At 39.1% G+C, this 72,089-nt stretch overlaps 1 protein-coding gene across 1 annotated transcript; it reads right to left on the bottom strand.

Annotated features, from left to right (window-relative positions):
• Window positions 1–40,219: 40,219 nt before the first annotated feature.
• On the bottom strand, window positions 40,220–50,602 carry LOC104238649 (uncharacterized). The gene is made up of 5 exons (XM_009793073.2): window positions 50,218–50,602; window positions 42,159–42,223; window positions 41,876–42,051; window positions 41,087–41,195; window positions 40,220–40,778 (listed from the first exon to the last, which is right to left on the bottom strand). Exons 1-5 carry the CDS (start codon window positions 50,465–50,467, stop codon window positions 40,467–40,469), a joined length of 912 nt encoding a protein of 303 aa, XP_009791375.1. The 5' UTR covers window positions 50,468–50,602; the 3' UTR covers window positions 40,220–40,466.
• Between the last annotated feature and the right edge of the window lie 21,487 nt (window positions 50,603–72,089).

The following is a 72,089-nucleotide window of genomic DNA, read 5'->3' as shown; positions in this document are numbered from 1 at the left end:
CATGGAATACTGAAACATATTTTTAAATTTGAATAACTTTGTAAATACTGAAACGTTTATAACGTCATGCACATGCGTGTAAATATCATGCCATGCATAGGTATGGTGTACATAATATCATCAAGCCACTGGGGGCATCCCATCGTATCATCTCGGCCACTGTGGGCAATATCATCAACATATACTAGCTGATCAGGTGGTGGTGCGTATATAATGCCATAACCTTTCCCATATCCCATATACATATATATGCATACATATATACGCATATATAACGCCGTTTGAATACATACATATGTACGCGTATATAACGCCGTTTGAATCATATTTTAGCCATTATGGGCAATATCATCATCATATACCAACTGATCAGGTGGTGGTGCGTATATAACGCTGTAACCTATACTTTGACTGCCCACCGTCTGAGCCAGGCCCTTACTAGATTCAACAACTGGATGCAGACAGCTACTTCTAAGCTGTCTATGTTATCTTCTACCATGGAAGCTCAGTCGGCACCTCTGCCTCCACAAATCCCACAGTCTATTGAGGACACTCTCAAGGATATTCTGGACAACCAGATGAAGATCCTTGATACTCAGAAAATGCTCACGGACGTTGTTGATTCACACGGAAAGGCTCTCAAGTAGCTTGCTAGGGAGGTTAAGAAGATGAGGTAGACGCGGGCTTCTAAGGAGTCCGTGAAGGAGTTGCGGGTTGTGGTTGACAGGTTGAAGGCAGATCACCTACCTTTGTATTTATTTCTACATGACCCAGTGCCAGCAGCTCATCCCTAGCCAGAGCAGTCAGAGAGGCATCCCAAGAGGAAGAGGGTGATCCCCCAGACAGATGATGTAGTGATCCAGTTGGCAGACCCACCGGAGACTTCCTCTAGTCAACCACAGGATGCTACCCAGGAGCCTGTCCAGGTCCAGGCCCAGGTCCCAGCAGCAGAGCCATAGGTCACAGGGAGCCAGTGTCAGGTTTCCGAGCATATTGAGGACCCAGGGAACACTCAGGACCCTGTCACGCCCCAAAACCCGTGGAACGCGACCGGCGCTCAACCGAGTAAACCCGACTGAGCAAGCCTGTCAGATTTCATTCTACCCAAGCTAGTTCATGAATAAAGAGGGAATGTTATCCCATTTATCAAAACACTAAGCAATCTTCCATTAGCAACTTTCATTTCATTTCCGTTAATGACTTCATTCATAGTATTCAAAATATTTCAAGTTTACAAGTTTAATGAAAAACATACTTATCAAGTACAAACTTTTCTAGTCTGGACTCCCAACATCAACAATCACCCACAAACAGTCTACGGAACCTCTAAATACAATAGAAGAGTAATCAAGGCTCTGGCTATACCTCAAAATGTGATGAAAAAATGAACAAAAGATGCAAGACATGACCCCGGGATGGAGTGGGGCTCACCAAGACTGCTGGGAAGAGAGTACCACTATCATTGGCCGATGTCGCTTGCTATAGAACCACCTATATCATTAAACGATACAGCGCCCCCGGCAAAAGGGATGTTAGCGCCATCGAATAGCACTAGTATGTAAGGCTAAAACTCCTCTTTCAGAATAGAATAACCATACAGTCAAAGAAACCACAAAACAGTAAGTCAAAATCAACAATATACTAGCATCCAATTTGAAATATGTAAGTCTTCTAGTTTACAAAAATAATATATATAATTTTTGGTTGGGAGATCATTAGCACCGATATGAGTTATACCACCGTCTTTGTTAGCACGGAGTCCGATCACGACTCGATCGACTAGATCGTCCCTTTGGAGACATGTACCATGATCTCAATTTCCAGTTTTTGATTCCCAGCACAATACCACCATGTGTGCGGCATGGCATTTGATCACAGCCCGATCGGCTAGGCTGCCTTCCCACATATGCTGTGTGGGTTGGCGTTACTAATTTACAAATGTTACAAAGTTCATCCCAATTAAGGGGAATAACCACGATCCATCCCTACATCGGCACGTGTAGTTTCAGGTGTGAGCCTTATGACCCACCCTTCCTTGGTTTTGCTAATGATACTCCCAAAATCATTTTTGATTTGATTTGATATTGCACACAATTGTAGTATAAATACAAGTATAAAAATATAGTATAAACACAACCATGCTTACCTCAATACCTTTCACATTTTATAGTTTCTATTACTGTCCTCAATCTCTCTCGATAACAGTATTTCTTTGGCCCTTTAGGCCTTTCACAAGATTCATCTTTTTTATGGCACGAAGGCCGCATTTGGTTTTTCCACATTTCCATCTCCTTTATTTCCAAGGATCACCAACCAATATCAATGTACTGAATATTCCAGGAATCATATATTTTTGAGTTCAGTAGTAATAGAAACATCAAACACAAGGGATTCTTCCTAAAGAGGGACATGCCAACCAATCAATTGAAATACACATTGAAATTATAAGCAAGGAATCACCTTGATTATCCTTGAATTACTCTTTTTCACATCATGGCAAATGTACAATTTTAGCATCGGAATGTGTAAGGACTAGCATTACATTGAATGTATTTATAAGGCAAAACATTATCTAAAACAGCCACTTGTGGGCACAGTCCAGGTATAAGGCCTTTAGGCCATTCTATTTTTGAAGTTAGTTCATAAGAGTTGAGTCGAGGCTTATTTCATAATTTTTCACATTTTCTCCTTCAATTCATTTCCAAACATCTTTACAGTTTATCAACAAATAGACACATTCAATCAAGACATTTAGTACACATAAGGGCAACTAGGAGCATTAAGCAGATCGAATTCGTCTCACCCAATTAGAATACTAACCTTCATTTAAATGTGACTCAAGGCTATACAAATTTGGTAGACAAACCACACTTAAACTTACTAAAACAATATGGAATTCACTTCTGAGAGAGAAAGTTTAGCCCACATACCTCGATTGAGCTTTCCTTAAGTCCTACTATACACCGAGACTCTTAGCAACGTCAATCTCTTAGGAACATGACAAATCGAACTAAAAATTAGAGAGGTGATCATAGTTCTAGCTCATTTGAGCATACTTTCAAACACTAAGTGGGTGTTATGCTTTTAAAACTATTTGTGAAAGATCCGACCATCCCTCATCCCATCCTTAGCTCAAAACCTCACCAAATACTTTAGAACTCATGCATGCAAGATATCCACTCCCCTCCTCATGGATTACCTTTTAATGGTCTATCCTAGTTATATCTAGTAATTAAGAGCCTGGGTTATAGAACCTTACCTTTTAGAAAGAAAACCTAGGTGCCTTTCTTGACAAATCTTCATGTTTTAAGCAAGATCTTAGGAGAAATGTTGATGAAGAAATCATTCTCCCTCTAGGACACACACTCTCTCTCTCTAAATGCATCAGAAAATAGGCCTAAAATGAAGGGTAGTGTATAATATATCGACATGGGATCGGGTAAGAAAATTAGAAATTTGGAGCCGCGAAACAGATCTACGATCGCATATGCAATCGCATAATTGACATGCGGCCCCCAAAAGGAACCGCAAAATGTCTCTCAAAACATAAACAAACTGCCCGGGTATGCAACAAGAATGCGGTCTGCATACCTGTTCTGTGGTCGCATAATGCATCGCAGAACTGCCACTTGCAAGATTTCAAGGAGATTATGCGATCGCATAATTGGCCGCATAGTTGACCTCAAAATTAACCATCAAATTGCCTCACTCTACAGTGACTATGCGGTCCACATAGCTATTATGCGACCGCATAATGGACCGCAGAAATGCGCTCTTCTGAAAAATATTATTCCTTAACTTTTTAATGCACAGATCAATCCAAAGGGTCCGAACCGTGGCGTAGAATTTTACGAATTTCTAACACATATTCCTAACTTGGCACTACGAGATCTCGGGTTTTGAGCAAAACTTTTCACGAGACCTTACAGACCCCATGCAGACAAATGGCTCATAGGGAGTTTCTGTATCCTCTTTCTTCTATTTTTGGTGCTTATTTTGTTTAGATGGCATTGAGGACAATGTCAGCTTTCATTTGAGGGGGTAAACCCTACTTTGATTTGATTTGGATGACTGTATATATATATGACAACTTTTAGTATTTCTTTATTTCTTTTTTTTTTATCGTTGGTATGTATATAATTTCAGCATTTTATTACATTTTTTTGTACTTTTATTTTACTTTGGGTCTGTATATAAAAGTTATGTTACATTGTATATATTCATCTCCCTTATTGTATATTCGATGAAACCCCTCTCTTGTAAATATTAATTTTACTTTCCACAATTTTTCTTTCTTAGTTTCTTATTTATGTTCGTAGCTTCTTGTTTTGGATTTTTGCAATAAGCCTTTGGTTTTCTTATTGCCACGGTTCTTTCCAAAGGTGAATTTTGTGTGAACCGGATGGCTCTTCCCGATGATGGATGGCATGACTATCTTCTTAAGGGTTTGAGTCTATTTTTCTTTTCTTTTTGCTTTGTCGTAGTTAGTGGTAAGGGTGCCTTAAGCAAAGCTTTACTTGGGCCTAGCACATTTGCCTTTGATCTTATGGTCAAAAACAAATCGTTGTGTATAGCATGGTGAAAGTGGTGACCCTGAGACTCTTGTGTTGGCCGATAATCATCAAGTGGTTTTTCGGGACCATTATGGGCTCAAATCTTATCTAAGGTTGTTGTGGGCCCCTGACTCTGTGTCTTTAGTGATCCCATAGATTGTGTGGTGAGAAATTGCATTGCAAGTCCGAGTCTCGAGCCATTGGTCTAGAATTTTCCCTGAACATTTGTCGAGGCGAAATCCTAAGTGTAATTTGACTTGAGACATGATTATAGGCTCTCCTTGATCCAAATGATAGCTTGAACACTTTGATAGCCTACCAATGATAAAATTCCTAGTCAACCCTTTTGAGCCCTAGACCTTTTTTCTTCAATAACCACGATACAAGCCTTTACACGTTCTAAAAGATACCCTATCTTGGCACCCGATCTTTCCTTAGCACATGACAAAATTATAAGTTTGGGGGGAGAGACAAGGATTCCATCAAAAGGGTAAAAAGGCACAAAATGAAGAAAAGAAAAGGCAATAAAAAAGAAAGAAAAGCAAAAAGACAAAAAGAATGTTCAGTGTAGAAATGAATAAAGGGATTCAATAAAAGCAACGAATGAAAGATGTGAAAATTTGAGAAAAGAGAAAAGAGTTGAAATGAACAAGAAAGAGTGACAGTGTATCTCTCTAACCCCTCATAAAGAAGTCAAATGACTTAAAAAGTCAAGTGAATGCATGCCAAAATGAAGCAAAAGAAGTGCTTAAGGGAAGATGGAACCTACTTAGACCAAACATTTCCTACCCTGAACCAAAAGCCTTCACTATGTCTCCACAAAAGCCCCATATGATCTCTAGTTGAATGAAGCTTACATTAGTGGTGACTCACATAAGGGGAAAACATATGGTACTTAGAGCCGGACTTGTGACTTTTCCTTGAGAGAGATGAGTGTATTTTTATTAACCTCGTTCTAAGTGCCATTATCTTAAAGGTGAGGTTTGCTTAGGGAGAGTTGAGGATGTGTGAGTTTGGACTCCATAATGATCAAAGTAATAAAAAGGGTTTCTTTGATGTGTTTAGTCAACTCTTGATGCTCATGTGTTGCATTTAATCCATGGTGTTTAAAAGAGTGAATGTTGTTAATGATTCATTTGTATTGAGGGCAATTGTTAGTCCCAATTGATGCTAGATGAGGTCACTTTAGGACAGCTGAATTTTCTTGGATTTGCTCTTAAGGGGTGGGTCTTATTTTGTTTGCTTGAGGACAAGCAAAAACTTAAGTTTGGGGGAGTGATAACTAGGGAATATGATGCAGTTTACACTCCTTCTTGCTTAAGTTTTAATTAGAAATGTGTGCAAAATAGTCCTAAAGGCTCACAAGTTGTGCTTGATAGCAGGTTTCATCAACAAGGTGACAAAGTATCAAAAACCAACTCAAAAAGGAGTGAAACTTGCACAAGTACCAAGACAAGACAAAGTTCAGTCAAAATAGGGCCAGTGCGGCCGCACACCATTCTGTGCGGTCCGCAAAAGTGAAGTTCAGAGAGGTTGCTTTTCAGGCCATAAGGCAATACAGCCGCAAAGGGTTTTGTGCGGTCCACATTGGGTTCACTGCAGCCGCACGCGATTTCGTGCGGTCCGCAGAGCCAAGTATCAGAGAGTTGCCAGTTTGAAGGAAGAAGCCCAATGCAGTCTGCGGTCCATTTTGTGCGGACTACAATAGAAGCCACTGCGGCCGCATTCGACTTCGTGTGGTCCATATTGCCTAAATTCAGAGAGCTGATTATTCAAGACCAGAGCCTTAGTGCAGCCGCACTCGATTTTGTACTGTCCGCACTAGCCCCGCTGGGGTATTTTTGTCCAGAATTTCAGCCTAGTATAAATAGATTCTTTTCCCATTTTTAGGTTATCAGATAGTTATTTACTAAGAGTTGCGCTTGTGACTTCGGTTCTTTTAATATTTTGAGAAATTTTAGCTTAGTTTCAACAGTGAATCTTCAAGTTTAATTTAGCAATTAATTATTATGAGTTTGCCTTCATCTATTTCTTTGTTTTTGTTCTCTAATAATGAGTAGCTAAACCCATTAGCGAGGGTTGTGGCTCAACCCTAGTGTGGGTAATTGATGGGTCTTGTGTATTGATGCTTGATTGTCTATAGGTGTTTGATATCTGGGCTAATTTAGGGTTTTAATGGTGAATTAGTGGTTGCAAGCACTAGTTTATGCTTAGTAGACTTTGGCTCTTCTTGAGAAAGAGAGCCTGAGTCCATGAAATTAGTTCAACGAGGAATTGAGGATTATTCAAGAGATTGATAGCTCTTATTAAAGGGTTAAACCTAGAGATAGTAATACCCAACTCGAACCTTGATTGTTTGTGCAAATTTACATACCCAATTGGTCTTGAGAGAGTCAATTCAGGCAAAATCACTCGAACTACCGAGAGGTATAGAGTGAGTAAAATTGTGCAATGGTTATATCATACTCCTCAAATGGGACAATCCAGCTTTAGACTCAAGCATCCGTCAGCTGACTACCTAGGAGAAATTCACTATCCTAGTGCCTTTTACCTATTTGAACAACTCACAATAGTTTAACCTTAATATTATTTAGCTTAATTCAGCATTGTAGTATTATAAAATTAGAATTATAATCAAAACCAAAAATGTGTAGATGTGCAATTAGGAACAAGTACGCAACTCCATTTTAGATAGAAACTCAACTCCAATATCTAGCTCCCTGAGGAAATCGATCCCGACCACAGCTTCAAATGCTTATTAGAGCAAAACGTAACTACTGCTATATAACAGAAAGGGCTGACAAAACTTCTGGGGCTAGATTATGAGGTGCAGTATAAAAAAGTGTTGAAAATTGGGTGCCAGTTGCTCTCTCCAAGCAGCGTGAGAGTGGAAATGCTAGTTTACCATAGGGTACTGGACAATTATTGGCTATCAGTGCCTCAATTACTACCTGGATGCAAGAAGTTACTTCCAGCTATGAAGGTGATTCTCAGGTTATAGATCTGATTACTCAGCTTAAAGTGGATCTGCAGGGTCCTAACTTGTGATATTACATTGTTTACCGTAAAAATGGTAATAACAATTAAATTTAATTATGGGACTCTAAAAATACGTGATCTAGTTTTATGCTAGTTGTTAAGCAATTGATGTTATGTATGTGAAACTTAGAAACGAAATAAGAGTTAAGGATAAGTTGATAACCAAATCGATAGGTTAATTATCAGGGCTTCGAGCTTGTCGATTTGAGGGCTCGAGGTTGATTCCGGAGCTCGGCTGAGAGCTAGCGAAGGTGGCCGAAGTATGGCTAATAGTTATAATAAAATCAACGAAGGCTATTTATGGCCAATGATAAGCAATAAATGAAAAACATTGATGAAGATAATAAACGGAAGTAACAATATCAAGAGAATATATTAGAGAGCAGAGAGAATGTTCTTGTTTATTTAGTATGGAGCAATTGAAGCAACAGGGGTTTAAAAAATGACAAGGATCCCCTTTATATAGGAGAGAAATCCCAACATAGTACAAAATACATTAATGACAAAGAAGCGGAGATGGGACAGCTAAATGACACCTTGATTCAGGGTTAGGGTAGTCCGGTAGGCCCTATCAGTCCTAGCCATGTACCTTGGGAACTCCCCATTTCTACTATAGTCGTGGTCAACATTGTCCCAAGGTCGGGCGTCGATGAACCTCGAGAGAGAAAACTCAACCATAGCCTTGTAGCCTCGAGGCTTCAAGATGATCTTCTGAGGTACCTTGATGAAGAGGAATTGGACCCTCCGATTTCACCATATACAGATAGTCCCTGCATTTCTTAGAGGGACTTCCCGCGATGATGTCATGTTGATGATATCGTACTTATGACATTAGCCTTCACGATAACCGGGTCATCCCATGGACTTGTCTTTTTAGCATCATCCAATGCGCTACCGATTCCCATTCTTCAAAACAACTGTATCGCCATCGATCCAGTTTCCAAGGACACATTGATTGCGCCTGTCGATCCATCTTTCAAAGGCATTGTTGGCGTTGTTGGCCATACTATGGCCCCCTATAAATGGGGGCCTTCCGATACTATCTTTTTATCCAAGTGTTTTTCAACTCCTTTCCATCCCTTTCTTCTCACTATCCTCCTCCATTGCTACCCCTATGTTAGGGGTCTATGGCCTTAAGTTCTTATGGTGGCATTCTTATCAGCCACGCCATGGCCTTGTGCTTGGGCTTTCCTTTGCCGAGCGAGATCATACTGTCTTGTTGATGTTGTTATTGTTACGGTTGTTACTGCTGTCGTCGTTGGTTTAAGGTGATGAGATAGGGGAGCCTACTTCTTTCGACTTAGGAGGATGTTTGGACTCTACACCGCTACTAGGGAGAGCATTCGGACTATACACCACTGCTCACTCTCCTACCCTGGCCTGGTATGGCACTTCATCCCCTTGGTTTTCCAAGGGATAAAATGGCACAACCAGCTGTTAGACTTGTATGGCACAATGTCTCGAAAGGCGGATCCGGAGCATCCATGCAAGTAGGGTCGATGCTCGCCAAATTTTCAACCTCTGGCTTCGGCGGGCTATGTCTCTTTTTTCTGCTTCTTCTATGTCACTTTCCTCTTCTTCATCTTCCCACTTTCCTGTGACGACCCGGACAGTCGTCTCATGAGTTACTGCTCTGTTTTCCCCTATTTTAGCTTCTTTATGCTTCATTATCCGTGTTTTATGGAATCGGGTTGATTAGTTCGAGTTCGGAGAGGATTTGGTAAGAAATGAGACACTTAGTCTCTTTTAAGAAGGCTTAAGTTGGAAAAGTCAACCGGATGTTGACTTATGTGTTAGAAGGCTCGAAAGTGAGTTCTGATGGTTCGGTTAGCTTCGGGAGGTGATTTGTGACTTAGGAGCGCGATCAGAATGGGTTTTGGAGTTGTAGAGAAGATTTAGGCTTAAATTGGCGAAGTTGGTATTCGGCAGTTCTAGTTGATAGGCGAGATTTTGATATAGGGGTCAGAATGGAATTCCGAGAGTGACAGTAGCTTCGTTGTGTCATTTGGGATGTGTGTGCAAAATTTTAGGTCATTCAGACGAGATTTGATAGACCTTTTGATCGAAAGCATATTTTAAGAGTTCTTGGAGTTCTTAGGCTTAAATCCTATGTTAAATTGGTGATTGATGTTGTTGTGAGTGTTCCGAAGTTTTGAACAAGTTTGAACGATGACATGGGATGTGTTGGTACAATTGGTTTGAAGTACCGGGAGTTCCGGGTAGGTTCCGAGATGTTTTAGGCCGAAAATCATAACTATAGCAGGTCCAGAAGGGTTGCAGGCCTCGAAACTCACCCGCGCGGTCCACACAAAAAGAAGTGCGGCCGCGGTAGGTGTTGTGCGGACCACACAAAATGGTGTGCGGCCGCGGTGAAGAACATTCCACTGGTCCTACTTTGGAAGCTCATATCTTTTGATCTACAAGGAATTTTAAGATGATTTAAAAACAAAAGTTGTAGCCCTTCGTGTCTAGTTTCCAGAAAGGTAATGATATCACAATTTGGACATCTCTCATGCAAGTTATGGCCAAAATACTAGATCCTGTCACTGCAGAGGAAAGCTTGTGCGGCCGCGGTCGTTTTAGTGTGGACCTCACTGGTTTTGTGCGGACCACGGTCGATTTTGTGTGGCCCACGTAGGTGGAAATCTGTGGGGTACTCTATAAATACGAGGTTTTGGGTTTTATTTGATATTTTGACCTAGAGAGCTCGGATTTTGGTGATTTTTTGAACGTTTTTCAAGAAATTCATCGGGGTAAGTGATTCTAACTCAGATTTGGCTAGAGTACATGAATCTATCATTGAATTCATCATTTAATTCATGATTTTGGATGGAATTTGGGAAGAAAATTGTGAAATCTTTCAAAAATATAAAATTATGATTTGACGGACCAAATGGTATCGGAATTGGATAATTTTTGTATGGATAGACTCGTGAGAGTATAAGGATTCTAGTTTGTGAATTTTGTCAAATTCCGAGAGGTGGGCCCGGGGTCGCGTTTGACCAATTTCTGGAATTTTGTGATAATTCGATTGTTTTCGCTTGGGCTTTGTTCCCTTAGCATATTGTGACGTATTCGTTCTGATTTTGGATAGATTCGACACGCTTGGAGGCCAATTCGAGGGGCAAAGGCATCGCGAGCTAGAGAATTAGCCGGTTCGAGGTAAGTAATGGTTGTAAATGATGTCCTGAGGGTTTGAAACCCCGGATTGCACATCGTAGTGTTGTATTGAGGTGAGACACACGTTGGGTAATGAGCGTGGGGTCTTTTACTACTGGGGATTGTGACTTGGTCCGTCCCGATTGATGATTTTACCGCGTATTTGGCTGAAACTTATTTGCTATCGTCATGATTTGGGATGATTGTCATATTTGGGCTTCGTGCCAACTATTTTAACCCTCCGGGGATTTTTATCACTAATTCCTCACTGTTTGACTTATTACTTGATCTCAGTCCTGTTGATATTTACTGTTTTACAAACTCAGCCACTTTTATTCGTATTTGAACTTAAATGATATTTCTAAATGATGTTTTGGGCTGAGAACTACTGTTTTACTAATGCTCGAGGGGCTTGTGATGATTTTCGGACTGAGTGAGGCCGAGGGCCATATGTGAGGATATGCTGAGTGATATGAGGCCGAGGGCCTGAGATACTTTTTATTATCATGAGATGGCTTGATATTGCGCTTGGGCCTTAAGGGGCCCCTCCGGAGTCTGCACCCCCACAGTGAGCACAGGTACCCATCATGATTTGAGATTGAGCCCGAGGGGCTGATATTGTACTAAGAGTAAGCCCGAAGGGCTGATATTGTACCGAGAGTGAGCCCGAGGGGTTGATACTGTTCTGAGTGATTGTTACTATATCGAGGGGCGGATTTCTACTTGTTATTCACCTGCTAAATTACCTGTTTTACTTGGTTTAGAGGAACTTCATTTGAATTCTTCATGGATATACTGCCTTAAGTGATTTTACTACTTGATATAGAATTGCTTTGAGCCTTTACGTGTTTTCTTGCTTTCAGCCATTATTTATGATTATTACTCACAGAGTCGGAGTACTCACATTACTCCCTGCACCATATGTGCAGATTCAGGCGTCGCAGAGTCCGCTCCTGAGTACTGATCCTCCTAGTCCAAGCAGTGTTTTCGGAGACTACGAGGTAACTGTTGGCATCCGCAGCCCCCGTGCCTCCCTTATCTTACTATTTTCATGTTCTTGAACTTCTATAATGGATTTTGTATCTAGTAGACTAGTATCCGGAACTATTAGTTGCTCATGACTTGTGACACCCCGGTTTGGGCTGTGTCGGGATGGTTTCTACTATTGTTATTGTTAATTCCGCAAATTATGGTTATTATATCACGTTTTAGAACTACTTATGGTATTTAACTACTTAAAAGAGGTGGTCTATTTTGGTCTGGCTGGCTTTGTCTTCACGAGAGGCGTCATCATGACTGGGTTCGGGGAATTGGGTCGTGACATTTCCTCTTCTTCATCTTTGCCCTCGGAGATATTATTCTGGAGGACTGAGATTGTCAGACCCAATCCGATGGGCCGTGACGGGCACCTGGTACCTTAGTTAACCGAGTACCAACGTAACGTATCTTTGTTATTACATCATCATATACACGTGACATATGGGCCTAATAGGCCAATATGATCATTTATAAATTCAAAACATAGGCCGACAAGGCCGTACAATCTTTCACGTACACGACATATGTCTACAAGCCTCTAAGAGTACATAAATGTCATAAAGGTCGTAACAGAGTCCCACCATATCAAACAATACACGTCTAAATCATACTAACCAAACACGCAACTCCGAAGCAAATGGAGCGTACCAACGTCTTTCGTTAAGCTGATAGCCTACTTGGAGGGCTCTCGACCTATCTGTCTGGACTTGCGAGCATGGAACACAGCATCCCTAGGCAAAAGGGATGTCAGTACGAAATAATGTACCGTGTATGTAAGGCAATATAACTGAAAGTTAAAACTGAACTAATAATATAATAACTGTAAGTAGCTGGAAGTCAAAGATAATCTGAAGATATGCTTACCTGCTGATACTGACTCAGCTCTTTCAATATAGTAAGTAAAATAGTTGTCCGGCCCTATAAGGCTCGGTATATATATATAATTGCTCTGCCATAGTAGGGTCGCTCATAGGCGCTTGGCCATACTAGGCTCTGTATCTCGACCAACTGGGCTTGTTCATAAGCGCTCGACCACAGTAGGCTCGGTGTATATATAATTGATCTGCCATAGTAGGCTCACTCATAGGTGCTCGGCCATACTAGGATCTGTATCTCGACCAACTGGGCTCGCTCATAAGCACTCGCCACAGTAGGCTCAGTATATAAATTACCATCTGATCAGAGGTTGCCCAATAGGTCATTGCCCATTGATTATAGCTCGATGGTAATGAAAATACTTTTAATATTGTACATATAAACTCTCTGCTCTCTTGACTGGAAGAAGGAAATACTCAACTGAATATGAATTCCCCATAAGGATAATATTATAACTTACAAACTAGGAAAATATACGCAATTTGCGAGACTAGCAAAATATATATAAATTCCGAGATATGAATTTTTCTTTATGGATCATAAAGAAAATCATGTAATGACGAGATTATGCCAAAATGAAATAAAAGCTTGGCCTTAACATACTTGTTCCCCGAATTATTTGAACGAACTTGCTTCCATGAAATATGGATGAAATTCACACTTGGACAAACTTGAAATTTCGGACAAATTAATCTGCTTTTAACGTTTTTGAACGAATTGTTGAAGTCTTGAAATTGAACGAATGTCTCTCATCTTTCACGTTTTTGGTTCTAAAAACCAAGGAATGCAATTGTTGTTTGATTTTCAATAAAGGAAATGTTTCTGATTTCTCATATTTTTGGTCTTAAGGAATGGGTTCAAACCAAACTGCTTTCCAACGTTTCTGAAGCTTGGTTGAAGCTTTCAGAATGGGTTTTGATCTTAAAAATCAAATTCCTTTGTAAACTTCAAAGACTTATCTTGTAAGGTCATATTAGCCACCTATACGTATGTTTAATGAGTCACCTTCTTCAATTAGTGGTTTTGTGCCACGTTTTTGGGCATAAGTAGTTAAGTTTTGTCAGCTTATTAGTTAACTGGGTAATGTTCTGTTACCTGGTAATTAATCAATTACCCGCATAATTTAAAAATTACCACAAATTACTTAAAATTCTATTTATTCTTAAGATACTTGATATATACTTTATATGTTATACTACCGTGGTCATATGGTACCTTGCATGGTATTAGTTTATAATTATCGGGTATTAACGCTCGGCCCGTATTTTATCCCAAATCGACAACCTTCAACGAAACTCATTTTCTTTAATTCGTGTACCCTTTCCTTCATGGTACTTAGTTATTGCTTGATATAAGTCGCATAAATATGCTAACCTCCAGATAATCTCATCCCCGAGTCTACGTCAATTAACTGAAGATGAAATTTTAACGTAGGAAAAACGCGAGATGCAACATCATCCCCCCCCCCCTTGGAACGTTCGTCCTCGAATGTTAAATGGTGCTCTTATCATTTTCTTAGCTTATGTCTTCTGAATACTTTATTAATCTCCTTGCCATCTAAGCAATTGTTCTATGATTAAATCCAAAGTCCAGGGCATTCTCCCCTTTAGGCCTCTTCCTCACACCATGACTTGTGGTCGGAACCTTTCCAGTCTCGTAACTGTTGCTACCTTCTATCATGCAGCATGTACGATTTTGAATTTTAAAGGTGCCCAATCTCTAGGCTTCATATGTAGAGCATGATAAGACGTCCCTCTGGGCATATATGAGTATACTGAAGTTCTTTACTCGGTACTTTGTTGAATTTACGAATATTGCTATATCTTATCGCATAGGTCCGTTTAGCCATCCGTATGAATTTACTGCCATAACTCTTACTTTAATTTAGCGTTGTTGAGGTCTACTACCAAATTCCAGCTTACTCTCATTGCTTATTCCATATGTATAAATTTAAGTCCATTAATGCTTCCTCATTACTGCTCATCTTTAGAATGACAGTCTAATCTCATCTCATACTTTGCGACTTTTGTCCATCCATTATTAATTAACCTCAATATTGATCTACAATATACCACAATAACTTGAAACTTCTTACGCAATACTTTGCCACTAGGGCTTACGTTACATCAAGGAATATTCGAAGTGATTCCCATAATCGTATTTCATAGTGTCCCAATGTGATTCACCGTATAGGGGTATCCTAATTTCGTACCTCCAGCGAAATCTTTTCTCCTCTTCTTTTTTTTCAAATCATTATTCAAATAACGTCATCCTTTATCTGTCACAATTATACCCTCATTTTATTACCAGGTCATCATTTCATTCCTTCTAAATGCTATTAATCTTACACTTCTTTGAGTTTATTCAGGCTATACTGAACTTTTAATAACATAGAGAAACCATTACCTCTCTTGTTTCCATGGACTAAATCCCGAGGACTTATCCATGCTCATCACCTTTTCACTTGCATTTCCTCATCCTCACTCATGTTTCCTTAAAACTATGTCGCTCTACCATACTTTAGCTTGCGACTTATACATATCTTTTTATATTACTCGCAACTTTCCTTCAACTTGCTTGCACCATAGATTTGATTATGTTATTCTAGAACGTCAAGCGATACATCATATCGTCTCCAACTTTCTCGACTCTCTTAACTAGATCTGTCAGTATTTAGAAACCATAGGTTGGAAGACATGTCGCTGACAATGCTGCTATCACCCCTGGTTATTGGATACCCCTGCTTATAGCCTTCTATCCGAAGTATGGATTATTCACGATCTTTTGCCTTAGAGTATCTCGTACGTTGTTCACATTTACCTTACATACCTTAAAATTTTGCATCGTATCTTCTATCTTTTTCCTGACCTCTCTTCCACCTAGGTATAATTCACGTCCATAACTTGAAACTCTATTATAATACTCGCACCTCTGCTACATACACAATCCGATGGGAGCTTAGTACTGACTTCTTATGAGGCGGGTACTTCTTCTAATTGGCTTTCTTGTAGAGCCATTATAAATTATGGTTGTTATGTTATTTCTCTTGAACATATGATATTAAGAGTGATTTTGTCATGTTCTCAAGCACAACTTCTATAATTTTTCTAGGTCCAATAATCAGACTCTTGATTTACTTGGGTGATGTAATTCTTTAGCTTTCTCTTCCTTCCGATCAGCCTTTATATAGGCTTAAGCTATCTTCCGATCTATAGCTCATGGTATCAGTTATTACCTTAGCCTTTCATGGACGTTATGGAATATCCATAATACAATCTTCTAACAATTCAATCCTTTGTCTATGCCCTGGTCTCAATTCTTTCTTTTTTTGTAACTTATATTGGAGTCTTCTATGGTTGTATGATTGTCAACAAGTATAATGCTCCAAAATCTTGAGTGTATCCATAACGTACTAACTCTGGATCATTGATAGAATAATTTCTTTCGTTCCATCTCAGCTTTCTTTAAAAGTATGCAATTGCTTTTCCTGGTCTTTCTGCCCCTTGTTGCGTGCATACTTAACTCATCCTAGTTCCCGCACATGCCAAAATTTTTGTGCAACTCATATAGTCTCGAATATTACCTTCGATCTTTCTCCTCGTTCATTATCCATGGTAGGTGCCACTTTATTTTGGAGGGCATACAATTTTTGTTGTGAGACTGCTTTTACATGACCCTTTCTTCATTAGGTTATTGTGCTTAGGTTAAAACCTTCTTCCTCATTTCCTAAGCTAGTCCTTCACTGTAGTACTTAGGGAGGATACTTTATCTCTTATAAAGATGCGAGCTTATTATATCATTTACTTGATGGACTTTCCACTGTCCTTCCTTGCCTATACTTATCTATAGTTACTTATCTCCACGCTCTTGTGCTTGTGGGGTTGCTTCTGGACTGATACTTTGACCTTCTTCCTAGTGGAACTCTCTTTTATTTCCGTAACACTCATAGAGTACCGTTTTAACTTCTTCGACTCCTATATGAATATATCTCAAGTATTACAATGTCATAACTGCGGGGCTGAATTCTCCATGTTGGGGTTTACTACATTTATCTTTCATGATCTGCTGATTTGTCTGTAACTTCTTATCTAGTCGCGACTAGGCTCTTCCTGAATCAACTACTAACTACTCGTTGGCCCATTTTTATGTCAATATTCCGCGAAATCTTTCTTGGGTTATGTTGGCCCAAGAACAGGTGAAGTTTTGAAGAATGACAAATGAACTCAGTTATGGACCAGGTCCATCTTGTGAAGCACTATCATAATCAGCCTACACATGTGAGATGCACGTGAAGGAGATAAGTCTTACTGATCAAGCAGCAATATCTCCTGATTTGATCAAAAAGGTTGCATATTGGATAAGGGGAGAAAGTCTCCTTATATGAAGAGAACACAATCCGGATAAAGAGAGTGTTAGAGTTTGATATCTTCAAGGATTCAACTACGATAGAAGATCAGAAATTGAGTCCCAATCAAACTCTGAATTCTAACCTATTAAATGACAGTGATTGTTCTCTTTTACAGGTATTGCACAAATGCAGAAGTTAAACAAAATTGAAAGCAAAAGAGCAAGGCGATTTTGCAAGCAATTTGTGTGAAATTTGAGTGTGCACTCCTGAAGCTACTTGAACGAGATAGAAGAACCGGTTCCATTGTGTTTTTTCTTATTCTAGTTCAATTGTAATAGGTGGTTTAAAGTTATACCTTTCTGCTTTCATAGAAGCAATTGTATTAGGTACTTTGAGTGTTCAAGTTATAAGCTAACTTGAAGTTGTCGCAACAATTGGAGGTTGGTTGCTACAATGGGATTAGAGGTAATCCTTAGGTTTACAAAGAGTTTTGTAAATGTTGTTTTAGCTCAGTGATTTTAGTGGAAGTTTGGTAAAATCCTACTGAGTAGTAGCTCGTGATTTTTTTCATCTTTTGAGCCAGGTGTTTTCCACGTAAAAATCTATGTGTTCTTTATTTTATGTACTTTTTATTCCGTAAACAGTAGTAGTTAGAACACCTAGAAGAACTAGGTTCTTCTAGAGCAAAAATTAGGTACCACACAAATCACCCCTCCCCCCTCTTGTGTGGTATTGACGTTTAGAACATCAATTGGTATCAGAGCGGGTTATCCTTGAAGAGGCTAACACCTTAGGAAAAGATCAACATGAGTGCACCACCTGGGAATTGGGAAGGGCAATCCACTGCTGGGCCTCCACTCTTCAATGGTCAGCACTATTCGTGGTGGAAGAACAGGATGAGGGATCACATCATAGGAGAATACTATGAACTCTGGGACATAGTCACTGATGGTCCTCTAGCCACTACTAAGAAGAATGCTTAAGGGGTAGATGTGACAAAGACAAGAGCTGACTGCATTGCTGAAGACCTGAAGAAGTGGGAGAAGAATGCCAAGGCCAAGAAATGGCTTGTGTGTGGACTAGGTCCAGATGAGTACAGTAGAATTCAAAGATGTACCACTACTAAGGAAATCTGGGACACTTTGCAAGTGGCTCATTAAGGAACACCTCAGGTGAAGAGGTCCAGAGGAACACTGTTGTATTCTCAGTATGAGAATTTCACCATGAAGGAAGGAGAAACCATCCAAGAGATGTATACAAGGTTCACCACACTGACAAATGAACTTAAGTCTCTTAGAAGGATTATTCTTGAAGAAGACAAAGTTGAGAAGATTTTGACAAGGGTTCTACCAGTCTCTTGGGAAAGCAAAATCATTGCTATTCAGGAATCAAAGAACATTGCTACCCTCAAGCTGGATGAACTAATTGGAAACCTTACTGCCTATGAACTGAGAAGGCAAACCATAAAAATGGATGCACCAAAGAAGGAAAGAAGTCTGGATCTCAGAATTACTAAAGGTTCAGATCTGGAGGATGATGAAATTGCTATGATCACAAGAGACTTCAAAAAGTACCTGATAAGAGGAAAGGGTTCTTCAAGAGGTACAACCTTCAATAAACCAAGGGCTCCTGAGAAACAGGCCAATGAAGGTTGCTACAAGTGTGGTAAGACTGATCACATGATCAAGAATTGACCTCAATGGGAAATTGAGTGGAAGAAGAAAAGGGCTGAACGAAGGAACAGGAAGAAGGAACAGGTTCAACCAAAAAGGAACAAAGGATCAACAAAGGTTATGTTTGCTACCTGGGGAGAAACATCAGATGAGGACTCAGAAGATGAAGCTGGAGATGAACAAGCATTTATGGCCATCGAAGAATCAGATGATGAACAAGAGGTAAGCATTCTTCATCTCAAAGACAAGATTAAATTCCTGTCTAAAGAAAGGTTGTCTGAGCTACTACTAGACTTCATTGATGAGTTTGAGATAATTAACAATGAGAAGTAAGAGCTGTCTAGGGAATGTATGATCCTAAAAGCCAAGTGCAAAAATCTAGAGTCTAGAGCTAATGAGAGTGAAAGTGAAAATACTGAGTCTTGAACTTGACACCAGTGTCCTAGAACTTAGGTCTGAGAACTTAAAACTGAAACTAGGAACAGGAAAGAAGAAAGTTGATCACACACATCTCACCATAGAAGAAAACTTAGGAAAAATAAAGGATGAGATGTACAGGAAATATGAGCACATAATAGTTTTAAAAGAAGATCTAGGAAAGGTAAAACATGAACTACACAGAACTTCCAAATGGAACAAGGCTTCTGATGCACTCTCCTGGCCACAAGAACATCATAGTAGCAGCAAAAGAGGACTTGGTTATGGGACTCAAACACCTAAGTGGGATCCTAAAAGCAAGTACCTTACTCTTCCTAAACACAAAATTTGCACACACTATGGCAAGACTAGCCATTACAAAAATGAATATAATGCAAAAGAAAAGGCCAGTCAAAAGAACAAAACTTTTGTTCAAGAAAATAATAGGTTGCCTGGGTGGGCTAGAAGGAATCTGATTTATCTCTTTTCCCATAGAAAGGGACCCAAACTAGTTTGGGTTCCTAAGACTAACCCTGATTTCTTTTTGCAGGTCCAGGTGAAGGGAAGCAGCCAAATATAGTACATGGATAGTGGCTGCTCAAAACATATGACTGGAAGCAAGAACCAGTTCCTTTCACTTGAGGGCTTAAGGGGAGGCAATTTCTCCTTTGGAAATGAGAAGAAAGGTGAGATCTTTGGGGTTGGAACTGGTCCATATGGATCTTTGTGGTCCAATGAGAACCATGAGTAGAAGAGGAAAGAAATATGTATTAATACTTGTTGATGATTATTCTATATTTACCTGGGTACTATTTCTAATATCTAAAGATGAAGCATTTGACATATTCACTGCCTTTGTTAGAAAAACTCAGAAACAATTAGGAAATCAACTTGCATCAATCAGGTCTGATCATGGAACTGAATTTGAAAATACTAAGTTTGCTGAATTTTGTGATGAAAATGGTATAGTTCATAACTTATCTACCCCTAGGACCCCTCAACAAAATGGAGTAGTTGAAATAAAGAACAGGACTCTTGAAGACATGGCTAGGACCATGCTTCTTTCTAGTAAACTGCCCTATAGCTTCTGGGAAGAGGCTATAAACACTGCATGTTACATTATCAATAGATACATGACTAGACCTCTTGTAGAGAAGACTCCCTATGAGTTACTTAAAGGAAGAAAACCAAATATATCCCATCTTAAGACATTTGGATGCAAGTGCTTTGTGCACAATAATGGAAAAGACTCCCTAGGTAAGTTTGATCCCAGAAGTGATGAGGGAGTATTCTTGGGATATTCTTCACATAGAAAAGCATATAAAATGTTCAATAAAAGAACTTTGTGTGTAGAAGAAAGTGTACATGTAGTATTTGATGAAACTAACATTCTTTATGAGAGACATGAACATGAAGATGAAGCCATTGGATTGGTAAAGGATTTGATTGAAGCCTCAGCACAAGTCAAAGTGGCACCAAAAGAAGGAACATGTGATGGAACAGGTTCTTCCATCCAGGGCAACCTGACAAGGGGAACTGATCAAAGAGGAATTGAAATAAATCCCCTAAAAGATCTTGTTCATAACCCTGTTCCTCAACAGCTAAACATGGGAGAAACATCTAGCAGAAACCAGTTGGTTGTGAAACCTCACAAGTATCAAGTTCTCATCATATTGAGAACATTATCAGTGATCCAACTTCTAGAGTTAGAACTAGATCACAATTTAAGAATCTGTGTGCTTTTGATGCCTTTTTATCTCTTATTGAACCTAAAAATGTTTTTGAGGCTTTGCAGGATGCAGATTGGGTGAATGCAATGCAAGATGAACTCAATCAGTTCGAGAGAAGTCAAGTTTGGCATCTAGTTCCAAGACCCAAGGACAGATCAGTTATTGGTACAAAATGGATTTTCAGAAACAAACTTGATGAAGATGGAACAGTTACAAGAAACAAGGCAAAACTGGTAGTCCAAGGTTACAGCCAAGAGGAGGGCATAGATTATGATGTGATTTTTGCTCCAGTTGCAAGACTAGAGGTAATCAGACTCCTCATAACCTTTGCAGCACACATGGAATTCACTCTTCATCAGATGGATTTCAAAAGTGCCTTCCTGAATGGCTACCTGAAAGAAGAAGTGTTTGTAAAATAACCTCTAGGGTTTGAGAGAAAAGAATGTCCTGAGCATGTGTACAAGTTAGACAAGGCTCTCTATGGACTCAAGCAGGCCCCAAGAGCATGGTTTGAACGACTGTCCAAATTCCTACTGGAGCATGGTTACAAAAGAGGTAAAATTGACAGTACCTTATTCTTAAGGGAAAAAGGTAAGGATCTCCTTGTGGTACAAATATATGTTGATGACATAATCTTGGGGGCCACCACTGATAAGCTAATTGAGGACTTTGCAAAATTAATGGGGAGTGAGTTTGAAATAAGTATGATGGGTGAGCTTAACTTCTTCTTAGGCTTGCTGATCAAACAAAGTCCTAATGGAACCATGATCCATCAGCAGAAGTATGCAAAGAGCTTATCAAAAAGTTTAAAATGGAAGAATCAAAAGAAATAGATACACCCATTGCAACTGCCACTAAATTAGACATTGATGAACCTGGTTCATTAGTTGATCAAAAGTTGTATAGGGGTATGATTGGTTCACTCTTGTATCTTACTGCCAGCAGACCTGACATTGTTTTCAGTGTAGGGCTTTGTGCTCGTTTTCAGGCAAATCCAAAAGAGTCTCACTTGACTGTTGTCAAGAGGATACTAAGATATCTGAAAGGCACCACTGATTTGTGTCTTCGGTACCCCAAAGGTAGTAATTTCAATCTAGTAGGATATGTTGATGTTGATTATGCAGGTTTCCCAGTGGATAGGAAGAGCACCTCAGGTATGGCTCACTTTCTAGGTTCATGTCTTGTATTCTAGGCCACTAAAACCAAAATTCAGTGGCCTTATCCACTGCTGAGACTGAATATATTGTTGTTGCATCTTGTTGTGCTCAATTGTTATGGATTAAACAGCAGTTGGTAGATTTTGGCATTGAAGTTGGTTGCATTCCCATATTTTGTGTTAACACTAGTGCTATAAGTATTACAAAGAACTATGTTCATCATAAGAGGACTAAGCACATAGATGTTAGACACCACTTCTTAAGAGACAACTATGAGAAAGGATCGATCTCCATAGAATTTTGTGCTACTGATAAGCAAATTGCTGACATCTTCACTAAAGCATTGAGTAGAGAAAACTTTGAAAGGAGCAGGTTGGAATTAGGAATGATTAAGATCACCTAATAGGTCCAACTCAGAATGCACAATGAAAATATATATATATATATATATATATATATATATATATATATATATTTAGCTAGGAATTCTGAACCTGTGTAAATATCTAGATTAATTCTTACTCAGCTTCATACTTTAATTAGTATACTCCTGTGACATGTGTATATATGACTCACTGATCTCTTATAATATTTTCTTTATTATGGCATTTGAAGCATGTTCAAGAGAGTTCTATATGAAGAACCTGGTTCATCAGTATGGGTTCATATGAAAGCTCAGGTATGTTTTCTAAACTCTGCACAATTAGAAAGATTAATAATTCAATCATGAGCAGAAGTCCTATACTTGTCAAATTCCTAGAAAATTCTATCCGTTGAGCATTGAACTAGTTCCATCCATCTAGAACTCTAAACCGTGATTTTTTGACTAATATCTAGGGAAGCCAAATCTATCATTAAAATTCTGGAATTTCAGTTTGATTAGACTTCTATTTGACCCCTAAAAAAGTTGTCGTTACTTAATTAATGTCTAATTCACTTTAAATACACACCACATCTCCAGTCTTCTTCATCATTCTAAAACCGTCAAAAACTCCTCTTCAATTCTAATTGCCCTCTTCTCCAAAATTCCCAAATTCTCTCAAGAAACGAAGTATCATGTCTAACCCACAAGATCATCCTGGCACTCCTCCACCACCATCTCCCTCAAATTCATCCTCATCTACTCCACCCAGTGCATCTCCAAAACCTAGGTTTCGAAGGCAGAAAATGCTTGCTCGAAAGACTGTATCATCTGGGGCTTTGAGGAAGGTTTTAAGTGAAAGTTTGAAAGTTATCCAAGTGAAAGAAAGCCCAGCTCCAAAGTCCGATTCTAGCTCTGAGTCTGAATCCTTTCAATCCGCGACTGAGGGATATGGACATGGGTCTTCTGGCTCTAAAAAGACTCAAGAATCTCCTTCTGAGGTAAGTCTTTTTGTGGTTGAAAACTTAGAAACTAGGTTTATTCTGGTTGGACCCATTAGGGATGTTGAGTTGCTTGAGATGAGTAGGAGTGGAGGTAAAAAGAAGTCTGAAAAAGAAAAAGAGAGAGAGGGTGCATGTGGTGAAGAGAGGGGAAAAGGGAAGGGAGCAGTTCTTGCTATATGTGGGGTTGTACAATATAGGTTAGATGAGAGTGTCATGAAGTCAGGGGGAAGTGGTTCTGGGGAAGCAGCTGAGGGGTTGGTTCATCTAAGCAAACAAAGAGATGAACCTATTTCATCGGCTGAAGAAACCTTGGCTGACCTACTGAAAAAGGTTGGGGCAAGTTATGACCCAAAGAAATGCAAAGCTACAACACCAAAAGCCCCAAATGCTCCCAAGCCATCCAAGAAAAGAAAATTTTCATCCCCAACACCTACTGCCTCTTCAATGCAAGGGGTAGAGCCACAAGAAGCAAGCTAAAACAGAGTGAAGCTTATCTACAAAAGGCTTTAGAAGAAAGCAAGAAAAAGAAAAAAGATAAGGGAAAGGGAAAGGTTGTAGAATCCTCAGAGGTTGTTGAGGAAGAAGAGATGGAACCGGTCCATCAAGAGAGGGGTACAACAGTGGAGGTTCCTTCACCCAAGCCTAAGAAACCCAAGACTTCCTCTAAGAAGTCCTCCTTTGTGCCTGTAGCTGCTGAACCCACACTAGCTAGAAATGAGTTGATTGAATTTATGGCAAATGCTGCTGTTAAGGATGGAGTTGTTAGTAGCCAGTGAAGGGAGTTCAATTGCAGTTTGATGCTGTGAAATTGGGACTCTAAAGGGTTTGATGACTATACTAGGCAAAAGTGGCCATGTCTGGACTCCCTCCCCACTGCCCTTGAAATCACCAAAAGGTTCTGTGATTCAAAGAATGTGAATGAAGCTAGAGTTGTGCAGAAAAGTGAGATGAGGCCTCAGCACAAGGTGGTGTTTGAGTTTGTCAATAAGTGCTTATTGCCAAGACAGAGGAGAAGGCACACTGCCAACTACATGGATCTGGTTCTTATGGAATGCCTGGAGAGAGGAAAGCAAATCAACTGGCCTGCCCTCATAGTCAAGCTGCTAGATAGGGTCATAAATGGTTCCAAGGATCATGCTACCCCATATGGCTTCATACTAACCATAGTTCTGGACAGGCTCAATATGCCTCTGAAGAAATGGGAAATGGCCTCGAGCAAAGAACACTTTGGCATCAAAACTCTTCTTGCTTGTGACTATCTAGTCAATGCCATCCCAGTTGAACCTGGTTCATCCTTGAAGACACCCATCAACAGCAAGGTTAGGACTTTGGTTCAGGAATGTGCAGCAAAGGTTGCTGAAATTGCTAGGCTCAAGGCTCGTATGGTTGAAATGGAAGCTGAGAGGGATGGTCTCAGAATTGAGCTTGCAAAAGAAAAGGAGAAGAATGATGAAATTCTTCAGAACATGCTGAATCTTCTCCAAACTCAACCCTCTAGTTCCTCCAAGCCTTAGGACTCGTAGTTTCTGTCTCCTGAACTAGTTCTAGTATCCCCCAATGACCCAGATTAGGGATTTTTCTGTTTTTTGCTCATGGTTTGGATGTTTTTCGTTCTTTTTGTGGATTGTTAGTGGCAACATATCTCTCTCAATGACAACTGTTGTTTTCTCTTGTTCAATGATTATTCTGACCATGATAGTTTAAATATGTGTGTTTGATTACTGGCGATTACACTATGATTGCACTTGCAGTTGCCCCAGTGGCCATGAGTACTTATTAAAATCTGGAATTCATGTTGTATATGCAACTTTTTGATGATGCTAAAAGGGGGAAGAGATATTGTGCTTTACAAATATTCTGAAATAAGTGGTATTTATAACCTAATTAACTTGGTCCTTGATGAAAAGAAAATTTTCTAAAGTTTAGTGTTGATGGTTAAGCTGAGTTCTTACAAGTTTTTTGATCAGTAAAAAGCACGGAGTTTGTCATCATCAAAAAGGGGGAATTTGTTGTCCCAAGAACAGGTGAAGTTTTGAAGAATGACAAATGAACTCAGTCATTGACCAGATCCACCTTGTGAAGCACTATCATGATCAACCTACACATGTGAGATGCACGTGGAGGAGATAAGTCCTACTGATCAAGCAGCAATATCTCCTGATCTAATCGAAAAGGTTGTATATTGGATAAGGGGAGAAAGTCTCCTTATATGAAGAGAACATAATCCGGATAAAGAGAGTGTTAGAGTTTGATATCTTTAAGGATTCAACTACGATAGAAGATCATAAATTGAGACCCAATCAAACTCTGACTTCTAACCTGTTAAATGACAGTGATTGTTCTCTTTTACAGGTATTGCACAAACGCAGAAGTTAGACAAAATTGAAAGCAAAAGACCAAGGCGATTTTGCAAGCAATTTGTGTGAAATTTGAGTGTGCACTCCTGAAGCTACTTGAACGAGATAGAAGAACCAGTTTCATTGTGTTTTTTCTTATTCTAGTTCAATTGTAGTAGGTGGTTTAAAGTTGTACCTTTCTGCTTTCATAGAAGCAATTTTATTAGGTACTTTGAATGTTCAAGTTATAAGCTAACTTGAAGTTGTCGCAACAGTTAGAGGCTGGTTGCTACAACGGGATCAGAGGGAATCCTTAGGTTTACAAATAGTTTTGTAAATGCTATTTTGGCTCAGTGATTTTAGTGGAAGTTTGGGAAAATCCTACTGAGTAGTAGGTCGTGGTTTTTTTCACCTTTTGAGCCAAGTGTTTTCCACATAAAAATCTCTGTGTTCTTTATTTTATGTACTTTTTATTCCACAAACAGTAGTAGTTAGAACACCTAGAAGAACCAGGTTCTTCTAGAGAGAAAATTGGGTACCACACAAATCACCCCCTCCCCTCTTGTGTGGTATTGACGTTTAGAACATCAGGTTATTTCCTTTGTCTTAACTTATGTCTCGCACTGACTCTTTTTCTATCAATAAAATCTCGGGCAAGGAACCTTACTTCCTCTCATTGACGTCGTGTTTGCATAATGTTCTGGAATTGTAGCATATACGTAGGAGCTGAATAAGTGTAATCTCATTCCTTTTTCGTGTTTACCGCATTCTTCATTTATTACTCCATATTCCCCCTCTTTAGGGGAGTACTAAGACATGGAGCTATGATGACCTGCCTACAGATGTTTTTCCTCTTCATCTTTGATGTCCTTTCACATCATCAACGACCCTTACTCACCTTGCGGCAATCCTTCTATACCAAGGATGACAAATCCCCTTACTCGCGAGGGTGACACTTAATGTAACTGGTACATACAGTCCTTTAAGCTTAACTTTGCTAACATTACTTGCTTTAGGGAAGCGTATTCCTGAATGACCATCCTCTGTATTTTTCATGAACCTTCTTTTGTTGTCAGTCCTATTATTGCCGGAATGCGATCTGAAATTCTCATGATGCTGACTATTACCAAATCACTCAGTCCCTAATTCATATTTAGTTTATCTTATTCACCGGCCCATACTGATTTCTATTACTCTGGGGTCTAACTTTTTCTCTTGGTAATCGCGCTAGAGTTGCGAACTTATCTCTCGAAATGAGGACATGACTGTATGGCCTATACTCTTTTGTTATCCTAAGGCTTGTCACCCATCGTCTCTTCCCTCACTTAACTATAGATTTAGTAATATTGTCACCTTTTGACCTACTGTTTTCATCCATGTACCACATCTTACTTAAAATTCTATTTTAGAGTGTGCCATCTGGGTGTCTCACAAGGAGATCTACTAGCACACTTGCAATATCCTTCGGAAATATCAACTAACACAAATAATCCATTCATCATTTCTGTTTACTCTAACCCCAGCCAGATCCTGATGTTTCGTCCTTTTCTTAAACTACACCTGATAGCCCCCATAGGAAATAACTGAGATGGGTACAGCCAATTGTACACACCTCTATTACTATTGAGGGTAACTCTTAATGCTTATATTTTTCCGCCGGAACTGTAATACTGATAATCTTCATTAACTGGGGGACTCATACCCTTCTTCACCTTGCTTCTTTTACTTCTTGAAAGCATTGTCTTTCACCATAAATATGGATAGGCATTCTTGCCTTATGGATTTTTATCAAGAGACTTACACTTTTCAGTACGCACATGATCTGCTGAAGACCTCACATTTACTTATCATAAGCATGATACAAAGTCGAGTTCCTCTAATTTCAACACTTCAACAGCTATATCTCTTATCGATCATCTATCTAAACGCAGGCATCATCTTATTATGAATAAAAAGAGAAGTTTGGGACTTGAATTCTTATAAGTGAGCTCTACCATACGATCTAGAGTAAGAAGAAAGAGTGACAGTCCTAAATGACCTGTAGCCTCCTGCTTATAAGTGTGGTGCATGACACACCCATAAACAAGACTCTACTAGACACAGCTTGTAGACTCCCTAGGATAGAGCTACTTTGATACCACTTTTGTCATGACCCAATCAGATGGGCCGTGACAGGAACCTGGTACCTTACTCAACCGAGTACTAACGTAATGTATCTTTCTTATTAAATCATCATATACACGTGACATACGGGCCTAATAGGCCAATATGATAATTTATAAATTCAAAACATAGGCCGAAAAGGCCGTACAATCTTTCACGTACACGACATATGTCTACAAGCCTCTAAGAGTGCATAAATGCCATAAAGGTCGGGACAGAGTCCCGCCATACCAAACAATACATGTCTAAATCATACTAACCAAACACGCAACTCTGAAGCAAATGAAGCGCACCAACATCTTCTGCTAAGCTGATAGCCTACTTGGAGGTTTCTCGACCTGCCTGTCTCTGCAGGCATGAAATGCAGCGTCCCTAGGTAAAAGGGATGTCAGTACGAAATGATGTACTGAGTATGTAAGGCAATATACAGAAAGCTGAAACTGAACTGATAATATAATAACTACAAGTAGCTGAAGTCAAAGATAATCTGAAGATATGATTACTTGCTGATACTGACTCAACTCTCTCAATATAGTAAGTAAAATAGTTGTTCGGCACTTTAAGGCACGGTGTGTATGTATATATATATATATATATATATATATATATAACTACTATATCGTAGTAGTCTCGCTCATAGGCGCTCGGCCATACTAGGCTCTGTATCTCTACCAACTGGGCTCGCTCATAAGCGCTCGACCATAGTAGGCTCGGTATATATATAACTGCTCTGCCGTAGTAGGTTCTCTCATAGGCGCTCGGCCATACTAGGCTCTGTATCTCGACCAATTGGGCTCGCTTATAAGCACTCGGCCACAGTAGGCTCGATATATAAATTACCATCTAATCAGAGGTTGCCCAATAGGGGCCTGCCCATCGATCATAGCTCGATGGTAATGAAAATACTTTTACTACTGTATATATAAATTCCCTGCTCTCTTGACTAGAATAAGGAAATACTCAACTGAATATAAATTCCCCATAAGGATAATATTATAACTTACAAACTAGAAAAATATACGCAATTTGCGAGACTAGCAAAATATATGTAAATTTCGGGATATGAATTTTTCTTTATAAACAAAATAGTGTAATGACGAGATCATGCAAAATGAAAGAAAAGCTTAGCCTTAACATACTTGTACCCAGAATTATTTGAATGAATCTACTTCTGCAAAATATGGACGAAATTCACACATGGACAAACTTGAAATTTCGGACGAATTAATCTGCTTTTAACGAATTGTTGGCTAAGGATCGAAGTGTTGAAGTCTTGAAATTGAACGAATGTCTCTCACCTCTCACGTTTTTGGTTCTAAAAACCGAGGAATGCAATTGTTTGATTTTCAATAAAGGAAATGTTTATGATTTCTCATATTTTTGGTCTTAAGGAATGGGCTCAAACTAAACTGCTTTCCAACGTTTCTAAAGCTTGGTTGAAGCTTTCAGAATGGGTTTTGATCTTAAAAATCAATTCCTTTGTAAACTTCAAGACTTATCTTGTAATATCATATTAGCCACCTATACCTATGTTTAATGAGTCACTTTCTTCAATTAGTAGCCTTGTGCCACGTTTTTTGGCATAAGTAGTTAAGTTTTGTCCGCTTATTAGTTAACTGGGTAATGTTCTGTTACCCAGTAATTAATCAATTACCCGCATACTTTAAAAATTATCACAAATTACTTTAAATTTTATTTATTCTTAAAATACTTCATATATACTTTATATATTATACTACCGTGATCATATGGTACCTTGCATAGTACTAGTTTATAATTATCGGGTATTAACGCTCAGCCAATATTTTATCCCAAATCGACAACCTTCAACGAAATTCATTTTCTTTAATTCATATACCCTTTCCTTCATGGTACTTAGTTATTGCTTGATATAAGTTGCATAAATATGCTAGCCTCCAGATAATCTCATCCCTGAGTCTACGTCAATTAACTGAAGACAAAATTTTAACATAGGAAAAATGCGAGATATAACAGATATGAAACCCAGAGGAGGTGGCGGTTGAAGATATTGTTATCGGGGATGCACGTCGGAAGAGATGGTGCTCAAAGATGCTGCTGCCGAGGATGCACCTTTGAGAGTAAGCTAGGCCCTAGGCTTTTTACTATATATGTACCCTTTTGCTTCTTTGTTTCTCTGTAAGGGCCCTTCGTCGGCTTTTGTAATCATATGTTAGGACCCTTCGAGGGCTTTTGTAATCAAGTGTTTTCTGAATACAAAGACGTTTTGCCAAGTTTATCTTCGATGCTTGCTATATTTCCTTTCATTTGTATTTATGGAGACTCTGAATGCGTGACTCTATCAGCTACTACCAATATCGAACCCAGATGCGAGTGTTTGTTTTTACCTTTGATTGATTAATACGGCTTCATGCGGAACCCTTTACGGTCCCTTGGATCGAGCCTGGATTGGGCCAATAAACTCAAGTCGTTAGGACCCTTACTTCGAGTTGAAGGAGAGTAATGTTTTGAGCCTTGAGACCACGATTTATCATTTAGACCTCGCGATAATCTTCGGGAAAATTTGCTCAGAGGTCCAAGGATAGGGACTGCCTTTAAGCTTTCGAGAGCAGTCCCCGAGTGGGGGTTCATTCAAACCCGGGCCACCTGGAAACCTACTTTGAACTTAGCGTAGATAGCCCTAAGGTAGTGTAGGTAGATACCGAATGAAGGTCTACCCGAATTCAGATGGCAACCTGGGACCAAGCCCATGTGGGTGGAGCTTGAATGCTTATTTCGTTGGAGCCTAACTCCTTTTTGACGAAAGTCCCTGAGGTCGGGTATCACCTCGAGACTTGTAATGATGTCACTGGCTTCCTGGAGCCTAACCCTTTCCTGATGGAGGTCCTCGAGGTCGGGGTACCACCTCGGGACTTGCAATGATGTCGCTAGCTTTTTAGGGCCTAACTTCTTTTTTGATGGAGGTCCTCGAGGTCGGGTACCACCTCGAGAATAGCGATGATGTTGTTGGCTTTTTAGGGCCTAACTTCTTTTTTGATGGAGGTCCTCGAGGTCAGGTACCACCTCGGGACTGGCGATGATGCCGTTGGCTTTTTAGGCAGGCGGATCTTTGCCGCTTTTTCCATATATATGGTCGTTTCTGCTCCTTTAGAGATCCCACCATTTTAAGTAGTTACCCTTCTTTTTCTGCGTTAAGTCTTTCATTACTTCAATACTAACGTACTTGCATAGATTCCTACTTTAGTTCTCTAATTTTGCCATAGCCATGACTGCTGCATCGGGGTCTATCCAGTAGAGAGGGGAGAGTTCCGCCTCCAGCATTGAGGATCAACGAGTGTATACCTTGAAGACTACTTCTTTGATAGGAGAATAGCATCTTAGGTTAGTGAGAAAATACTACGGATGGGGGGAGAAAGTGGTATTACAGACATTTCCCCCGGATGAGGGCATCACGGATCGTGCCGATGGATTTTTGAATGTGTACACGTATCCTTTCACACAGGGCCCCCTTGATGGGGTTGTGCTTGACTTCTATTTAAAGTATCGGGTTACCTTGGCACAGATCCACCCGTCATTTTGACGAACAGTGTTGATGATGAGATTTTTTGCGGAAAAGGCGGGGCTTGAACTTATGCTCAGCCTTCTTATTAGGCTGTACCGGCCCTTTCACCACGAGGTCTGCTAACCTTGTGGTGCCGATCAACCATGCCCTTCATTGCTGATGATGAGGAATATGGAGACCGAGAGCGGATGAGTCGCTTCATCCGAGTGAGGACCGCTGACATTATCCTCGTGGAACTTATTCCATTCCCTAAGGAATGGAACTATACACGTAAGTGGTGTATTTTGTGCCTTCTCAGTTTTATCTATGGCAAAAGCTGGTTTCATAACCGTGCCTTCTTTTCTTTTCCTGCAGTGGTTTCATGGGCGCCGTGCAACGTTCCTGATTTGCTGGATTGGGTTCGGAAGTTGGCGACCCACTCAACCTGTGATGAGCGCAAGTGGCGAGGTTTGTCCCAGGGGAAATGGGAAGAAAAACATCACGGTGCGTGTTGTGCTATTTTTTCTTTTCCCTTCCTTTATTTAGAGATGCATTTTCCCTTTTATGCGTATTAATCTTGCTGTTGTAGGCATCGGAAAGCCTTCCAAGGTGAGGCCACGCTCCTCTGGAGAGGGGGGAAGGGTTTCCAGCTTTCGGGCTAAAGAACGATAACAATAAGCGAGAGATGCTTATACAGGGCGATGGCGCTTAAAGCAAGGCAAAACGGGATCAGGTCTTCGGTGCAGAAGCATCATCCGATCCTGCCGCATCCGTGGTTCCTAGTTTTAGAAAGATGGTTTCTCTGTTGCTGTCACCTTCTTTTTCTGTCGACAGTACTTTGGGGGATACAAGAAACCTGGGGTCGCATACACTGAGCGACCGTGCCTCGATCGGAGTCGACTCTTTCAGAGCTGAGGTAACTAGGTTTGTAGATATGCACTCAGCCTTCAAGGAAGCCCATCGGCTTCACTTTGTGGTGTGTTTTGGCACAGGCCTTTCGAGCTTCGCGCCTTCCCTTCCTTATTGGGTTTTCTTTTGCAGGTTTTAGACAAGCTTAAGTCCGAGCTGCTTGGTCGTGAAGCTGGGATGCGAAAAGCTCTGGATGAGGAGAGATCCCTTAGGCTCCTTTGTGACGAAAAGGAATTCGAGTTGGTACACTTGCGGTATGAGGTGAGCTGGAGCTTGAATTATGAGAACTACTCGAAGGAGTAGATAATTTTTTGTCCCAAGTGAGCGTGCATTCCGCCTTCTAGCTTCTGAGGATAATGCTTCTTCTATTTCAGTTGTAGAAAAAGACAGAGGCCCTGGAGCTCCATCGGGATGAAGCTGGCCGAGCCAAGCATGAGCTTGATGAGCTAAAAGCTCAGGCGGAGGCTCAGGCTTTAGAGGGGAAGGGTGCTCTGGCTAAATTTCCCGCTTTTGACGCTCAACTTTGCTTAGCTTGTGATAACACTTCGATTCAAACAGATATGATTACGAAGCTTGAGTTCAAGCTTTTGAAGGTCAAGGCTGAGATCATTGATCTCGGGCTAAAGTCGTAATGAGCCGAGCTAAGGCTGACCAGGAGATAGCGATCTATTTAAAGGACGTTACCGATGCTCAAGCTGAGCTGAGAAGGATCCTCGATTGCGAAGAGAGGATTGAAGAATATGCTCGTTGCAAGTCTCGAAGAAAGACCCTTGAGGAGATCCGTGCTAGAGGTTTTGCCCTATCGAAAGAGTTGGTGCGAGCGAGGGCGAACGAGTGTGATGCTCGGTTACTTTTTTCCGACACGAAGAAAGCAAAGACGAGGCAGGAAGGCCATAGCTCTCAAGGGGCGTAAATTTCGGCATCTGTATATAGAATTTTCAAAGCATGTTTGTAGATGGAGATTGCGTTTTTTCGTATATGTGTATAAAAGAAAATCTTGTGGCTTTATTTCTTCTGTATCTCTTTCTGTCTCGAATATGGCCAGGTGAACTGGTCTTTAATTTGGTAGGAATCCTTAGATTCGTGATATGGCCCTTGGGCTCATTAGGCTGGCCCGTAGGCTCTTACGCGCTTGGTCGATGTGACCTATTATGTGGGTTAGCGGCAACAGATCTTACGCCTTACTCTTAGGCATATCTAGTTAACTATTTTGGGTTCAGTCTCCGAATCGGGTTTCGATTCGAGCTCATTCAACCCTCAAGTTTTGTATTTGTGCAGGCTGGCGATAATGGCTCTTACGCCTTGGGCCGATGCGGCCTTTTAGTGTGGGCTGGCGACAATGGATCTTACGCCTTGGGTCGAAGTGACCATTTATTAGCTTTATTTTCCCTTGTTAAGGACTTTTTGAAATAATATTTGCTTGACTCTTTGACGGTTCTATAAAAACCTCGATTACGAGTCGTTGTGTGGCAATAATCGAGCACCTCAAGAGGTTTGGCTCGGAGGCTGAGTATCTCAAAGCCTGTGATTTGGAGCTGACATAGTCGAAGCTCTTTTGACTATGTCAAGGGTAGCCTGTTTAACCGATTCTTTTCGAAGTAGATTTGAAGTAATTGAAGGCCTGTGATTTTGTAGTGACGGTCGGGCATCCCCAAATCGCGTTAGTTCGGCTGGTACAACCTTGTGACCGGAGTCATTTGTGTTTAGCCAAAGCCTTTAAGTCCTGAGTGAGGTAGTTTCGGCATCTATATCGAGGGTATGCCTTTTTAGGGGTCTTATAAGTTCGATATATAGCCGAAACTTTGAGATCGAGTTTAAGCCTTTAGTGAGGTTTTACAAGTTTTACATACCTTTGAGGTCTTACAGTTTTACATGCCTTTGAGGTCCTACAGTTTTGGATACTTGGTACAAGTATTATTCATGTCTTTCTTTAGAGATATTGTTGTTGCCTTATATAGGTCTTAAAAGACCAAGGTTACCCACATGTGGCCTTACGACCTCGGGTTTTGATAAGTCGATGGAGGTGGCGCTTGACGGCAATCCTTGAGTCATCGAGGGTTTCTTGACTCAAGAGCCATTACTTGCAAACTTGGTATTGCCTTATTGAGGGCTTACGATTTTGGCGATTACGGCCCTGAGGTCATGCAATTTTTGAGATTTTGGCGTTAGTCCGCGAGTGTTCGGGACACTTTCAGCCTTGGAGACGTTTCATGATTTTCATGTTGCCTCGCTGAGGGATTATGAGTTTGGAGTCCCGACCCAGAGGTCATTCAGGTGTTGAATTGTTGACGCCAGTCCCCGAGTGCTTGGGACATTTTGTCGGATGAGTCATTTTTGCAAAGGTGCTGAGTTTATTTTGGAGTGTGAGATGCTTTGATAAAAGATATTCTTCGATTAGTTGGTACAAATGTACATGTTTTCGCCGTCGGGGGCCCGGCTATATGAACACGGTTCATTCGACCGTTTGGTCCGGTACATCATTTTCCTATTGGGATCCCATTTGGCGTTTTTTAGCTTTTTCGAGTGGATGGCCTTCTGGGGGGATGCCCCCTGGTGTTCGAGGTTGATTGCAAAAGAAGCCTTGAGTACTTGTCGAGTCGTCCTTAGGTAGCATGTGAATGTTTCCTCATTAAAAACCTTGCCGTTAAAACCCTTTTCGAGACAAAAACTCGTTTGAAGGAAAAGAGTGCAACGGATGCTTTGAAACCTTAAGGTCTTCGGGTTAGGTTAGCGCTTTAACTACTTCGGTCGGGCGCCTGCGTAAGGGTTAGTGTGAAATATAAAATGAAAAGGGAGAGGGTTATACCTTAGTGTGGGATGTGCCGGTGATATTTCGAGATCCGATATGTTCTACTCACTTGTGATGGGGATGCGGTATGGTCATTTTCTTTGTTTAATCGGGCTTAACCGAAGATTTAGTTTGATTACCCTTTGGCCCCTTCATGGGTGGAGGTATTGGTGTCGGCGCCACATCGTGCACCGTGAACATTTCTTTTGCGGTATGTTGTTCCTCGTAGACAGTTTTAATTCCATCCTTTGTTGGGAATTTCATCATTTGGTTGAGGGTGGATGGTACTGCTCTCATGCAGTGTATCCACAGCCTCCCGACAAGGCGTTGTACCTCATGTTTCCTTCGATGACATGGAATTTGACATTCTGGGTTGTTTCGGCCACGTTGACTGGGAGGGTACTTTCTCCTTTCGTTGTTTCACTTGCCATGTTGAATCCGCTGAGGACTCAAGTGGCGGGCACGATTTGGTCAAGAAGTCTAAGCTGCTCTATTACCCTCGACCTGATAATGTTGGTCGAGCTACCTGGATCCATGAGTACACATTTTATTTGAAATTTATTTATGAGGAAAGAGATTACCAGTGCATCATTGTGAGGTTGAGACAAGGTCTCTGTGTCCTCTTCGCTGAATGTGAGGCCATCCTCGGGTATGTACCCCCGGGTTTGCTTTTCTCTGATGATGGATATTTTCGTCCTTCTCGACACGGGTTCCTGTGGGGAATCAATGCCTCCCAAGATCATGTGGATGCCATGTTGCAGCTCATTCGTTTCGCTCTTGTTGGCCGCCTCTCTTTCCCGGAACTGATTTTTGGCTCGGTCGCTTAAGAATTCTCGGAGGTGACCTTTATTGAGTAGCCTGGCTACTTCCTCTCGGAGCTGGTGGCAATCCTCGGTCTTGTGGCCATGCATTTTATAAAATTCACATACTAAGTTATGATTCATTTGTAAAGGATCCGACTGTACAGGCCTGGGCCTTCTGGCGTCTCTGATTTTGTTGATGGCGAACACGATATCTGACACATTGACGTTGATGTTGTATTCTGACAAGCGAGGTGCCTCCGCTGGTCCCGCGTTCCTATCTAACCCGGCTCTGTTGATTAGTCCCCGAGGATTCTATCCCCGGTCTATCCTTCGATCATTGCGAGGTGGGTTACTCTTCGGGGCGTTCCTTCTGTCTTCGATGTATGGCTGATATCTTTCTTTGTTTGGCTTTGGTTCCTTTGCCAAGAGCCTGCTTGGGTATACTGAGCCCGAGGGGGCTCCCAGCTAGTTGTCTTCGACCTTGATCTTCAACCGGTATCAGTTGTAGACGTCCAACTAGGTCACAGCGGGATACTCGACCAAATTATGTTTCAACTGCTTTGAAGCCACCGAGCTTCATTCATTCAGACCTTGAGTGAAGGCCTGGACTACCTAATCATCGGAGATTGGTGATAGTTTCATCTGTTCCATTTGAAAACAAGATACGAACTCTCGCAGCATTTCATTCTCCCTCTGCTTGATCTTGAACATGTCAGATTTCCTTGTTGCTACTTTGATGTCACCGGCATGTGCCTTTATGAAAGAGTCTGCCAGCATGTCAAATGAGTCTATGGAGTTAGGAGCTAAGTTGTGATACCACATCATGGCCCCCTTCGAGAGTGTTTCCCTGAACTTCTTTAGTAAGACGGACTCGATCTCGTCGTCCTTTATCGATGCCCTTCACTGTGCAAGTGTAAGCAGTAACGTGCTCATTGGGGTCTAAGGTCCATTTGTATTTTGGGAGGTCTGGCATTCTGAACTTCTTTGGAATGGGTTTCGAAGCCGCTTCCTCTAGGAATGGCCTTTCTATGAACTTCTTCGAATCCATCCTTTTTAGGATCGGGGGTGCGCCCGAAATTTGGTCGACCTTGGAGTTGTAGGTATCGACCTTTTTGTCGTTGGTTTCTATTATTTTCTCGCCCGATTCGATCCTTCTAGTGAGGTCCTAGATCATTTTTACGATGACGGGATCGGTCATCGACCCGCTATTGCTTGGTCTCTCCGGTACCTGTTCGGCTGGGGGAGCTATCCCTGGTGCTACTGTGCTAGGAGTTTTCTGATGACTTTGCAGCTGAGCAATAGCCAGTAGTTGTGCCTGCAACATTTCAAAAATAACATGAAGGCTAACCTCTCGTTCTTCCCTAGTTGGGGTTTTCTAAGATTCTTGTTGATCTCCTTGGTGCACACTCATGTCGGTGTGCGAGCTTATATCGACCTGTTTGGCATCGCGCGAGACTGTTTCCGCCGGAATTGGTCTTGGTGCATTACCAGGGTTTCGTGGTGTCACACCAACACTTGGAACACCCACACCGTTTTCTATGTGGTCCTCAAGATTGTTGTTTTCACCTCCATTCACTGAGTTAGACATTTCGACCTGAAATCGAAGATCTTGGACAAGAAAAGTGTGAAAGATAATTTGCGTTATGTAGTAAAACCAGCAAGAAAATAATCACTAATATTTTCAGCCCTACGGTGGGCGCCAAATGGTTTACTGTGAAAATGGTAATAACAATTAAATTTGATTATGGGACTCTAAATATATGTGATCTATTTTTATGCTAGTTGTTAAGCAGTTGATGCTATGTATGTGAGACATGAAAATGAAATAAGAGTTAAGGATAAGGTGATAACCAAACCGATAGGTTAATTATTGGGGCCTCGAGCTTGTCGATTCGAGGGCCTCGAGGTCGATTCTAGAGCTCGGCTGGGAGCTATGGAAGGTGGTCGAAGTATGGCTAATAGTTATAATAAAATCAACGAAGGCTTTTTATGGCCAATGATAAGCAATAAATGAAGAACAATGATGAAGATAATAAACAGAAGTAACAATAGTAAGAGAATATGTTAGAGAACAGAGAGAATGTTCTTGTTTATTTAGTATGGTGTAATTGAAGGAACATGGGTTTACAAAATAACAAGGATCCCCTTTATATAGGAGGGGAATCCCAACATAGTATAAAATACATTAATGACGAAGAAGCGAAGATGGGACAACTAGATGACACCCTGATTCAGGGTTAGGATAGTCCACTAGTCCCTGTCAGTCCTAGCCGTGTACCTTGGGAACTCCTCATTTCTACCATAACCATGGTCAACATTGTCCCAAGGTCGGCCGTTGACGAACCTCAAGGGAGGAAACTCGACCATAGCCTTGTAGCCTCGAGGCTTCGAGATGATCTTCTGAGGTACCTCGATGACGAGGCCGATTTCATCATATACATACACATCTGGCTTTCTCAAGAGAAAAGGGAAGTTTTATATTGGCACAAATTGGGCCCTCAGACAGCAGTTGATTTCTACCTTTCATGACTCTCCAATGGGTGGTCACTTTGGACAGTTAGGGACCCTTATACGACTAGCACAACTGTTCTATTGGCCTGGAATGAAACAAAGGGTTATTGAGTTTGTGGCTAGCTCTGATGTTGTGTCAGAAGTAAGGATGACAATATGGCTTACCCAGGCTTGTTATAACCCCCCCCCCCTATCCCTAGCTTGTTACAACCCCTTCCCATCCCTAATCAAGCTGGGAGCCATATTAGCATGTACTTCATTGCGGGGTTGCCTAAGTCTAGATATAAGGAAGTGATACTGGCGGTGATAGATAGAATGACCAAGTATGATCACTTCATAGGTCTTTTTCATCTCTATACTGCTGCAACAGTAGATGATGTATTTTCGAAAAGGGTGCATAACCTACATGGCACACCTGAACTTATTGTTACTGATAGAGACAAGGTCTTCCTGAGCAATTTTTGGCAGGCATTGTTCAAACTACTAGGGACTCAGTTACAGTATAGCCTATCACCCTCAAAGTGATGGCCAAATTGAGAGAGTGAATAAGTGTTTGGAGAACTACTTCAGATGCGTGAGTGCTAGCAGACCTACTCTTTGGAAGCAGTGGCGAAGTGTTGCAGAATGGTGGTACAACACCAACTTTCATACTAGCTTGAAATACAACCCCTTTGAAGCTCTGTATGGCTATTCTCCACCTCATCTATCCATTGGTCTATTGCTAGAGACCATAGTCCCAGTAGCTGAAGATGTTCTTATGAGAAGACAACAAATGCACCAACTGCTAAAGGATAATTTGTGCAAGGCACAGGAAAGGATGAAGTACTATGCTGACAAGAGAAGAACTGACAGGGAATTCCAAGCTAGTGACATGGTCTATTTAAAACTCCAGCCATATAGGCAAACTTCCATTGCCTTAAAGGAAGAATTGAAAACTAAGTTCTAAATACTATGGGCCTTATAAGGTGCTGGCTCGAAGTGGCAAGGTAGCATACAAGTTGGATTTGCCTCTGGAATCTAAAGTACATTATGTGTTTCATATATCCCTGCTCAAGAAGAAGGTTGGCAACAGAGTTGTTGTACAAACTGTATTACCTAGCACTAGTGAGGATGGACAATTTCTAGTCAAGCCAGTTGCAATCCTACAAAGGCAGATGGTGAAGAAGAATAATGCAGCAGTTGTCGAGGTGTTAGTGCAATGGTCCAACCTACAACCGGAAGATGAAACTTGAGAAGACTATCAGTTCCTTAAAGCGATATTTCCTGATTTTGATCCTCATCCTTGAGGTCAAGGATGGTTTGAAGGGGGAGGGTATGTAATGACCTTACCCATAAATATAACAAAGTAAACAAGTTAAGGCAACTGGGTTCGAACATAGGCAGACGTAATAAGAAGGAATAACTAACTTTCAAAAGGGACGGCCAGGCCACGATTAGATTTCCATGAATGAGCAACAAGGGACGAGATGTTGCCACGTCGACAGGTTGCTATATACCAAACGAAGAGAGAGAAGGAAAATAATGAACAACAAGTCTCACACTCCCTCCACTCTCCTCTCTCATTCTCTTCCTTTCTCTTCTTTCCTCCCAATTCTGACTCTCTTCTCTTCTTAATTTCTGCAGATTCCAATGGCTATGGTGACGACTTATCATTTAGATACCTTAGCTTAATTCTGCAATTTCCGATTTGTAGTTTGATATCCATTTTACGATTTTAAAAAATCTAGAAAATTGTTCCAATTGCTTGCATTTTCATTTTATTGCTTAGATCCATATCTGGATCCTGACAACAGAATTCTAGTTGCCAGTTACATAAAGTACATAGGTGGATTAGTTGAACAAGAATGGGTATAGCGATACCTGACATTTATATTATGAGTAGCAATATGTATAAATTTGTAATACAAAATCTTTAAAATGTTATGATCCAGTTACTTCTGAATCCAGTTTCATACAAGCTTTCATATCCTGTACCATAATGAATCGTATTGTCCTTTTTTCACTTCTTATGTAAACCTTGTTAGCAGAAGAGGTTCTTTGCTAAAAGGACCCTTAGATAAATGTTTGAACCTCTAAAATTTCTAAAATTCAGAATATAAACGAACTAAACGCAAGGACGTAAATGGTGTCTCCAAGCGCCAATCTCTTTGCTTTTTGCTTAGAGGAACACCTTTCCCTGCTTTTTCTCTATTCACTCTAACATCTGCTATGCCCCAAATACAAGCATTAGTTTCCAAATTGAAGGAGACAAGCCTGAGAACACCATCATGTTCAGATGATGATCCACCCTCAGCCACTTCATCACTAACATATTTTACATACATAGGACGATCCTTGAACCGGTCGAGATCTTGGGGAACCCGAATAACTCTCTCAACACCCGGTGATGATACCTGATAAATTTTTTCATATGCAAAAGATTGAAATGAATAGAGTTTCATCAGAAAAAGAAGAAAAAAAGATGTGATAAAATAAAGAAACTTTAACATATGATTGCAAGAACGTAACATGCAGATATGATGTTTCGGGAGAAATGCAATTGTCTTGGGAAGTTTAGAAGCAATATAATTGTTTCCTTGGAAAGATTATTCACTCCCTTAAGTCTTAGAGAGAGCTAGAAACTTGGTCTTTTGTGATGACGAATCCTTCTAGATTGACATAGAATAACATCAAACTGGCAATGCAGACAAGGATTACCAACCTCAAGAGATACGTTATTTGGAATAGATCCATCTACCTCAGCCTCATCAAGCTTTTCTCTGTATCTTAATGAGAAAGCTTCAATATCCATCATACTAGGAGTACCTGACCTGCATGCATAATTTTGCACATCAAGACTACATATGGTATCTACAGAGTAACTTGAGGAAACGTAAAAATAGAAGAAAAGCAAAAGATATAACCACAGATGAATGGTGCAACAAAAGATACTGGATTAAGTGCACAGACTTAATAATGTTTGAATATTTGATAAGTCGCTAAACATGAATATATCATTCTAGAAAGAGCTGGGAGAGAGGACTTACTCAAAGATGCTAGACCATTGCAGTCTCTTCAAACAATCACATGACATCTTTTGGCTACTTATGTCTCAAACTTTATCATTTTCTTTTACATATGAGTGAAAGTAATTGTACTAATTATTCAGAAACTCTTAGGAACTTATTTTGCTAATCCAGAATGCCCAAGTAAGCAGGAAGATAGAAGGTAGAAAAGATAGTACGACGGTATTTAGAAGGAGAAAGATAGGAGGAGCCTAGTAACTCAATGGCACTACTAAAAGTTTTCATCTTATGGACAAAAGCTCCTTAAGAAATAATGCATTTCAGTCGATCAGAAAACAATTGCAAATTAAGCCGTGGAAACAAAAAGAAAAGAAACTTTTGACCTGCTTCTCCCTTCATCAGATAGAGGTTTTAACTGGATTTAATACGTGGTTCATGACATATATGCAACTAATAGTTGTCTCAAGCAAATGTCTGCAGCTTACTTATTTGTAAGTCTCTCCACTCGTACTTGAATGTTGGCATTTTTCAATGTTTTAAAGGCATAAATTCCCAATTCTCCATCAAATGATAGTGCAACTTCTTCTGCAAGTTCTAATGCTCTTTTGTCCCATGATGTCCCAGCCAGAGAGATCCCTCCTCCTCCCGATCCATCCCCAACCTTAAAACAGGAAAAAGGCTCACTATATGAAATTCACAAAGTGGTTATACTGAAAATTAATGAAAATTAAATACCATACAAGACTTGAAGTTTCTTGTAGAACTTACATAAAGCTCGGCGTCTTCCTCAAAATACTCTTCAAAGACCCCATCATCATCATCCACCAGGTCCTCTATCATTAAAAATTTAGGCATTCAACATTATTGTTTATTAAAACATAATACTTAACTCATTTGTTTCATCATGGACATCAGCTTACAGGATAAATCCTCATCTTCACTGCATGTGAAGTACTGTTTGCCAAGATGAGGAAACAACACTGTGATTTGAAATGTTTAATAGATGATATAATTACAAGCATCCACAAAAAATGCTAGAAGGAAAACAAGATAAATGTGATCGAGCACAATTGTTCTCCTCCCAAAATGATTGACCTACTGTGCTTCCTAAAAATCAGTCAAAATAATACTACAATATTTGACTACTATTCTTAGATAAAGTTGCAAAGATGAGGATGCTGAGATGGATGTGTGGTCATAATAGAAGAGATAGGATTAGGAATGAAGATATTCGAGTGTTCTAAATAGCGCTCACCTCAGCGCTAATAGCGTGAGGCGTAGCGATACGAGCCTCCATCGCTTTTCTGCTGTGTAGTGTTGCGTTTTACAAATAGCGCTCGCCTCTGTGCCTGTGTAGCGAGAGGTGACACTGTAGCAAGATGCGACTATAGCGTCGCTTTTAAAAAAAACAGCGCAGGGATTAAAGAAAACGACTCGGGATTAGGGCTTCAAGCTTTAGACATTTCTTTCTTCTTCACGCTTCAAACAGCAGAGCAGCCACATCGATTTCCTTCTCCAGCAATAGCCACAGTGGTCGACCTAGCCACATCTCGAGTTTCTGCCATTTTCTTCTTCATCCAAGTCGACCCAGGTATGCTTCTCTTCTTCTTCGAGTTTCCCTTTTTTTTCCTTTCTCCTTCCTTTCTTTCTTTCTTCCTTTTTCTTCCTCTTCCCTTTTTGTTTTGGCTCTGTTTTTTATCGAGCAGCAGTCAACAGAACAGTCAGTTTTTTCTTCCTTTTTCTTCTTCTTCTCTTCTTCTTTTTTTCTTTTGCTCTGTTTTTTATCGAGCAACACCCTGTTTTTGCTCTGTTCTGACTTCTGTCCTTCTTTTTGTTCTTCAGTTCTTCTTCTCTTCTTCTTTCTTTTTTTTGCTCTGTTTTTTGTTTTTCATTTCCTTCACAGCTTCACTTTGGGCAGAGGCAGAGAACTTTATTTCAAACCTGAAGAAGAATAGATGTTGTTTGTTTTAGTTTATGAATCTACTATGACTATCTATTGAGTTTTTAATTTTTGAATTGATATATATATAATTTTATTTTTTGAATAAATTGTAGCTTCACATCAAAGAGGCGAGCGCTTCGCTTCTCGCCTCTCACCTCACTCGTTGCTATTTGTCGCCGCACCCATTGAAAACACAAAGATATTCGAGATAAGAAGGGAGTGGCTTGTGTGGTGGACAAGATACAGGAAGCGAGGTTGAGATGGTTCGGGCACGTGAAAAGGAGAGGCACAGATGCCCCAGTGAGGAGGTGTGAGAGGTTTGCTATTGTGGGTCCTAGGAAAGGTAGAGGTAGGCCGACGAAATATTAGGGAGAGGTGATCACACAAGATATGGCACATCTTCAGTTTACCGAGGACATGACCCTTGATAGGAGGGTGTGGAGATCGAAGATTAGGGTTGTAGGTTAGTAAGTAGTGAGCGTATTTCCTTTCCAAACTTGTACTTCCTTCCATAACTGTAGCAAGTGTTATCCTCGTAATCCTTATTTTTAGATCGATATTATTACCTGATGTTTCCTTTGTCATTTTTTTCTTCTTTTTTTGGTTGTTGTTACTATTTTGCTTACCGTAGTTTTTTTGCCATAACTGCCGTGTTTTTGCTTTATTGAGCTGAGGGTCTTCCAGAAATCCTCTCTACCATCACAAGGTAGGGGTAAGGTATGCATACATACTACTCTCCCCAGATCCCACTTGTGACTTGTGAGAATACACTGGGTATGTTGTTGTTATTCTTAGATATTTTTTCGTGATTTTGGAAGAGAAGAAGTTTGCAAAATCAAACTTCAGATAAATAGTTCTTGTACTCGGAGTAGTAAAAATAAAATAGATCCATCTAGGAAGGTGTGATTAACTAGACAAAAGAACTATGTCGTACCATATGTTGCTTGAATACGAGTGTGGGCACCTGATACAGGTGCGAACTTAGAAGTCAGATTTGTCTCCCCTAAATCTCAGGATTCAGGGTTGTGGATAAGAGTATGAGCACGGGTATTAGGATACATCCAACAATTACGAGATATATAAGTATATATCTCGACAATCAATTGAAGTTATTGAACTAAAGCTAGTACAATTAAATTCTTTGTGAACATTTATTATTTTACTCATAAGTTATCTCGTATAATAGCAAAGTGTTCTGCTACTTTATATGAATGGATATATGACACAAACCCAAAACAAACCAAATGCTTGAAACATGAATATGGATGTTTGAGAGTGGGAGAGAAGTAATTTGGAGCGATTTGGAAAGGGAAAAGATGACCAAAGTGAAACATAGCCAACTTCAAAAGATTACAACTCTCACAAAAGAAGAGAAGAGATGTATCGATGACTAGATAATTTCGTGAATGCAAGACCATCAAACACAATAAACATGACATTTGTTCGATGAGGGATTATTGAAGTGAAACTAACACTTCTGACATTATAATTCTAACGTTCTAATCGTTCTATAGAATGTTATCATCTTAGCATATATTATGTTGTTTTCATTCGTCTTAAGCTTGTCTCTATTGTTTCCTTTTTTTTTTCCTCAGAAAGTACCAAGTTCTACAGTTTAAATTTCATATCGATTGGTCCTCAGGCTGTGAAAAGGATTACGCCATATCTATATCAAGTAGATATTTCCATCCATAGGAATGTCCTACCAAATAGAGATTCTAATACCACACAAGTAATCGTTTAACTTTTACAGCCAATGATGATGCCTACCTCAGCATGGTTAGAGATCAGGTCAAATAAACAATTACCAAATATGCAGTAGAAGGAAGCAGATCACAATGTTATTTTAGCTCTCATTGGAACCTCTTCCTAAGAAGAGCTTTGGTCACAAAGGAGCCAGCAGAACAAATTGCTAATGACAGCAGTAGCTGAAGCCTTAAAAAATATTCGACCACATAATACTGCTTTTTATTTACCTGCATATTTTTTTGGCATGTACTACCCACAACAGGAAGAGAAAAGGAAAATACCATATGCATATATACTATCTTGTCGCCTGCATACTCCATTAGGATACATCAGAGAATAGAGATGTTTTAGTCAGCAAATTAATTGATAATTTGTATAACTTTATAGTTAGCCAATAAGGATTTACTTTTAGGCAATAGATTCTATAGCAATAATTTAACAGAATTTTGAATTGTATGAAGGATCTTAATGTTCGTGTATTTGTAATTTCTCAAATGTTAAGCTGATAGGTTATGCGTATCTTTCATGTAGTAGAAGCACACAAATAAGGCTACATCCTTGGAGAAACGCCTACTGAAATTAATTCAGAAAGGAAATAAGTTCATGAGAGAAACTTGCCAAACTGAAAGACCATTTGAGTTGTCTGGACTTCCAGACACACAATGGACTACTGCAATTCTTATATATCCTTGATTAATAGTTTTTTATATCCATTTCGAGGTAAGTAGAGCAAAGGAGAAGACAAAAGTATGTTGTTGGAAAAGTAATAACTCCTTATCCTCTATACAAGACTTATTACCAAATTAGTAACTCATTTGGTTTGCTATAGAAGGAAAACAACTACGCCTCAGTCCTAAACAAAGTTAGGGTCTGAATCCTCACTTCTTTCTTTAAGCTCAACTCATATCGTCATCATGCCAAAACAAAATAATAGTAGTGAAAATAAATTTCATATATATATATATATATATATATATATATATGTGTGTGTGTGTGTGTGTGTGTGTGTGTGTGTGTGTGTGTGTGTGTATTAGTAATCGTAATAATATTAAAGTTCTCTAATAAGGTTAAAGCCTATTCCGACTTATATGAATTATTTTCTTCCATTATGCCCTATCTTTAGCTAAGTCTGCATTGATTCTAATGATTTGTAGGTCTTTCGAGACAACTTCTTTCCATGTGATTTTAGGTCTACCACGATAGACTCACACCTATGTACCGGTACCTATGTAGGGCAACACAAGACATGACCAAACCATCTCAAGTGACCTTCTCTCTTTTTATCTTCAATGAGTGTTACTTGCACCTTCTGGCGAATGTGATCACTTTTCATTTTATCTATGACTGCACATCCATCTTAGTATCCGCATCAATGGAAACACTCATCTTGTGGATATGTTGGACTCTAGCAGCCCATTCACTACCATATAACATTGTCGGTCTTATATATGTTCTACACTTTTCACTTTAGAGGGCATCTTTCTATCACATAACACCCCGGTAACATTTCTCCATTTCAGCCATCCGATTTTAATCCTATGGGCAACATCTTTATCTATTACTTACATAAAATTCTGATTTACTACTATTACTAATGTAAACTTTAATTTAAAGAAACTAATGCAAACTTGGTAAAATTATGCATAAATAATACTCCACAATGTTGGGTTTACAATATAAAATTCTATGTTGCCGATACTGATATACTTGTGCAAGAATCCATGTATAACTTTACTCAGAATAGAATATGAAATAAGAATATATGTATTAACACCTGAAATGATAGTGATAACCTTAAAGTTAATTATTGATGTTGATATCGCATATACCTACATAATAATCATTGCATTACTATTCACCAAATGATAACCTATGTATAGTTATTTTAGGAACAATCTATGTATCGTTATTCAGTAAGACTTGCTATATTATTTTTCAACTAATAAAAATCTTTGTATTTGTATTAGAATAGTTGTATAACTCGTCCGCAAACCAAAGGACTCCTAACACAATTAGGGTTCGTTTGGTAAGGTATATAAGAATAATACTGAATAGGGTGTACTTTTATTGCTAGGATTAGTAATGTTGAATTTAATTATGCTAGGATTAGCTTTTATCTACAATTTGGTACGGTGTATTAAAGGTTTTGAAAGGGCAGTTCTATCTTTATACATACTTATCCATGTACTAAACAACAACAACAACCCAGAATAATCCCACAAAGTGGGGTCTTGTTTGCTAAAAATTACTCCCTTCATTCCAGTTTATGTGAACCTATTTCCTTTTTGGTCCGTTCCAAAAAGAATGACCCCTTTCTAAATTTGAAAACAATTTAGCTTAAACTTTCAATTTTACCCTTAATAAGAAACTTTTATAGCCACACAAATACTCTGGATCCCTTTTTGACTTGTTTAGAACCACAAATTCAAAAAGTTTTCATTTTTTCTTAGACTTTGTGCCCAATCAAACGGGTTCACATAAATTGGAACGGAGGGAGTATGATATTGCTAATGTCATGGTTTGCTATGTATAAGAATAGTATTGAATATGGTGTATATCTAATATAAGTATTAGTTATAGAGAGATTGAAAACACTACCAAACAAGGGATTAATAATACCAAAGTTAATACTACCTCTGTTTCAATTTAGATGACACACTTTCCTTATTAGTCTGTTCCAAAAAGAATGACATATTTCTACAATCTATATATATATATATAAAGCTAGGAATTAGAAAGATGATGTGACACCCATCAAAGCTCAAGGAAGTCCTTTATCTTTTTTCTTATTTTTTTTGCATTTATCCCTTATTTGATGTCAACAAAATCTGCAGAAAATCAACTGTAATGGACTACCTTCCATAGAATTTAATGTTAACCTATAAATGTAAAATTAATACCAAAAAGGACAATAAAGAATCATGAATGCAATAAAGAATTGCAGTAAATCAGGATAATGAAGTCATGGTGGAATCCTTTTCCTCATGAAGATAAAGGCTCCCTATAACTTCTAAATCACTAAAAGTGCACTGGTTGAGACAACTCATTTCTGCTTCAAATGAATCCTTTTTTTCGTGGGTAAGAAGAATTGTTCTATTAATGAATAATGACTATTGAGCTTCTATCTGAAGTGTAGACAAAAAAGAACGCATCAGGTTTTTTCCTTTTTTCTTTTTATAGACGATAAGGTTCAGATCTTTGCTTTCCTAGAAAATCTAAATTAGGCATATATTGGCCCTCTAATGTTGAATATAGTGTTTTTTTTAGTGCAAAATCTAGACATAGCAAGAAAAAAATGATTTCTTCTTTTCATGTCAAATTATTGAAGCTTATTTTGCAGGGACTGTTTGGGAGAGCGCGACATCCAGAAAGATCAAAATTCTTAGGTATATGGAGTATCTATAATACTTCCTCGTCTCATAAAGTTGTGTATTTTATAAATCTGTACTAACTTGCTTCAAATGCTTGCCACGGATATCAATGAGAAAACTAGCTTGAGGTTGGTCTCCCAATAATTGAGAAAACTAGCCCCTGCACTTCCTTTTCTTGACCAAAATCTAAATGTAAGTACCACCATTAAGGTTATATTGTTTCCTTTTTCTTTTCTATTTCTACAACTCGTATTCTCCTCCTCTTTTATTCTGACTCATATTTTCGTTCATTTTTGTCGATTTGTTGAAGGCCGACTTGTAGTGTCTTCCCGGTCAGACCTTCTATGATTTGGTAAAATTTATTGATGTACATATTGTTACAGATAATTGTGGTATTTGCATGAATCTTATTATAGACCTTTATTAGTGTTCAAAGTTTTTGTTAGAATTTATAGTTTTTATGAATTTATGTTCTTTATCAGGCATCAAGTGCTCTGCTGGCTAATTATGCATTTTCTTATGTTGGCATACAGTTCTCTCCAGATATATAGAAGATTTGTTCGATCTTTTCCACCAAGTACATATTCTTTTTAATGTTTTTACCAATAATATTTGGTTGGATAGTAATTAACAACACCATGATGTTTAATTCCAGGCCTGCTGCCCCGTAGATGTTCAGATTTATGGCTTATAGAAAGAGCACGCACTTTGTACTTCAGAAAATAATACTTATACTTTAATAAATCTGAATAATTATTGGTATGCTTATAACCTATATATTGAAAGACGTATGACTAATGTCTTATGTATTCAGAAACAATACTTACTGATTTTAAAGTGATTTATTCTTATGTAGCTTGGGTCTTTAAAAATGTCAATGTATTTTTGTCACATATCAAAATATGAATTATTTTTGGAAAATTGGATACACGCTCAAAAATACGATTAAAGGATCTGAGTAGATTTATACAAATTAATTTTAGAGTAATGTAAATCATTGATGTCAAAAGACACTACATGGGTAAAGCTTTCAAGTTAAGGAATGGGTTTTCCGATTTTTGGTTGTATCATAGCACTATTTTTTAATGTTAGATGATTACCTAACATAAATGTGGACTCTCGATTATTTTTATAAGATTACGTTTTTTATGTATACGCAATAAATATTTTATTTCTTATATCTTAAAGAAATTTACAAAAAATACTTTTTGAATTCTTATAATTAAGCGCACGAAGTGCGGGTAAATTCACTAGTTGAAAATAATTCAACTTTAAACTCTTCATTTTATCCATTTTACTCTTAATGAGAAGCTTTTACAACCACAAAAATGGCATGACCCCACAAAGCTTTTAACCTTTAAGCTTTTAAGACCACAAGTTTCAAAAGTCTTTCTTTTATTTTTCTTAAACTCGGTACCGAGTAAAACTATGTCATCTAAATTGCAATGGATGGAGTACATGTTTTATTTTCCCTAATACATCCTACCAAACTAACCCCAGTGGAATACAAACTACAAACTGAAAAATGGGCAAGATAGCAAAGCTTCACCCACTGCCTTTTTTTGTCACAACATGAGAGAGACAATTGAATGGATATGCGGTAATCTATACTAACAAGATGAAGACCAACTGGTTAGAATAGAATAAAATCGCGGAAGATATGAAATCCAAATCCTTAAATAGTCAATAGATAAGAGATACCACAAACAAAAGTAGACATTAAATTAAAAAAAAAACAATGCTTAATTTCTAGTAAATTGCATACCATCTTCAAGAAGAAGCTCATCCTCAGCCTCATCAACCAAAGAAACTTTTTCAACAACGGAAGGCTTGAAAACTGGTTCGCTTCTCTTCTTGGCATTCACCGTTATACATACCCTTCCCCTTCTCGCCATATTCCAAAGTGGGTTATGTGTATGACAGGAAATCCTGCTAGTATTACTGCTAGAATCCATGGATATTGGTAGGAAAGCTGAATTTGGGCTCCATGTCATCCAACCGGTACTTAAATTCATTCCTTTGGGCAGTTTATTCGTTGGAAAAGAAAAGGGAACAACAAATTAAATACCAAAAAAATGTAATGGCTTTGCTGGTCGACAAAAGCAATAACGACGTCATTGGAATTCATCTGCAGTTGACGACGCCGTTCGAATGCATCACCCAACAATATTAGCTAGCGTTAGGCAATAAATTTTCAAGTTTGGTTTTTATAAAAATAAAAATGTGTTTGGACATCATCAGCTGTTTTCAAAGTATATTTTATTTTATTTTTTGAAAAAATATAAAACATGACATATAACCATAAGTTTTAAAAACTATCATAAATATTCAACAGTATCTTTATCAATAACATTCATTATACTAGTAACCGTACCCGCACGATGCGAGTTAAATATTAAAAAATATTAATTAAATTAAATTGTCCTAAATTTCCAAGTGGCCTACTGTGAGGTTGTCACTTGGCTTAATGTGGAAGCTTTTTCCTCTTCTATTAATAATATATAGATTATCGTAAACCAAATAAATTTTTATAATAAACTACATAATTAGATGACCAAGAAGACGAATTAGCAATGCTACAAAATAATAAATGGTGGACTCTTTTATAAAATATAAAAGTTTGGGGTAATTTTTAAAAAATATAATAGTAATATTTTGGGCGATGTGTTTTTGGGATTTGGGTTTTGAATTTTGGGAATTTGCCAAAATATGGATACAATATATGAACAAATATGTATTTGTCAAAAAAAAACCAAATTAATTTTAGCAGAATTTATTGCCAAATGGGTCCTTATATTTCTGTATGAAATTTCAAGGGAATCTTATATATATGTCTCAAATAAGTTCCAACTTACTAACCTCTAACCATTAATTAAGTTTTATCAAAATTAGTCAAACACATATAAAAATTAAAAACCCAAATAAATAAGGTTCTTTATCTCCAAGAATCACAAGGAAAGATCCAAGCATGATGAGCAACATTAGATGCAAGACAGGAAGAAATTTTCATGGATGAGAGAGCAAACAAGGTGACAAAACACAAAAAGGGCCCTTAAAAGGTCAAATCACCTCCAATCATGTATCAAACATGTATCACGCAAGTATGACACACAAGTATACATGGATATACATGTTATATATTTGATACAAATATGATACATATGTGATATACAAATGATACAATTTGTGATAAATATATCATTTTTTCATGTTTCATCTTCTGCTTCGAATTTTCAATTCAAACCACCTCAAAACTCCACCAAATCGTCCCAAAATTGAGATTCAAACTCCTTAAGACATACCTAATCTATTCTAATAACACCCACTAAAAAGAAATTTGATCCTTTTTTAACTACAAATAGCTAATTGGGCATTATTAGCAAAATTTGGCTAATATTAGAGCTCTTTAGGTAGTCCATTGATGGTAGGCCATAGTTGTGCATTTTGACCACTAATTGCACTCTAATTTGATGCACTTTAGTAGTGTTTGGGCTTTAAATAATATTAATTTGCACTGAGTGTGTATTTTATGCTTCGCAGGAATGATTTCGAGTTACAATGAGGTTATTGAGCTAATTTAAGCTATTATGGAGCTTTGAAGTATGGGTAAAAGCCCATGGAGCAAGTTGAGATCGTGTTCGAGGATCAACGAACAATAGTGCATTCAACGAGAGAAATTAAGAAGGGAGCACGAAGTTACCCAGGTGCGCGACCGCGCACTGGGCGCGCATGATAAGCAGAACCCGTCCCAAGTATATGCGCGGTTAGTTGCCCAGATGCGCGGCTGCACACGTCTGTTCTATAAAACTTTCCCAAGCCTATTTTGGTAATTTCAGAGGCGACTTCCCTTGACCTATATGAAGCTCAACTCGTCTAAAAAGATGGTATCTTGGATTTTTAGAGCAACTTTTGGGGGAGAAGAATGAAGGAAGCAACGGACAAGCAAAATACTTGATCCAACTTAGTCACGAAAGTTGGTGTGAATTTGGGAATTGTAATGTATTCTTGTTCTTTTAAAACTCTTGCCATGAATATTTCTTCCATTATGGAGTAATCTTCCTTAGGGTTATTGATGGATATGAGATTTGACTATTGTTTTGGGTTTTATTCGATGTTAATTGCCCGAATTTATTGAATGAGTTATTAATTGAATTGCAAGGCTTATTGTAGTTTTACTTTAATCGAAAGAGATGTTTCGCGGCAATTTGCAGTGTACCATCTTATTTGGGTTGATTTTACGTCTTTTCTAGGTAATCGAAAGAGCTTAGAGAGTATCAATTAACCCAGCTAGGAAGAATAACCGAGAAGTGTTCTTCGAAACATCATTCATTCACTATTTTTATGCATATGTTCATAGGACTTGTTATTAGGCTAATTAAAGGAATCACTTTTATTCGGAAGAAGAATTTGAATCCCTGAAGTAGCCTAATCATCTGTTGAAATCGAAGGAGTCAATAGAAGTTAAGAATGAATTTAACATAGAGTTACCCGGAACAATAGTTGATCACATATCTTCACAACCCTTACTCCTCACCCTGATATTCACTTGTTGCTCCTAGTCATTAAAGTGTCATTAGTTCTTACAATTTATAATCTTATTTTTTAATTGTAGTTGATCATAACATAAATCAAAAGTTTATTATCCTAGATAGTGTTGAGCTGAATATTTATTAGAACATTATTTAAACCAGTCCCTGTTGAGACGATTTAATACTATACTATCTTTGACTAGCGAGCCTACATTTGATACACCGATTCTGCGCTCGTCATTCGTTTATTAGTAGTGCAAAAATAACATTTTGATTATAAATTAGTTGATTTATAAGTAGCTTATTACAAAAATTAGTCAATTCATTAAATATTACTAATATTAACCAAATGTTACCAATATTAGCTAATTAGCTATTTGTAGCCAAAAAGTCAAATTTTATTTCTTTTAAGTGGGTGTTATTAGAATAGATTGGGTACATCATAAGGAGTTTGAATCTCAGTTTTGGGATGATTTGGCGGAGTTTTGAGATGGTTGTATATTACATATGTATCATATTTGTATCAAATATATATCACATATATATTCATGTATATCAGTGTGTGTAGTACATACATGATACGTGTTTGATACATGTGTCGTAGAAGATTATTTTAAACTCAATTTTAACTATGAATTTTGATACTAAATTAGTCCAAATCCCCTCCAATCTTTCTCAAAATTTGTGTATTGATTGATCTATATATTTTCAATGATTTTCAATCATACGACCCAGAGTTAGACTGGGTGCCATAGAACTAGAGTTAGACAAACACCTAAGGCTGTTGAAAAGAGAGAAAGGATCGAGTGGATTGTTGTTGGGTCAGCCTTCAACTCAAGATACAATGGTGAACAGCGAAGAGATAGTAGACCTAGCTACCAGATAGGCAACTCAGCAATAGGAAGCACGGTTAGTGACTGAAGCAGCCTGGAGAATTACGGATATAATGGTTGATAGGGATCAAAGACTCAATCCCAATCAAATTATCGAGGATGCATTTGAAAATGCAGTTCCTAGGCCTGAGAGATCACTAGGAGATTACGCTAGACCGATGTATAACCAACAATAGTCTAGTGTGAGGCCCCCACCCATCGATGCCAACAATTTTGAACTCAAACAGGGAGTCATCTAGACCATTCAGAACAATTGTATTTTCAGAGGCAAACCTAATGAAGATCTCAACAACTATCTGATGGACTTTGATGAAATTATAAACACATTCCGCTACATTGGAGCATCACATGATTCTATATACCTCAGAGCATTCCCTTTCTCACTTAAGGATGAGGCAAAGCAGTGGTTGAGAAGTCTGCCGATAGGTTCGAGTCGTACGTGGGAGGAGATGACTACCAAGTTTCCGAAAAGATACTTCTCGGTTGCTAAGATTGGGAGGATGAGAAAGGAGATTCACAATATCAGCCAAGGTGAAGGAGAGACTGTTTAAGGCATTGGAAAGATTTATGGAGCTATTGCGGAGGTGCCCTCACAACGGAATGGAGCAATGGATGTAACTGCAGGACTTTTGGGACGGGTTAAACCCGTCATCAAGGAGATTGCTTAATAGTGCAGTTGTAGGTCCTCTGTTGATGAAAACTCTAGAAGAGATTGTCGCTCTTTTGAATGAACTATTTGAAGATGGAGAACAATGGTCCACAGACCAAGGGGATCGAAGAAGATCAACAGGGGTGCACCAAGTAGAATCGTCTATAGCAATGCATGCCCAAATTGCAGCTATGGCTAAGGACATCAAGCAATTGATGATAACTTAGGTGCAAAATCAACCACATGTGGGATGTGATATCTGTGGGCTGGGACACCCTACACATGAGTGTCAAGCTACAACTGAGAAAGTCAATGCTGTGGGGAACTTTAATAGAGGAAACTACCAAGGTAGAAACAACTTTAATGCTATGGGTCAAAGACATTCATTTTTTCGTGGAGTTCACCTAATGGGATCTTGAACTCATGGAAGCAAAATAATCTCACACCCTAGGGTCAAGGACCACCAGGTTTTCAAAACCAGCAGAGGCAGCAATACCAGCCACTATAACCAAATCAGTCAAATATGGAAGATCTTATAAAGGCATTCATCAACAAAACATATGAAAAATTCAAGACTCAAGGTTCGACTATACAGAATTTAGAAAGACAAATGGGACAGATCGCAAATTTGTTGTCTGAGAGGGCTCTTGGGACTCTTTCCTCTGACACTGAAAAGAACCCAAAGGAAACAATCAAAGTTGTATCTCTGAGAAGTGGCAAAGCATTGGCTGACCCAGTGGTGAAGGCTAGATCTGAGGTAGTTAACAAGCAGACTTAGATACCAACAGAGAAAAAGAGTAAAGAGCAAAAGAGCTAGAATAATGGGGTACAAAAGGAGATTGAAGAAAGTAGACATATGCCAGCTCTACCATTCCCTCAAAATATGAAGCGGGAGAAACTTGACAAATGTTTTGGGCAATTCTTGGAGATGCTCAAACAACATTATATGAACATTCCCTTCATAGAGGTACTCACTCAGATGTCTGCTTATGCATAGTTCTTAATGGAAATCCTGTCTAGCAATAGGAAATTAGAGGAGGCAACAATGGTCAAGCTGAATGCCCACTGCAGTGCCATATTGCAAAAAAAATCCCAAAAGTGTGGGGACCCAGGAAGCTTCACCATACCATGCTCGTTGGGGAGTGAAAAAAATGATAAGGCTCTCTATGGTGCATCTATAAATCTAATGCCTCTGTCTCTGTTTACCTTGAAAATGATATTAACAATTATATTTGATTTTGTGGTTATAAAAATATGTGATTTATTTCAATACTAGTTGTTAGCAATAGATGTTAAGTGTAAGTGAAGTGAATAAGATATGCAAATCAATGTTGTCGCAAGACTGGGCCTCGAGCTGGCTGGAACAGGGGGCCTCGAGGTCAAGTTAGGGCAGTTAGAAATGAATATTTGATGAATAAACAATGATATCGAAGGCCTCAAAGATAGACTTTTGTGGTTAATAATGGGCAATAAATGAAGAACAATAAGTGAACAATAAATGAACAAGCAATAGATCTGTTGTGATGACCCGGTCAATCATCTCATGAGTTACCGCTCTTTATGCTTCATTATCCATGTTTTGTGGTATCGGGTTAGTCGGATCGAGTCCGGAATGATTTTGGTAAGGTTTGAGACTCTTAGTCTCTTTTAAGGAAGTTTGAGTTGGAAAAAGTCAACTGGATGTTGACTTATGTGTTAGAGGGCTCGGATGTGAGTTCCTATGGTTTTGTTAGCTTTAGGAGATGATTTATGACTTAGGATCATGATCGGAATGAATTTTGAAGGTTCGTAGTAGATTTAAGCTTGAATTGGCAAAGTTGCGATTTTGGCGATTTCCGGTTGATAGGCGAGATTTTGATATAGGGGTCGGAATGGAATTCGGAGAGTTGCAATAGCTTTTTTGTGTCATTTGGGATGTGTGTGTAAAATTTTAGGTCATTCGGATGTGGTTTGGTTGGCTTTCTGATCAAAGGCGTATTTCGAAAGATTTTAGAAATTTAGGCTTGAATCCGATGTGTTCTGGGTGATTTGATGTTGTTTGAGGTGTTTTGATGATTGGAACAAGTTTGAATAAGGTTTTAGGATGTGTTGGTGCCTTTGGTTGAGGTCCCAGGGGCCTCGGGTGAGTTTTGAGTGGTCTATCAGATCATTTTTGGAGTTAGGAAATTGCATAAAATCTGTCCAGTTGTTGCAGAGATTTTACCCTTCGCTTTCGCGAGTGGAGCCTCGTGTTCGCGAAGAGGCAGTGGAGGAAGGCAAGGATTAAGCCTTCACATTCATGAGAAGGGCTTCGCGTTCGCGGAGGGCTAATAAGTGGTGCATCGCGTTCGCGAGAAGGTCTTTGCGATCGCGTAGAGGAATTTGGGTCAGATGAGTTCGAGGTCTTGTGTTCATCGCGTTCGCGGAAGGGTGAGCGCGTTCGCAAAGGGTAAAGTAGAGGAAGCATCGCGTTCATGATGGTCATGTCACATTCGCATAGAGGAAAAGTTGGTCAAAGTAAGTTTGTGCTTCGCGAACGTGAGAGTTTGACCGCGTTCGCGAAGAAGGAAATTAAGGCCTAGGCAGAATGTTTTTAACTCGTCTTGTCCATGATTTTAGGGCTCATTTCCTCCATAGTTGGCCATTTTAGGAAATTTTTGAAGGAGATTGAAGAGGGACTCAAGGGGAATCGTTGGGAGGTAAGATTTTCGGGCTTAAAACTCGATTATTATGTGAATTCTACCTAGAAAATTATGGAATCTAAGCCTAAAATTGAGGAATTAGGGCTTGATATTAAGAGCCTTTAAATGAGGATTTGAAGGGTCATTTGGACTCCGATTTTAGTGTTCTTGATATGTATGAACTCTTGGGGAGATGAAGAATCTATTGATATAAAAATTTCTGAATTTTGAGATGTGGGCCTGAGGGTCGGGTTTGGCCAATTTCGAGTTTTTTGGTATTTTTCGATTGTTTTCGCTGAGGCTTCGTTCCTTTGGCATATTCTGACGTCCTCGTTCTGATTTTGGATAGATTCGACGCGCGTGGAGGCAGACTCGAGCGGCAAAGGCGTCTCGAAGTAGTTTTTCACCGGTTTAAGGTAAGTAATCATTGTAAATATGGAACTGAGGGTATAAAACCCCGGTATTTGACTTGTTTTTGATAAATGCAGTGACACACATGCTAGGTGACGAGCGTGTGGGCGTGCACCGGTAGGGATTGTGACTTGGTCCATCCCGTAGCGACTATTAAGTCGTGTATTTGATTTGAAAATCTTATATTATCCCTTATTTAAGTCATTTATGTTGTATTATAGGTTGTATGCCATGTTTGGGGCCTTATGCCGACCTATAGAAACCCTTAGTGGCATTTTGACTGTTTTTCCTCACTTTACTTGCTAAAAGCATATCCTCAGTCATGTTTTACCTGTTTAAATGTTAAAACTGGTTTTATCACTTTACTCCTAATAGTGAGGACTGTTTGGGCTGAGATCCCTAAGTTCTATTGTTGTGCCCGAGAGGCTATGAGGTTAATGATTGAGAGAGGTTGAGAACCTAATAGTGAGGATATGATATGTATATATTATGGATCGGGCTGCACACCGCAGCGATACGTATATGGATCGGGTTGCACGCCGCAGTTATATATATATATATATATATATATATATATATATATATATATAATGGATTGGGCTACATGCCATAGCGATATATATATATATATATATATATATATATATATATATATATATATATATATATATATATATTGGATCGGGCTGCGCACCGCATCAATATAATGCTTGGGCTGTAGGAGCCCCTCCGGAGTCTGTACATCCCCAGTGAGCGTAGTCAACTATTATATATGGATCGAACTGCACGCCGCAGCGGGTACTATGATTTCTATTATTATGAGATACTAATGAGCCGAGTGACTGAGAGGCTGCCTGAGGGGCCATATTCTGAGTGATTCCTTGCCCGAGAGGCCTTGTTATGATGTTTTCATTGATTTCACTCTTCTTTTAAATAAGCCTCTATTTGCTATACCGCTAAGTATTTGATTCCAAATGTTTAAACTGGAAATGTGATTTTTTAACGAAAACTGATTTTAAACTGTAAAGATGACCTAATATTCTGTTGATTATCCAGTTATGTATTTTTTTTAACTGCTCGTCACTACTTTCAGTCCTTATTTACTATAGTTACTTACTGAGTTGGCATACTCACGTTACTCCCTGCACCTTGTGTACAGATCTAGGTGCCCGAGCAGCCGAGTGAGGGCCTTCAACTGTTTCAGTATTTGACGGAGACTTCGAGGTAGCTGCATGGCGTCCTCAGCCCTGTTCTCTCCCTCTTATCTTATTATCTTTCCGCATTTCCTAGACTATTGATGTATTTGGTATTCAGACTTGTATTAGAGGCTCTAGACTGGTGACGCCAGATTGTTGGGACTGTGTAGTTATTGTTATTTTGACCTTCCGCACATTTCTGTTGTTTTAACGCTTATAATCACTTTAGTATTTAATACTTGTGTTAGAAAATGGCTTAAATCTTTATGGAAAATGGGTCGTTGTTAGTTGATTTGTTGGCTTGCCTGGTATTGTGATAGGTGCCATCACGACCGGTATTTGGGGTCGTGACATCTGTAGAGTAATTATTGAGCACGTTTAGGCAAGAAAAGCAGAGAATGTTCTATTGTATTCAATATTCATCCCCCTTACAAAATGACAAGGATCCCCTTTATATAGGAGGGGGGAATCCCAACATAGTACATGTCTAATAATAACGAGGAAATGCTATTGGTACAACTGTATAATGGCTCAGTACAAATTTGTAATATTCTTGCAGACCTGGTCAGCTCTAACCACGTTTCCTTGGGAGCTTTCTTGCCTTTCCATGACGATTATCGTTTGTACTGCTCCGAGATTAGCCACAGTGAACCTTCGATATGCTCCCTCGAGGGATGCACCTTGGGTCACACTTCAAATTCTACTTCGAGCTTCTCGGGGTCGGGTTCGATAGGCATACTAGGCCGGTAGAGGAACCTCGATTATTTGAGTACAACTTCAACGTCGATATCTCGAACATCGTATCGGCCATAGGTAAAATCAAAGATACCAGATAGCCAAAACCCATACTGTCAGATCCTTCATAGAGGAACCATAACTTGGTATGCAAATATCACAGCACTCACGGTCATAGGACCGAGGATTCCAGACAGCTTCAAGAAGAGGTAGCCCGACAGATCAGCGAAGGGCACCTTCGAGAGTTCCTTAGCGACCTAGCTAAAAACCAATTTCGGGAAAGAGAGGCGAACAGGAAGAACGAATCAGAAGAACCACATCACGTCATCTACTTGATCATTAGAGGAGTCGACGCCCCGTAGGGACCCATTCTCAAGCGAACGAAAATATCCATCACCAGGGAAAAGCAAACTCGAGGTTAAATACCAGAGGATGCTCTCACATTCAGCGAAGAGGACATCGAGACCTTGTCTCAACCTCATAATGACGCACTGGTAATTTCTTTTCTTTTGAATAAATTTCAAATTAAATATGTGCTCGTGGATCTAGGTAGCTAGGCCAATATAATCAGGTCGAGGGTGGTGGGGCAACTCGGACTGCTTGACCAAATTGTACCCGCCTCTCGATTCCTCAATGAATTCAACATAGTGAACGAGACACCTAAAGGGGAGATCATTCTCCTGGTCAATGTGGCTGGTACAATCCAAGATACTAAGTTTCATGTCATCGAAGGTGACATGAGATACAATGCCTTACTTGGAAAGCCATGGATACACAGTATGAGGGTAGTGCCATCAACCCTTCACCAAATGATGATGTTTCAAACCAAGGATGGAGTAAAAGTAGTGTATGAGGAGTAGCATGCATCAAGAGAGATGTTCGCGGTGCACGATGTGGCACCAGTATCGACGCCCTCTACATCAAAGAAGCCAAAAAAACAAGCAAACAGCCAAGTAGCAACCATAACATACATTCTCGGCTGCACCTGAATGAGTGAATAAAGGACTATACTGCGTCCTCATAGCAAGCAATTGAAATGTATCGTAGCTCAAATGCAACCATTGCTAAGGTAAAACCCTCTCCTTTTTCATTTATGTTTTATACTAACTTATTGCAGGTGTTCGATCGAGAGGAATCAAAGCATCCTTTAGCTCGAACACCTTGGGTTTTAAAGCATGTGCTGCACTTTTTTTCCCTTAGATAGGGTTTTTCATCCCAAATGGGTTTTACCGGCAAGGTTTTTAACGAGGCAACATCCATATGCTACCTAAGGAAAACTCATCAATTATTCAAGGCCTCTCTTTGATCAACCTCAAATACTAGGAGGCATCACCCCGGGAGGTCACCTCTTCAAAGAAATCAAACTATGCTTAGGAGGACCTCGATATGAGAATGTTGTATTGGGCTAAACGGTCAAATGAATTGTGTCTATGTAGAATAATCGAGCCTCTAAAGGCAAAATACATGTATGCATATATCAAGTAATTGAGGAAGCCTCTTTGCTTATCAAAATACTTTGTGCCTTGAAGAAATTCACTACTTTCTCATAAGACGGCTCAAGGACCAGAAACTCTCGAACACTCTGGGGCTGTCATCGACAGTCAGCTTATCGAGCCATCGAAAACTCAATTTCATAAAACCTTGATCAGGAAAATTCGAGCTCGTAAGCCCTCAGTGAGGTAACATCACCCTATGTACCAGTGGGCAACCGTCATCTTCTTCATCTTCAACACGAAGACTCTCAGCAGCTACCGAAGTTAGGACTATTACATCGGCCCTAGGCTTTCGAACCTTAGCTCTCTTTGGTTTCGGGGACTCCACCGACGTCTCCTTCTTTCTTTTTCTATCTTTGGCGGGTTTTTGGGTCTCCTATTCGCCAGAAGGAGGCAGTCTCATTGAAACGGCTTCCTTGAGGACTGCACAAGCATAAAATACCAGACATACTACCAAAAAATCAATTTATAAGGAATTTAAAAGTGACAGTGGTGAGGGCGTACCATGATTTTTGGCCTCCCATCGAGTTTTGGCCAAATCACGCCAAACACGCTTGTCATATGAGGAGGTGGAGTCTATGAGTTTAACCCAGCCCAGGAGGTCCTTGGCCGCGCTGGGGAACCACACGGTGGCTACACAACTAGAGGAGAATCAATTCAAAAAAGAAAGGAATTAGTTTGAAAGAGGAAAAGAGGACGTTCAGATGATAAAACATGCTCGGTGTAAGGACACTTACGTCTCATATTCCATTCCTCAGGGAATGGCATTTTCTTGGTAGGGATGAGGTCGAATGAAGCGGCTCATCCAGCCCCGGTCTTTATCTTCGTCGATGCTGGCTAAAAATGCTTTGGTGGATCGACGATGTAGTTTGACTAGGCCCTGTTGATAGAGACAAGGGCTATACAATCTAATCAGATGATCGAGGGTGAAAGACATCCCCTTGACCATATTCGAGAAATATCTAATCAAATAGATGATTCACCAAAAAGAGGGATAAATTTGACCAAGCGTCGCTCGATATTATTGACAAAAATAGAGGATCGATGGGTCTATCGGTGGAGAAGAAGAATCTATAGGACCTAAGGTAAAGAGATACGTATATACGCCGAGAAAACCAGCTTTGTGTGTAGTTATATCCTCTTCCAATGAAGTGATCTCTAGTTGTACCGCCTTTCCCCAGCGGCAATCTATTTTCACTTTCTCTATGTCGGTTATTAGACTAATGTACCGAGACATGGGCTCGCATCGGCCCGGTACCGAAGAAGGTTTATCAATTTTGAAATTGGAGGATGTCTCGAAGGGCCTAGGAATACACTCCTCAATACGAGGAGGCACTATCATTTTGCTCTTAGACGAGCGTAACGAGGTAGGGGTTTCCTCTTTTTGAGGTATTGTCTTAGAAGTTTTGGCCATAGTTATAACAAAGTTTCAAAGTAAGCTGACGAAGAAGTGAACACAGAAGAAGGGAGAAGACAGGAAACAGTTAACAAAGATTTGAAGATTTGAAGATGTTGTAAAGGTTTAAAAGATAGGGAATTATAATATTTATAAGAGTCATCTAAGTGTATTGGAGGAGTTGAAAGGGCGACCAATAGCAGTTCGTGGGCTTTTCGAGAACTGAGTTGACAAGACCTCTATACAACTTTTTCTGTCATATCATTTAATGATCTCACATGGGTGATGTCACAATGGGGGTATCAAAGAGGCAAGAACTCAAGATCGTTTCTTATCTTTTCATTCTAAGAAATGCGGGGACTATCTATATACGACCAAAATCAGGGAGTTCGACTTTGGGGTTACTATGGCACTCCACGCCCGACCTCAAGAAGCTCAAAGCAGAATTTGAAGTGTGACCCCGAGGTGCGTTCCTCGAGAGAGCATATCGAAGGTTCACTGTGGTCAATCTCAGAGCAGTACAAATCGATGATCATTATGGAAAGGCGGGAAAGCTCCCAAGGACACGTGGTTAGAGCTGACCAAGTCTGCAATAATAGTATAAATCCGTACTGAGCCATTATACAGCTGTACCAATAGCATTTCCTCGTTATTATTAGACATGTACTATGTTTGGATTCCCACCTCCTATATAAAGGGGACCCTTGTCATTTTGTAAGGGGGATGGATATTGAATATAATAGAACATTCTCTGCTTTGCTTGCCTAAACGTGCTCAACAATTACTTTACATATCTATTGCTTGTTCATTTATTGTTCACTTATTGCCCATTATTAACCAGCAAAAGCCTATCTTCGAGGCCTTTGATATTATTGTTTCTTCATCAAACATTCATTGCTAACTGCCCTAACTAGACCTCGAGGCCCCCTGTTCCAGCCAGCTCGAGGCCCAGTATTGCGACAACATTGGTTTGCATATCGTATTCTCTTCACTTACACTTATCATCTATTGCGTAAAAACTAGTATTGAAATAAATCACATATTTTTAGAACCACAAAATCAAATATAATTATTAATACTATTTTCAAGGTAAACAGTCTGTATTCAGGAAACTAGAAGGTGAACTTGGAGTGATCAAATCAATAGCAGTATCCCTACAACTGGCCGACCAGACCACCATTCTACCTGAGAGAATCATTGAAGATATTCTAGTACGGGTGGAAAAGTTTGTGTTCCCCGTAGACTTTATTGTTGTGGATATAGAGGTGAATAAGGAGGTGCATTTAATTTTGGAGAGGCCATTTTTATGTACATGCTGGGCCATATTTGATATCTATGAGGGGCAGCTTATGCTCAGAGTGGTCAATGAGAAAGTGGTGTTCCAAATGAATAGAATGATAAAATACCCTAGTGATGAGGCGTCCGCCTACTCGTGTTTCAAGCTAGATATTATTGGAGAGTTGGCTGAAAAATACAAGTTTGACAAGCTTATGGGGATACTCTAGAGAGGTGTATTACTCATTCTAGCACAGTGGAGGATGAAGATCCTAAAATAAAGAAAGAGGCTGAAGCTCTTGAAACTGATGATCAAGTGGTTGATGAGGAGGAACTAAAAGAGGAGGCTTCTAAGCCTGATGTGGAACTAAAAGTCCTCCCCACTCACTTGAAATATTCTTTTCTCGAAAATAACAATTTTCCTGTGATTATTTCTGCTAACTTGATAGGTGCATAAGAGAAAAAACTGGTGGAGTTGCTGACAAAGCACAAAAAGGCCATTGGCTGGAACATAGCTGGTATTCAAGGAATCAGTCCAGCCATCTACATGCACAAATATTTGTTGGAAGAAAATAGCAGGCCAGTGGTGCAGCCCCAACGCAAGTTGAACAAAAATTTGGAGAAGGTAGTGCATAAGGAGATCATCAAATTGCTAGATGCGGGAGTGATTTTTCCCATCTCTAATAGCTAGTGGACTAGTTCAGTGCAAGTTGTACCTAAAAGGGGGGCATGACAGTGGTGAAAAATGGATATAATGAATTGATCCCCACAAGAATAGTCGTTGGGTGGAGAATGTGTATTGATTATAGAAGGATAAATAATGCAACAAGGAAAGATCATTTCCCACTCCCCTTTATTGATCAAATGCTCGAGAAAGTGGCGGGACATATATGCTATTGCTTTTTGGATGGGTACTCACGCTACAATCAGATACCCATTGCCCTAGAAAATGTGGAGAAAACCACATTCACTTGCCCGTCAGGTATTTTTTCTTATAGGAGGATGTCGTTTGGGTTGTGTAATGCACCTGCCACCTTTCAGAGGTACATGATGTATGTATTCTCCAATTTAAACAGGAAGTGTCTGGAGGTGTTTATGGATGATTTCACCCATTTTGGTGATGATTTTGAGGATTGCTTGATAAATTTGAAGCTCGTGCTTGAACGTTGTGAAGCCACTCACTTGGTTCTTAACTGGGAGAAGTGTCACTTTATAGTTTATGAGGGAATTGTCCTGGGCCACAAAGTAATTGCACATGGAATTGAAGTTGATAGAGCTAAGGTTGATGTAATTGCTAGGCTCCCTCCACCAATTTCCCTGAAGAGCATAAGAAGTTTCTTGGTACATGTTGGGTTTTAGGAGGTTCATCAAAAACTTTTCCAGCATTACCAAGCCATTGACAGCATTACTAGCGAAAGATTCCAAGTTTGTTTTCAATGTGGAGTGCTTAAGAGCATTCGAATTGATAAAGGAAAAGCTTGTGAGTGCTCCTATTATAGTGATACCTTATTGGAGCCAGCCATTTGAGATAATATGTGATGCTAGTGATGTAGCTGTGGGAGCAGTTATGGGGCAAATAACAGAAATTTTTTTTGGCCCATCTACTATGCAAGCAGGACGCTGAATGATGCTCAAGTCAATTATGCCACTAAAATAAGGTTGGTTTGGCTTTTGAGTGGAACTAATGAAATAAGGAGAAAGATGTATTTTTTGAAAAAAGAAAGAGCCACTTGAATTGAAAAAGAAAGAAAAGAGCAATTGTATTGTTGTGAAAAATATCCCTTTATAAGTGGTGACTCTTGATGTAATTGTGCTTAACTAATTTGGGAGTTAATGCATGTTGATGCTAAGGTGGAGTATGGTTTGACATAAGTGTGGGGTTTTGAATGTTAAAGTATATGTATTAAAGTTCTTAGGGAGGTGTAGTCACTCTTATATCTAAATGTATCCTACTCGTCCCACACCCTATATTACAACCAGTTAAAAGTCCTACTTGATCTTTGACTGAATGAGCTCGAATTAGTAGAGTAGTACGCTAAGGACAAACCTATGGTTCATCTTTTGTGGCATATGAATGTTGTTTATGAGAGTGAGCGAATTCTTTCTATCTTGAGTTCCTGATTGTTCTTAAATTTTGTTGTATGTGGAATTACTCTCTATTGTTGTGTAAAGGCACTTGATTCATGAAGGAAAGGTAATTCTTGACCTCTATGTTAGGGTAAGTGAGCGGGTTATAGATAATGCTTTTGAGTCAAGTTTTGAGGGTAAGATGTCACGATATTGTACTTAATATGTTTTAAAGAGTCGTGGTGTGATGAGTCTTGAGTGTTGTTGGAAAAGGGCGTATTTAGGTGAAGTGTAGTTTAATTGCTCGGGGACGAGCAATGGTTTAAGTGTGGGGTGTTGATGGTAGGCTATAATAGTGTATTTTGGCCACTAATTGCACTCTAATTCGCTGCACTTTACTAGTATTTGGGCTTTAAATGATATTAATTTGCACTGAGTGTGTTGTATGCTTCGTAGGAGCTATTTCGGGTTACAATGAGGTTATTAAGCTAATTCAAGCTATTATGGAGCTTTGAAGTGTGAGTAAAAGCCCATGGAATAAGTTGGGATCGTGTTCGACGATCAACGAACAATAGTGCATTCAACGAGGGAAAAGAAGAAGGGACCACAAAGTTACCCAGGTGCGTGACCGCGCACTGGGCGCGCACGATAAGTAGAACCTGTCCCAAGTGCGCGGCCATATGCGCGGTCAGTTGCCCTGGTGCGCGGCCGCGCACGTCTGTTCCAAAAAACTTTTCCAAGCCTATTTTGGTAATTTCGAAGGCGACTTCCCTTGACCTATATGAAGCCCAACTCGTCTAAAAAGATGGTATCTTGGATTTTTAGAGCAACTTTTGAGGGAGAAGAATGAAGGAAGCAACAAACATGCAAAATACTTGATCCAATTCACTCACAGAAGTTGGTGTGAATTTGGGAATTGTAATATCTTCTTCTTCTTCTTCTAATACTCTTGCCATGAATATTTCTTCCATTATGGAGTAATCTTCCTTGGGGTTATTGACAGATGTGAAATTTGACTATTGTTTTGGGTTTTACTCGATGTTAATTGCCCGAATTTATTGAATGAGTTATTAATTTAATTGCAAGGCATATTGTAGTTTTACTTTAAACGAAAGAGAAGTTTCGCTGCAATTTGCATTGTACAGTCTTATTTGGGTTGCCTTTACGCCTTTTGTGAGTAATCGAAAAATCTTAGAGAGTTATCAATTAATCCAGTTAGGAAGAATAACCGAGAGGTGTTCTTCGAAAGATTATTCATTCACTATTTTTGTGCATATGTTCATAAGACTTGTTATTAGGCTAATTAAAGGAATAAGTTTTATTCGGAAGAAGAATTTGAATACCTGAAATAGCCTAATCATCTATTGAAATCAAAGGAGTCAATAGAAGTTAAGAATGAATTTAACATAGAGTTACCCGGAACAATAGTTGATCACATATCTTATCACAACCCTTACTTCTCACCCTGATATTCACTCGTTGCTCCTAGTAATTAAAGTGTCATCAGTTCTTACAATTGACAATCTTATTTTTTAATTGTAGTCGATCATAACATAAATCAAAAGTTTGTTATCATGAATAATGTTGATCTGAATATTTATTAGAACATTATTTAAACCAATCCATGTGGAGATGATTTAATACCAGAGTATCTTTGACTAGCGAGCCTACGTTTCACACTGGTTCTGTGCTCGTCATCAATTTATTAGTAGCGCAAAAATAACATCTGGCTTATAAATTAGTTGATTTATAAGTAGCTTATTACAAAAATTGGTCAATTCATTAAATATTACTAATATTAGCCAAATGTTATCAATATTAGCTAATTAGCTATTTGTAGCCAAAAAGTCAAATTTTTGTTTTTTTAAGTGAGTGTTATTAGAATAGATTGGGTACATTTTAAGGAGTTTGAATCTCAGTTTTGGGATGATTTGGCAGAGTTTTGAGGTGGTTTGAATTGAAAATTTGAAGTAGAAGATGAAACATGAAAAAATAATATGTGTATTTGTATATTACATCTGTATCATATTTGTATCAAATATATATCACATGTATATCCATGTATATCAGTGTGTGTAATAAATGCGTAATATATGTTTGATACTGTCACGACACAAAAATCCCCCTGAAGGAGTCGTGATGGTACCTAGTCTCTAAACTAGGTAAGCCTAACATTAACTGAAATAACATTGATATTTACTAACTTTAAATTAAATTACTCTGAACAAATTACAATTCCCAAAACCGTTGGTACAAGTCACCAGCCTTTCCAAGAGTAGATATACAAATAAATACATTACTGTTCCGAAACAAAAGGAACAAATGAAAATAAGTACAAATAAAGGTGACTCCGAGGCCTGCGAACGCTGTAGCAGGTTTACCTTGAGTCTCCACCGCAACGACCTGCATATCTACTACCGATCAAATACATATATCTGTATAAAAAATGTACAAAAATATTGTATGAGCACACCACAATGGTGCCCAGTAAGTATCAAGACTAAACTCGGCGGGGTAGTGACGAGGGACAGTCCAAACACCTACTGGTCAAATAAATTGAATAGGATATGATAATAAAACTATCAACCTAAATATGACAAAGTAATATCAATAGTAGGGAAAGAACAACTACAATCAGTAGAAACAATAAGGGAAACACGGATGGAAACGAAAGATAACCAAGTAAATTAATACCAACATAGCTGGAACACGGACAAATAAAAAATGTACTTAAATAAGGAAGGTGATGCAAGGTCAATAAATCATATCATTTCTGATGTACAATTTCAGCCACCTCAAACTCGATGTCTCATATCATAACCTCAATTATCCAACCTTTAGCACACCCAGTACCTTGTGCCCACATATTTCTATCTCACTTTACACAACATATTACTCAGTTCATAGGGTCCATAACCAATGCAATTAAGATGTTCAAGGAGTCTGATTTACATAACATAAAGTAAAGTACAACTTCTAAACCAATTAGGAACTCAACAAGAAAAGACCAAGTTATTTTTAGAAATCATTTGGATAAAAAAAGTACCATTTTCAATTAAAGTATAACATCAAATGAATTATTACCTTTAACAAGGGATTTAATAAATTAACTTAGTACACATTCTATTTTTAAGTAAAATACAATCTCAGACGGTTTAAGAAAATTTAATTAAGTAGCTAATTTAATTGAAGATAAAACAATTATTGAAATTTGAAGTATTGAAAAATATGTATATAAATACAACGAAGTATTGAAAACACTATGGGGTTCCATAAAAAAGGATCACATCGGTAAATGAATCTGAATAGCTAAAACACTTGAATTGGTAACAACAAATAAGCATAGCAAACAGAAAGTGCACAACATCACCCTTCGTGCTTTTACTCTCGTTCTCACTATAAGAATCAATATATTCGGCACGACATCACCCTTTGTTCTTTTACCTCACATAATCATGGCATAGCATTATCCTTCGTGCATTATCACTCATATCATGACACGACATCACCCTTCATGCTTTTACATTTACAATATCGGTACGACATCACCCTTCGTGCTTTTACACTCACTCAAAAAATATAACGCACGGCATCACCCTTTGTGCTTTTACACTCTTCCTTACCCAAGCAACAATCACAAATCAATTCGGGCAAGGGAATCAATAAATCACAATAGAATCCCGGCAAGGGAACAATAGTATAATAACAATATCCCGGTAAGGGAAACAATATCATAAATAATACATCCCGGCAAGGGAATAAACAATAACCAATCTCGTCCCAACAATTAACTTCACAAAATGAATTCCAACTTGAGTCAATACTCAACAACGGTCAAATACCAAGAAATTACCATAAGCTTGGTCCAACATGAATACTCATCAAGTCAAGCGTGAATACTATATAATAAGGATCACGAAAAGAAAACCAAGAAGCACACTAACCTTAACAAAGCAAAAAGACATAATAAGCATGTAATAATTACACCGGTAACCACAACAAATGGACACGTAACATATTTGCATGAAGTCATAGGGGAACTCACAATCAAGAAGTATCAAAACAATAAGGAAGGCAATCACTTCAATTAAGGCAATTAGGGGCCAAGTAACACGTAAGAATTAGAGGAAAACTAGCAACATCATAAGGAGCATATAGAGGTAATTTAAGAAATTAGGAAACTCAAGCATGACGGAATACTTTGCACATAATGAACATAAGGACCTAAGAACTCTAGAGGCAAATTTCCCACAAATAAGTCCGTGCACACACTCACCACCTCGCGTGCACAAACTACAATTAGCATAGAAGACTCAAAACCTAAGGGGAAGTCCCCCCTCCCCCCCCACAAGGTTAGGCAAGATACTTACCTCAATCCGGCCAATTAAATACTTAATTTAGCTTTTCTTTTACCAATTCTTCAACGCTTGGCTTAATCTAGCCAAAAATGACTTAAATACATCTACCAATGCAAGAGAAACAATTCCAATTAACAAAACTATGATTCTTATACAATTTACAAAAGTCAACAAAAGTCAACTCTCTAGGCCCGCACCTCGGAACCCGACAGAATTTACAAAAACCGAATACCCATTCCGATACGATTTCACCCATACAAAAATTATCCAATTCCGATACCATTTGGTACTTCAAATCATCATTTTAAATTTTTCAAAGATTTCATAATTTTTCCCAAATTCCATTCCAAATCATGAATCAAATGATGAATTCAATGATAGATTCATGTATTTTAGCCAAATCCGAGTTAGAATCACTTACCCTGATGAACTTCTAGAAAAACCTTCAAAAAATCACCAATATCCGAGCTCTCTAGGTAAAAATTTGAAATAAAACCCTAAATCTCGTATTTATAGAGCACCTCCCAGATTTCCATCACCGCTGACCGCGGAAAAATCACCGCTAACCGCGGCAAATCCACCGCTACAGCGAAAAATATTGACTGCAGTGACATGATTTAGTATATTAGCCATAAATTTGTCTACAAATGTCCAAATTATGATTTCTTTAGCTTTTTGAAAATTTTACACAAAGGGCTATAACTTTCGTTTTTGAATCATCTCAAAATTCCTTATAGATCAAAAGATATAGGCTTCCGAAGTTATACCAGTGAACCTGCAGATTCTTCCTCACCGGGGACCGCAGACCATTTTTCGCCTCAGCGGTAATCCCACCGCCTCAGCGGAAAAACTTCTCCCTCAGCGGTAAGGCTTCTGCCCCCAACAAAGATTTAAGCATCAGAACCATTTTCTAAGTTCCGGAATGTCCGGACTCGCTCGAAACTCACCCGAAACTCATCCGAGGCCCCCGGAACCTCAATCAAATGTAACAACACATCCCATAATATCATACGAACTAATTCCACTCTCAAATTACGCCAAACAACACTAAAACCATGAATCAGATGCCCAAACATAGGAAAATCACTATGAACTTCAAGAACCTCTAGAATTGCAACCAAGCGTCTGAACCACATCAAATTAACTCCAAACGACACCAAATTTTGCAGGCAAGTCCCAAATGACATAACAGAGTTGTTCCAACTTTCGGAATCGCATTCCGACCTCGATAACAAAAAAGTCAGCTATGGGTCAAACTCTCCATTTTCCAAACTTTAACTTTTCCAACTTTTACCGAAATGCCTCAAATTACCCCACGGGCCTCCAGATCCAAATACGAACACACGCCCAAGTCCAAAATCACCATACAAAGCTACTGATATCATTCAAAACTCATTCCGGAGCCGTTTAGTCAACAGTCAAATTCTGGTCAAGTTCTCTCCGCTTAAGCTTCCAGAACTGTATTCCTTCTTTCCAATTCGACTCCGATTCATCCAGAAACTGAATCCAACCCTGCACACAAGTCGATATACATAATGTGAAGATGCTTTTGACCTCAAACTGTCGAACTGGGCGCAATTGCTCAAAATGACCAGTCGGGTCATTACATCCTCCTCCACTTAAACATATGTATGTCCTCGAACGTGCCCGGGGTCGTTCCAAAGTCATCGAACCACTGCATGAGCTCACCATACATACACCCGGGGCTAATTCCCCATCACCAACCCATGCAAAACTGACAATGCAACTTAATTGAAGGTCTCATCTCCTCCTTAGTCCTTAACCTTATAACAGAACCCAAACCTCTACATTTGAAATTCATCATAGGACCCGAATTCCACATCATCACACTGAATACACCCGAACAAGCTGAATCGAGCCAAAAATTCCAACCCAGAATACAATCCTATGTTGATCCACGCAGCTCAAATACTCGAAGCAATAACCCCTGACCACCATAGCTGCTCAAATAACA

This window comes from Nicotiana sylvestris, chromosome 2 (genome assembly GCF_000393655.2).
Source record: "Nicotiana sylvestris chromosome 2, ASM39365v2, whole genome shotgun sequence".
NCBI lineage: Eukaryota > Viridiplantae > Streptophyta > Magnoliopsida > Solanales > Solanaceae > Nicotiana > Nicotiana sylvestris.
This window is presented reverse-complemented; position numbering and strand designations above follow the sequence as displayed.

Excerpts from the sequence above, each read along its gene's own strand:
- LOC104238649 (XM_009793073.2), bottom strand. The coding sequence starts at position 50,467 with ATGAATTTAAGTACCGGTTGGATGACATGGAGCCCAAATTCAGCTTTC. Across the intron at positions 42,224-50,217 it reads TGAGCTTCTTCTTGAAGATG|AGGACCTGGTGGATGATGAT; the intron begins GTATGCAATTTA and ends TTTTAATGATAG. Across the intron at positions 42,052-42,158 it reads AGGAAGACGCCGAGCTTTAT|GTTGGGGATGGATCGGGAGG; the intron begins GTAAGTTCTACA and ends TCCTGTTTTAAG.